General features: G+C 38.3%; 4 protein-coding genes and 1 long non-coding RNA gene across 6 annotated transcripts; 3 read left to right on the top strand and 2 right to left on the bottom strand.

The window, feature by feature from the left end:
* The first annotated feature begins 18,847 nt into the window (after positions 1–18,847).
* Positions 18,848–19,198, top strand: LOC138895430 (uncharacterized). Its single transcript, XM_070180117.1, has one exon. It carries the CDS (start codon positions 18,848–18,850, stop codon positions 19,196–19,198), a length of 351 nt encoding a protein of 116 aa, XP_070036218.1.
* Positions 19,199–35,584: 16,386 nt separating this feature from the next.
* On the top strand, positions 35,585–37,657 carry LOC108944578 (uncharacterized). Its single transcript, XR_001968634.3, has 2 exons — positions 35,585–36,162; positions 37,500–37,657. It is a non-coding gene; the product is annotated as an uncharacterized lncRNA (long non-coding RNA).
* A 19,169-nt stretch (positions 37,658–56,826) lies between these two features.
* Positions 56,827–59,114, top strand: LOC104097993 (taxadiene 5-alpha hydroxylase). The gene is made up of 4 exons (XM_009604633.4): positions 56,827–56,988; positions 57,069–58,390; positions 58,492–58,679; positions 58,798–59,114. Exons 2-4 carry the CDS (start codon positions 57,415–57,417, stop codon positions 59,089–59,091), a joined length of 1,458 nt encoding a protein of 485 aa, XP_009602928.1. The 5' UTR covers positions 56,827–56,988; positions 57,069–57,414; the 3' UTR covers positions 59,092–59,114.
* A 283-nt stretch (positions 59,115–59,397) lies between these two features.
* LOC104097994 (phosphatidylglycerophosphate phosphatase 1, chloroplastic/mitochondrial) lies at positions 59,398–62,890 on the bottom strand. Of its 2 annotated transcripts, none has more exons than XM_009604635.4 (5): positions 61,733–62,890; positions 61,534–61,611; positions 61,257–61,330; positions 61,070–61,177; positions 59,398–59,818 (listed from the first exon to the last, which is right to left on the bottom strand). In XM_009604635.4, exons 1-5 carry the CDS (start codon positions 62,385–62,387, stop codon positions 59,705–59,707), a joined length of 1,029 nt encoding a protein of 342 aa, XP_009602930.1. In that variant the 5' UTR covers positions 62,388–62,890; the 3' UTR covers positions 59,398–59,704. The 2 variants fall into 2 exon arrangements, with proteins under 2 accessions (XP_009602930.1, XP_009602931.1); XM_009604636.4 differs by having other exon boundaries at positions 59,720–60,714.
* Positions 62,891–64,365: 1,475 nt separating this feature from the next.
* LOC104097995 (xyloglucan endotransglucosylase protein 1-like) lies at positions 64,366–65,691 on the bottom strand. The gene is made up of 3 exons (XM_009604637.4): positions 65,305–65,691; positions 65,009–65,202; positions 64,366–64,906 (listed from the first exon to the last, which is right to left on the bottom strand). Exons 1-3 carry the CDS (start codon positions 65,578–65,580, stop codon positions 64,501–64,503), a joined length of 876 nt encoding a protein of 291 aa, XP_009602932.1. The 5' UTR covers positions 65,581–65,691; the 3' UTR covers positions 64,366–64,500.
* Between the last annotated feature and the right edge of the window lie 6,398 nt (positions 65,692–72,089).

Genomic DNA, 72,089 nt, shown 5'->3' with positions numbered 1-72,089 from the left:
TATCCTCCCGATACCCCACTTGTAGGATTACACTGGGTTTGTTGTTGTTGTTAGGAATATAGAATCTTGAGTCACTTTGCTAATTTGAAGCAATTTTTCTTGACTGCAAATGCCTCGAGAGTGGTGAGTGCCTTAGTTGTGACGCCTAGGCTCAGTTCTGGACTCATGGATAAGTACTTTAAATGGTGTGATTGTGACTTTGCTTAACTGCTTTGGCTAGAGAGTCGGAATAGATCCGATCCTAAGTGAGTTATGTACCAATATGTGAGTAAGATTTGTGTTGATATACTGTGCATGTCAGTTGATGTCTAGAACTTGCCCCCTGTGTTTACAAAGCGAAATAGCAGTCTTGTTCAATCTAGAAAGTGATATAAGAATTTCTTTGTTGAGCCAATTATATGTCTGTGACCCGCCTAAATGTTGTGCATTCTAGTTAGCCCTTTTGAGCCTCTAATTCTATTTTCTTTGGCAATCACACTACAAGCCTGACCCCTTTGTTTGAATTGATTATCTGTTTAAACCGTTTACCTCTCTTGAGCACTTAATATATTATAAGCTTGTTAAAAGCTAAGTGGAGGTATGATTGGATTTTTGAGTAGAACTATAGAAAAGGAGAAAGGTGCACTGTTTGAAAAAACAATTGGGAGAGCCACTGGTAAAGAAATTAAGAAAAAAAAGAAGAGAAAATCTGAATCTAGAAAAGAGAAAAAATTTGGTGTTTGTATTCATTATAAATAAAACTATTCCTTGCTAGTGGTAGATCTTGCTTTGTCTATGGTTAAAGAAATTGGGAGCTTGGGGTTAATATGATGTGAAGGTTGAGGTTTGGTTCAACATAAGTGTGGGGTTTGAATTTGTGAAATTGTATGTATTAAAGTGCTCAGGGAGGTATAGCCACTATTATCCAAAGTGTATCTTACCCGTCCCGCAGCTTGCATTGCAACCAAAATTAAGTCCTACTTGATTTTTGACTGAATGAGCTCAATTAGTAGAGTATTATACTACGGGCAAGCCTACGGTACGTCTTCTGTGGAACATGAATTTTGATTCTAAGAGTGAGCGAATTTTGTCTATCTTGAGTTCCTATTTGTTCGTGAATTTTATTGTGTGTGGAACTACTCTCTATTTTTGGTGTGAGGGAATATGACTTGCGAAGAAAACGCAATGACATTGACCTCTGTGTTAGAGTAAGTGAGCAGGTTGTGAAAAATACGTAGTGTTTTTGAGTCGAGTCTTGAGGCTAGAATGTTATGATAGGGTGTTTAGTCTGCTTTAAATATTCTTGGCACAATGTGTCAGGGAGCTTGTTTGATGAAAAGGTTGTCCCTATGTGAAGTGTAGTTTGATTGCTCGGGGATGAGCAATGGTCTAAGTGTGGGGTGTTGATGGTAGGCTAAAAATCCGTATTTTAGCCGTAGTATTACACTCTAATTACTGTATTTTGCATGTGTTTAAGCTTAATTGATAGTGAATTACACTTATTACGTATTTTATGCCTTGCAGGAAGTGATTCCGAGTTAAAATGTTAATGTGGAGCTAAATTGAACAAGTTAGAGCTTTGAAGTCTGAGTAGAAGCCCAAGAAATTAAGTCGGGATCACATTCGGGGGTTGAGGACCAAGTCCGGATGTCAAAAAGCGGAAGAAACAAATTACTCTGAGAAAACAACATCGCCACGCCGCATGGGGTGCCACATCGGACGTCGCATGGCGTGGCGCATCTATGTAAAAGTGGACTGCATGTCAGATATTAGCCCTCTGAATATCCTCACAAGCGTGCCGCACCCGCCGCGCATATACAAGTTTCTCAGAGTTGTTTCCTGTTTCGGCTAGGAAAGGGTAGTTTCGTCCGGCCCCTCCTACAAGGTATAAATACACCAAAAATATATTTTTGAAGGGACTTTTGACCTATGAAAGATTTGAGAAGCAATTGAGGCAAGAAGACACAAGAATTCATCAAGATTTTAACCAAAGATCGGTGCATTACGGGAGTTTGTATCGAATCATTAGCATTGATGTTTTCTATGTTTTTAAACCTTATTGAGATGACTTCTTCCATTGCTAGTTTCCATTAGGGCGTTGACAGATACGGTGTTTTGATAACTTGAATAGGGATTCGATTCCTGATAATTGTTTGAATTAATTGATGGATTTTTAATTCATATTGTGAAGTAATTTCTTATTTTGCTTAATCGAAAGACAAACTTTATATTGAATTTCTTTACATCTTGTGCTCTAGTTTAAATTCGTGATTCAAATATGTAATCAAAAAAGCCTATTGAATTATAATCGAACTAGAAAATAGGGAAATATTCATGAAAAGTTACCCTTTAGATCATAACCATCATTTTATTCGTTGCAATTGTTTACCATGCTTCAATTAGATTAATTACTAAAATTAACGTTTAATCGAAAGAGGAACATTAACTTCAAGTGTAATCTAATTATCTGTTGAATTCATGAGAATCAACAATATTATAGAATGAACTAACTCAAGAATTGGGTCCCGAGTTAATTATCTTGCACCGGTCTAGTCAATTACCCTTATTTCTCTCATTGATATCTCTTTGTTGCTCATCTGCTATCTTTGGTGATCAATTGTTAGTTGCTTAATTTTTAGTAGTTAATCGTAGTTGATAAGCATTAAATCAAGTATTAATTTTTCTGGATAGTAATTAACTGAAGATTATTTGAACACGTTTAAATTCAATCTCTGTAGAGATGATAATTAAACTATATTATCTTTGACTTGCGAGTAATATTTGTGTTGTGTTTTGCACTCCTTAGAACACCACAAAAAAATGATGTTGCAGAACATATGAACAGAATGCTTTGTGATAGGGCACGAAGCATGCTTTCACACTCATGTGTTAGCAAGGTTTTTTGGGCTGAAGCAATTAATATAGCTTATTATTTGGTCAACAGATCTTCATCCACAGCCATTGAGTTCAAAATTCCTTTTGAGGTATGGTCTGGTTCGCCTGCTGATTATTCAAATTTAAGGATATTTGGTTGTCATGATTATGCTCATGTAAGGGATGGAAAACTTGAGTCGAGGGCAAAGAAGTGCATATTTCTAGAGTATGCAACTGGAGTGAACGGTTATAGGTTGTGGTACACATATCAAAAAACTCCCGGGCTAATTATAAGTAGGGATGTAACATTCAATGAATATGTCTCACTGGACAGTTAGAGGGAGAAGGCAATAGCAGAAATATAACGTGATATCAGTGACCGCATAAAACTAGAAATTGAATCTCCACTAGCTCAGCCCAGTAGTTCTAAAGTAGAGAAAGTGGAGGAGGTGCAAGATATTGATCGAGATGATAATGTTGATACAACTGCGCAACAACAACCATATAACATTGCAACAGGCAGAGAGAAGAGAGTGATCAATCGACCGCAAAGGTTTGTAAACGTAGTTGATGGGAATCTTCTTGGATATACAAATCCTGTGGGATTTTCTTTGGTAGTTGTAGAGACTCTTAATGCGTTTGAGTGTTATAGCTATCCCAAAGCTATTTCAAGTACAGAACCAAATCGACGGATTAGTACTATGGCTAAAGAGATTGAGTCTCTTAACAAATTTAGGCGTTTCCTAGACTTGGTTGATATGTGCGGCAATGGGTAGAGCCCTTGCGAGGGCTGAGGGTAAGGTAGAGAGACGTTGTTCCTATTGATGAAGAGAATTCAATCCAAGGGGAAGATTTGCTATTTTGTGGCTTGATGTATTTTTAGAAAACCCATAATCCCTATGGGTTTAAGGTTTAGGAAAACTCATTGTCTTAATAGATTTGGGAAATAAAAACTTATTGTCCTTATCAAATTGAGAAACCTTTCTCTTATTGGTTTGAGACTATTTGGGATCTATATATAGGGGTTGTAGTTGGGGATTTTATAGATGGTATTGTGTTTTTTTTCTCATTCATAGTGGAAAACTCTCTCTGCTTCTTCCCCGAGGCTTAGGCTTAGTCAAACCTCGTTAAATTCTTGTGTTGATTTTTCTTCTCTATTTACTTTGTGTATGATTGTGTGGTAGTTAACCCACGATCTTCACAACAAAAACTTATACCGCTCCCTCGGCCCATGTATTCTAAGCATCTTTCAAAGATTAAGAGATGATCTTTTTTAATGTTAAGTTGTTTGGTGGGAAGGTCAAAGATGAACGAAAAGAAGCAGGGAGTTTTGTTTTGTGCGAGAAAGTTGTGCATGTGCATATATATGGTAGAAATTGAGACGTTAGTGAGTTCATAATTAGTTGACCTTGTAAATAGAAAGGAAGGATTCGAGACAGGGCCAGTGTCACGTCCTTACTCGTGAACTAAGAACAGGTGCCACATCTTGCTCACGATCTTGCTATGCCAAGTCAGCCTAAAATTCTATACTCAAGATCGCTAAGAGAATATTAGATAAGAAAGACGAGAGAAATTTTTCAAATGAAGATTTTTATTCTAGAAAACTTGATTGTTTTTCTTGACGAGTTACAAATCAATAGTCCCCTTTATATACTAGTCTCCTTCGGGTTAGTGAGTAAATAATAATTATTACACAAGACCTTTATTATTTACAAGTAAGCCCCTTCTCTAGAATTTTTTACATAGCTAGAATCTTCTAAGGACTTTCCTAGCAATTCCATAGGGTTCTAAGGTCTTCCATGAGAAATCTCCATATTTCTTTAGAACTTTCCCACATGTGCTAGTATATTTCATATATACGCTTTTCATATAGTAAAAATATATACCAAGTGATACCTACGTGGTATGATGATGTGGCGGGCCATGACACTCTCCCCCACCCAATTTTGGGCCACCCTCGGCACAAAGCAGAAACACGTACGCGCACGTCTCGCCTTAGTATCACCGGAGATCTTTGTCCATTAGCCATAATGCCCTATGGAGCGGTTCGCCTTCCCATGTCACAAGGTACTAATCAACTTTCTTCTTTCCTTATTTGAACTTTGGACGGCCGCCTCGATCCTCTGCCCATCGGATGGCTCTCCTTGCTCTTGGCCTGAAGCTCACCATCACTACTACAAAATAGGCATATGGTGGCAATTATTAAGTCACAATAAATTAATTGCCAGTAATTAATTCCATAAAGGCCAATATTAGCGGCAATTGAATAATTGCCAAGAATAAGCACTTTTTCCCGGCAATTAAAAAAATTGTCACTATGATCTTATGCCTTGTACCGAGCGGGACTTTTTTTGCCCTCCCTCAAAATTATTTTTTATTTCCCTCCTTAATTTTCATAATTCAGTATTTCATTCTTTTATTCCCTTTTTATCGAGAATGAGATTGAAAATCCAATGAAACCCTAATGCCCAAAATTCTAATTCTTGCTCAATCGATTACCCACTTACTCATCATCGACTTCATCTTCTTCCTAAAAATATTACTCGACAAAGATCTTTTATTCTTCCTATTAATTAATGAAGGAACATCAGAATATTTGAGGCTTTGTTCTTGCTACATCAATGTCAACAGTTGCAGTTCTTCTTTTTTATCTTCAGTATGGGATTAGAAGCGTTGTACACTGAACACGCCATTTTTCTAAAAATTAAGAAGCCAAGAGCTATGTCTCTGAGGTCATGGTCCTTATAAACTTTTTTGTTTTATGTATCTTGATAAATTTCAATTGTCAAACACTTTTCGACATCAGATGCTTTGTGGAATGTTATTGATTTTCTGAGAAAATTATTTTTATTTGATTTTATAGTCATGTTCTTTTGATTGTTGCATTCTTTGCTTTAGGAGAATGAAATTTAATCTCGAAATACTATATATCTAAAAAGAAATAGCAAATCTTGAGATACTGTAGCTAAAAGAAGTATTAAGATAGAAAGCTTCAGTATGTTAGTAGAAACAAAGAACTATAGCTATGTAGTTGCTATGAATCGTTCTAAATTTTCTTATTGTTGCTAAGTCAGATAAAATAAAGGAGGACAAACTAATAAATTATTTGATGATTACAAAACAAATTAAATATGAGACAGAAAAGCCAGTGTTGAGGTCTTATGCAATATTTACTCTCAGATTTAAATTTGCTCTTTTGATGAATTATATGTTTAAATTACTCTTCTCGAACAAGGGAATATACTGTAGTTTCATATGAATGCTTCATATTGGGGGATAAAGAGGATGAAAGTTAAAAAGGCATCATACTTTTACTTATAGTTGAGGTGATGTGATGTGGCAAAGATTTAAGTAAAATTTTCTAATCTCAATGTATTACATAAAGCAGTTTTTACGAGAAAACCTGGTGTCCATTAAATGTCTTAGGAAGTTGATTGCCTTTTTGAACACTTTGATGCATTAACTTAAAAAGTAATGGCAAAGTAAGTTAGACTTCCACTCCAAACAACTTTACACATCCATTTTATTATGTGTTAAATATGATTTTGGTACCTTTTGATATGAAAATCACCTATTGAGTAAGCCATTTCCGATTCTATTTTTAGGTTAACTTCACATTCTTCAAAGGGGTAATTTGTTCTAATTGTCATGTACTTTTTTCTTCAAGGGGTACTTCTAATTGGCATGTACTTTTTTCTAATTGTCTAATGTAGCTCTCAATAAAGTAAGGATTGAAGATCGTGAGAATTTTGTTCTTATCAGAGATATGTTGTTCTGTTTCCATTCTTGCATAGGTAGATGCAAAAATTATTACAAGATACTAGGGAAGCTATTTGTTGTTCAGTGCAAAAGTTGAACACTTATTTGTTGTACTAGGTTATCGTGTGAACTTGGAAACTTAATGTAACGACCTAATCGATTATTTTGCTTTCTAGATCTCTGTTTTTTTAAATAAGACTCTCTGTATGTGCTTTTATTGTTTTATGACCTACGGGGACGGTCGGTTCGGGTTTGGAAGGGTTTGTATTGAAATCGGAATACTTGGTTCCTTAGTTTGGCTTTTAAAAGGCTAAGTTTGGCTTTTAAAATGCTATATTTGACTTTGGTCAATATTTTGAATAAATGATATTAGAACCGGGATTTGACGGTTCCAATAGGTTTGTATGATAATTTTGAACTTGGGTGTATGTTCGGATCAGATTTTGGATGACTCGAGAGTGTTTCGACGCTTAATGTTGAAAGTTGGCTTATTGAAAGTTTAAAAGTTCTTTAAATTTGGTTTGGAGTAGGTTTTGGTGTTATCGAGGTCCGTTTGGGATTCTGGGCCTGAGAATAGTTCCGTATGAGAATTTAAGACTTACAAGCAAAATTTGATGTCATTCCGAGTAGCTTAGGCATGAGTCGGCGCGCTCGGAGCAAATTGATGGAACTTTAAGTTCATAAGTTGATTCGATTTAGTTTGGGGTGTGATTCTTAGTTTTGGTGTTATTTTTTGTGTTCTGAGGGTTCAAATCTGTCTTATGTTTATGGACTCGTTGGTATGATTGGACGGGGCATCGGGTGAAATTGGGGCGATTCACGGATTGAATTAGGGTAAAAGGGCTGTTGGTGCACCAGTTTTGGTGTTCCCGAACCTACGAGCTTTTGGTTGCAGATGCGTGATTTTGGCCGCAGAAGTGGAGAAGCACACGCAGAAGCAGCCTCGCTTCTGCGTTGGATCGACCGCATGTGCGAAGGGGCCGCAAATGCGCTTCACCATCCGCAGAGGTGAGACCGCTGAAGCGGGATCCCGTCCGCAGAAGCGGCCAGCGCTGGGCATGCAGAATTCCACAGAAGCGGATCAAGTTCTGCAGAAGCGGTACCGCAGATGCAAAAGTCCTGCTGGGCAGATCTTTTATTTAAGTCGGGACTCAAACATTTTGGGTTTATTTATTGCATTCCTTGGGCGATTTTTGGAGCTCTTAGAGTGTCACGACCCAAAATCTAACCATGGTCGTTATGGCGTCTATCGTGTTATAAGGCAAGCCTATTTCCCAAAATATTACTACTAAATCGATTATAAGAATTTAATAAAATATTTCCAACATTTGAATTTTTCATAAACTAAATCAACTCTAAATATAATTATAGAAAATACGAAAACGAGCCCCAAACATCGGGGTGTCACTAAGTCATGAGCGTCTAAAACTATAAACTAAGATATATAAACTGTCTAACTGTCCAAAAGAAGAAATGCCAAAAGGAGTAACAAGGTCCTGGGACGCTAGCAGCTACCTTGCAATCTCCACATATAGTCGGCCTGAACTCAACGATCGTCGCGCTCTAACTCACTTGGATCTGCACATAAAGTGCAGGGTGTAGTATGAGTACAACCACCTTAGCAAATAACAGAAATAACTAAGGAACTTAGCAGTAGTGACGAGCTAAGAAGAATAATTCAATTATTATTTCCACAATTAAGTACAAACAGGAGTAGACAGGTAATTTCATAAATCAGTAAGACCATAAGGAAAATTAAAAGGTAAATGCAGCAACAGCAAAAGTAAATGCAACCTCACAGCAATGTCATTCCATCACTCAGCACTCGCACTCAGCACTTAACGCTCAACACTCTACGCTCAATGGGGGTGTGTACACACTCCGGATGAGCTTCCAAAACCCAAGCGCTAAGCACGGACAACTTACGTGCTATCATATCAATACCTGGATCTGCACGGTCAACTCACGTGCTACGCGGACAACTCACGCGCTATGGTATCAATACCTCAACCCGCATGGTCAACTCACGTGCTACGCAGATAACTCGCATGCTATGGTATTAATATCCTCAAAACCAGGCCCTCGACCTCACTCAATCATGTACCTCACTAGCCTTACCATCATCAACAAATAAGGGAACACGACCCACATCAAGTATCACAACATATTAGAAAATAATAGAGACTGAGGTAAACATGTACAATAATTTCTTTGACTGAGTGCAAATAATGTGAGCATGAATAAAGCCTAAGCATGATCTCTAACATGAAGGCAGATAAGTTCAACAACAAGAAACTACGTAAACATAGATGATGGCCATGAGGCCTCACGGGACGGACCAAGTCTCAAACCCTCGAGTTATACACCCACACGCCTGTCACCTAGCGTGGGTATCACCTCCAAACAGTCACACGATATCAAATTCTTCGGGTTTATACCCTCAAAGCCAGAGTTAAAATTGTTACTTACCTTAACAGTGTAAAATCCTACTATGGGATGCCCTCGTCTCTAGACTCGATCTCCAAAAGCTCCAAGTCTAACCATAATCAGATTAATACCATAAACATAGGCTAACGAATCGAATTTCACAATAAAACTACAAAATATGCCAAAAATCTGAAACCGACCAAAAACACGGCCCCTGGCCCACGTCTCAAAATCAGTCAAAAATGGCAGAATAATAAACTTCGTCCTCTCCCAAGTTTAACCATATAAAATTCATAAAAATCGGACTCCATTTGATCCGTCAAATCCTCACTTAAACTCTCCAAAACTCAAACTCTAACTCCCTCAATTTCACTTTGAAATCATCAATCAAAACCCAAAAACGAATTTGGATTCATGAAATATAACCAAAACTGAGTAGAGAACACTCACTCCAATCCTTATGGTAAAAATTTCCCCCAAAATCGCACAAATCCGAGTTGCCCAACTCAAAATATGACCGAATGAACAAACCCTCGTTTTATATATTTTTCTGTCAGTTATTCTGCCTCGTTTCTCATGACAAATGATCCTGAAACTTGTTTTTTATGCCTCCACTGGATTCCTTGTGAAATTCTAGTCAATATAGGCTTTTGAATCACTCAATTTGACCTTATAATAAAGGAGATATGTTGGTTTCAATATCTGCAAATAGTGCAGATTTTTAAATACGCCGTCAGTGGTAATTTCGTAATTAATCTGACAAATCTGGCAGCCTAATTCTTAGTAAAATGGTCATAAACTCCTCATACGATGTCCAAATGCGATGATTCTTTTTGATACGGGTCCATAATTACGATACGGATCTAATGCTTCAATCGGAAAAAAAAATCGGAGCTCATTTGTTCAATATGATATCATTTATGCTTGAACAAACGACGTGGAAACATAAGAAAAATGAGCGCAACACAACCCAAACCTCTCCGAAACTCACCCAAGGCCTTCGGGACGTCAACCAATAATTCCAACAAGTCATATATCACTACCCGGACTTAGTCGAACCTTCAGAACACCCAAAACAACACCAAATTAACCTCATATTCAAGCCTAAGAACTTCTAAACTTCCAACTTTTGCCAATTCAAGACTAATTCTACCATGGACCTCCAAATTATATTTCAGACACACTCCTAAGTCTAAAATCACCCAACGAAACTAATCGAATTATAAAAATCCAAATCCAAATTCGTTTACTCATAAGTCAACTTCCGGTTGACTTTTCTAACTTAGCTTTCTAACTAAGAGACTAAGTGTTCATTTCACTCCAAAACTACTCCAAACCCAAACCTACCAACTCGATACAACTCAACACAGCTGAACAACACATAAATAAGCATAGATGGGGGGAAATGGGGCTATAACTCTCAGAACGAACGACTAGGTCGTTACATCCTCCCCCTCTTAAACAAACGTTCTTCCTCGAACGAGCCAAGAGTTGTTCTCAAAACCATCAAACCACCCAAAGAACTAATCATACCCAGCCATGCCGATCCAACCTACTACCAAGATGTCCTATCTATCCGAGTCCCTTCTGAATTACCTTTAAATTGATACTTCACCCCGCCATAACACCACAATCCTCAACCCAGACTCACCATACGAGACCCAAGCATAAAATCACTCCGCCCTAAGGCTCATAAGCCGCTGAATACTCTCTTAAATATCCCCAAAAGTACCACAAGCACGCTCACACAATCAACACCTCAGTGCTCAAGGTATAGTCAAACCCCGGCCTCGAGTCCTCCGGACTGGCCCAACATCAACACACAGAAATCACATCTCGCACCTCATCCAGGGAATCACAAGCCGTCGAGGCACAACTGATACCCAGCGCTCATGTGCGCATACGAATGCGTGGAAGGAATTCAAGGAATTATGCTCCAAGCTGAATCAATTCTGCATGATAGAATACAAGAAAGTGAAATTTTTCTAAGAGTTTTGCAGCCTCTCGAAGATAAGTACAAACGTCTCTGTACCGATCCACAAGACTCTACTAAACCCGCTCATGACTCGTGAGACCTATGCAACCTAGAGCTCTGATACCAACTTGTCACAATCCAAAATCTAACCATGGTCGTGATGGCGACTATCGTGTTACAAGGCAAGCCTATTTCCCAAAATATTACTACTAAATCGATTATAAGAATTTAATAAAAAATTTCCAACATTTGAATTTTTTGATAAACTAAATCAACTCTAAATATAATTATAGAAAATAAGGAAACGAGCCCCAAACATCGGGGTATCACTAAGTCATGAGCGTCTAAAACTATAAACTAAGATATATAAACTGTCTAACTGTCCAAAAGAAGAAATGACAAAAGGAGTAACAAGATCCTGCAGACGCTAGCAGCTACCTTGCAATCTCCACATATAGTCGGCCTGAACTCAACGATCGTCGCGCTCTAACTCACCTGGATCTGCACATAAAGTGCAGGGTGTAGTATGAGTACAACCACCTCAGCAAGTAACAGAAATAACTAACGAACTGAGAAGTAGTGACGAGATAAGCATAATAATCCAATTATTATTTCCACAATTAAGTACAAACAGGAGTAGACATGTAATTTCATAAATCAGTAAGACTACAAGGAAAATTAACAGGTAAATGCAGCAACAACAAAAGTAAATGCAACCTCACAGCAATGTCACTCCATCACTCAGCACTCGCACTCAGCACTTAACGTTTAACACTATACGCTCACTAGGGGTGTGTACAGACTCCGGAGGGGCTTCCAAAGCCCAAGCGCTAAGCACGGACAACTCACGTGCCATCATAGCAATACCTGGATCCGCACGGTCAACTCACGTGCTACGCGGACAACTCACACGCTATGGTATCAATACCTGGACCCACATGATCAACTCATGTGCTATGCGGACAACTCACGCGCTATGGTATTAATATTCTCACAACTAGGCCCTCGGCCTCACTCAATTATGTACCTCACTAGCCTCACCATCATCAACAAATAAGGGAACACATCCCACATCAAGTATCATAGCATAGTAGCAAATAATAGAGACTGAGGTAAACATGAACAATAATTTCTATGACTGAGTACAAATAATGTGAGCATGAATAAAGCCTAAGCATGATCTCTAACATGAAGGCAGACAAGTTCAACAACAAGTAACTACGTAAACACAGATGATGGCCATGAGGCTTCACGAGACGGACCAAGTCTCAATCCCTCTAGGTATACACCCACACGCCCATCACCTAGTGTGGGTATCACCTCTAAACAGTCACACAATATCAAATTCTCCGGGTTTATACCCTCAAAGCTAGAGTTAAAACGGTTACTTACCTTAACAGCGTAAAATCCTACTCAGGGATTCCCTCATCTCTGGACTCGATCTCCAAAAGCTCCAAATCTAACCATAATCATAATAATGCCATCACTATAGGCTAACGAATCGAATTCCACAATAAAACTATAAAATATGCCAAAAATCCAAAACCGGCCAAATACCCGGCCCCCAGGCCCACGTCTCTAAATCAGTCACAAATGGCAGAATAATAAACCTCGTCCTCTCCCGAGTCTAACCATATAAAATTCATCAAAATCGAACTCCGTTTGGTCCCTCAAATCCACACTTAAACTCTCCAAAACTCAAACCCTAACTACCTCAATTTCACTTTGAAATCATCAATCAAATCCCAAAAATGAAGATGGATTCATAAAATATAACCAAAACTAAGTAGAGAATACTTACCCCAATCCTTATGGTAAAAATCGCCCCCAAAATTGCCTAAATCCGAGTTCCCCAACTCAAAATATGGCCGAATGAACAAACCCTCGTTTTATATATTTTTCTGCCAGATATTCTGCCTCGTTTCTTGTACCAAACGATCCCTAATCTCACTTTTTATTCCTCCAATGGCTTCCTTGTGAAATGCTAATCACGTTAGGCTTTTTAATCACTCAATTTGACTTTATAATGAAGGAGATATGTTGGTTTTAATATTTGCAATTAGTGCAGATTTTTAAATACGTCGTCAGTGGCAATTGCGTAATTAATCTGAAAAATCTAGCAACCTAATTCTTAGTAAAATGACCATATAATCCTCAAACGATGTCCAAATTCGACGATTCTTTTTTGCTAAGGATCCGTAATTATGATACGGATCTATTGCTTCAATCGAAAAAGAAATCAGAGCTCATTTGTTCAATATGATATCATTTATGCTTGAACATACGGCGTCGAAACATAAGAAAAACGAGCGCAACACAACCCAAACCTATCTGAAACTCACCCGAGGCCATCGGGGCCTCAACCAATAATTCCAACAAGTCATATATCACTATACGGACTTAGTCGAACCTTCGGAACACCCAAAACAACACCAAAATACCAAATCAACCTCGGATTCAAGCCTAAGAACTTCTAAACTTTCAACTTTCGCCAATTCAAGCCTAATTCTACCACGGACCTCCAAATTATATTCCGGACACACTCCTAAGTCTAAAATTACCCAACGAAGCTAATCGAATCATAAAAATCCAAATCCGAATTCGTTTACTCAAAAGTCAACTTCCAGTTGACTTTTCTAACTTAGCTTTCTAACTAAGAGACTAAGTATTTATTTCACTCCAGAACTACTCCGAACCCAAACCTACCAACTCGATACAACTCAACACAGCTGAACAACACATAAATAAGCATAGATGGGGGGAAATGGGGTTATAACTCTCAGAACGAACGACCAGGTCGTTACATAGAGAGCGATTTTCACTAGCTATTTGAGGTAAGTAATTTCTATCTAATGTAAGTTAAATACATAGATTATGGGTAGATTTTAACATGTAAATTTGTGAAAATTATGGGTTTAGATGAAAAGGCTAGGTTTTGATAAAAATGAAATTTTACCACGAAAATGATTATGGAATGGGATGAAAATTACATATTTGAGTTCGTAAGGTTATGGGTAACGATTTTCTTTGAAAATTTTCGGAATCCGGGCACGTGGGCTCGGGGGTGAATTTTAGGAATCTTCCAATTTGATTTGGGTAATTACTCAATTAGCTAAATTATGAACTTTTGAACATGTATTGATTAGATTATACAACATTTGACTAGTTTCGGATCTTTCGGCACCGAGTTGAGGCATTAGAGTGAATTTGAGGCAGGAAAGCAAGCTTTGAGACAAGGTAAGTCTCTTGTCTAACCTTGTAAGAGGGAATTTACCTTATAGGTGATTTTTAAATTAATATTTGCCTCTAATTGTGGGGGGCTACGAACGCACGAGGTTACGATAGTCCGTGCGTAGCTACTATTTTTTCTTACATCCGGGTAGTTTAGGACCCAAATCATGAATTACTTGTAATGTTTGCACCCTAATTGTTAATTAAAGTGCCTAAATTATATTAGAACTTGTTAGAGGAATTGTAAAAGTTCGAGTTTCACTTGCTTTAATTTTGAGATGATTACTTGACCATTAATGAAAATTGTATTGCATTGTGTATTAGCCTTGTAATAATGTTTAAGTCAAATGTTAATAAAGTATCATTTCTTCTTGTGGAGCAGGCCGAACGCCTCGGCAGTCGATAGATGTATCTATGGTTTATTTCGTACGACCCTCGGTAGTGTACACATTATTCTGGATTGGGTCATACGTCCTCGACATAATCGTGCGTGATAATACTTGGTTTTTAATTATTTATTTGATATCATATCATGGCTTGAGAGGTTAAAATAATATCAGACAGAAATCTATTTGAGATTTAGCATACGTAAGGAAATTATTTGTTTCCTGGTTGCTATTGAATTGTCGTAGTTATATACATAACCCATGCTTATTTGGAGCTTCTTTATTTTTATTGTTGGCCAATAGTAAAAGTCGATGTCGACCCCTCGTCACTACTTTTTCGAGGTTAGACTTGATACTTAATGGGTACATGTTGTTTATGTACTCACGCTACACTTCTGCACTGACCGTGCAGGATGTGAGGCAAGTGCATCTAGCGATCACACCGGCGTGCACCCCCGTTACCCGAAGGCCTAGTGGTGAGCTGCTTCCTGAGCCATCCCGTAGCTCCTAGAGTCTCTCCTTTGCATTCATTTCTGTCTATTTTTATTTCAGACAATAGCTAGAGTTTTGTATAATCTATTAGTGCTCATACACTTGTGACACAAGGTCTTGGCACACATTAGTAGACTTTGTGGTTTTGGATTATTACTATGATTATGATTGCACTCAGCTGCTTTCGTATTATTTATTTAAATATTTTATTTGTTAATCTTTTAATTAAGGAAAATTTAATTACTTGGAATTTATTAAAAAGAGGAATCACGTGGTTAGTTCAATATTGGCTTGCCTAGCGGCGGCGCTGGGCGCCATCATGGCCTATAAGAGGATTGGGTCATGACAACATGGTATCAGAGCACTAGGTTCACGTAGGTCTCACAAGTTATGAGCAGGACTAATAGAGTCTTGCGGATCGGTGCAGAGACATCCGTACTTATCTTCGAGAGGCTATAGGGTGTTAGGAAACTACTCTTTCTTCATCTCCTATCATACAATTGATGTTGTGCTAAGTATCTTTCTCTTATTCCTTCACAGATGGTGGGAACGCACGTGGTGGATGTACCCTATAATGGAGGAGCTTCTCCCCCTATTGCTAGAGGATGAGGCCGAAGCCCAGGGAGAGCTCCAGCTCGTGGTGGAGGACGAGGGCATCCTAGAGTTGCTCCAGTTATGCCACCAGTAGATCCAGTAGAGGATCCTATTATTGAGGAGCAGGGCGAGGTGCCTGCAGCAGAGCTAGCCCCGGTAGTTTTCATGTCCGCACCAGGATTCCAAGAGGTCATGGGCCGTATGCTACAGTTCATGGATTCTATGACTCGGGCTGGTTTATTTCCAGCAGAGCCAGCCACATCTCAGGCGGGAGGGGGAGCACAGACCCCTATCGCTCAGGCTCTAGGGCATTCAGCTACAGTGTATCAGACCCCGGGCGCACTGCCCATGGGCGGAGCCCAGCCAGTAGCAACAGAAGCTATTGGACAAATGGACCAGGCTTCATCCTCCTGTATTTGGAGGTGAGTGACATGAGGACCCCTAGGACTTTATTGATCGGTGCAGGATAGACTACACAACATGAGGATATTGGAGTCCCATGGGGTGGATTTTGCTACTTTCTAGCTGGAGGGCAGGGCCCGTAGGTGGTGGCAATCATATCTTCTCGGCAGACCATCAGATTCTCATTTCATGACTTGGGACCAATTCACCCGTATTTTTCTGGATAGGCATATTCCGTCCTCATAGAGGGAATAGTTACGATTTTAGTTCGAGCAGCTCCAGCAGGGTCAGATGTCAGTGACCGACTATGAGGCGAGGTTCTCTGAGTTATCTCTCCATGCACTTATGATACTTCCCACCGATGCAGAGAGAGTTTGGAGGTTTGCACACTAGTTTTCAGGCCACCATGGCCCGAAAGGTTGAGATGGGGACTTCTTATGAGCTAGTTGTAGAGATATCTCGGGGGATCTAGGGTGTACATCAGAGTAGCCTGGAGCAGGCTACGAGGAACAAGCAGTTTTGGTATTCTGGAGAGTTCGGAGGTGCCTTGGCAGAGGGCAGAGTCCAATTTGTGAGGGGTCAGTCTAGCAAGCCCACATATTTAGTATCGCCGCCTCCTCGGGGTGCTCTAGTGTGACCTTATTTCAGCGCCATGTCAAAGAGTTCCTACAGCCCACCAGCTATTCAGGGTTCCTCCAGTGGGTATTCAGGCCATTAGGGTCAGACTTCAGGTCAGTAGTCCACCGTACCGAGAGGTTATTTCCAGTGCGGGGATCTCAGTCATGTGTGGAGATTCTGCCTCAGGATTTGGGGCAAGGAAGTGTAGTAGGGTTAGCAGCCTATGATTCCAGCACCAGCTATCCCACCAGTTATCTGACCACCCAGAGGCGGAGGGTAGGTGGGTAGGGGTCGTCCTAGAGGTGGAGGCCAGTCAGGTGGCGCTCTAGCTAGGTTCTTTGATTTTCCGGATAGACCAGATGCAGCGGCCTCAAATGCTATGATCATATGTATTATTTCTGTCTGTGGTAGGGATGTTTCGGTACTATTTGATCTGGGGTCTACATATTCATATGATTCATCTCTGTTTGCCCATTTCTTGGGTGTTCCTCGTGAGACCTTGGGTATTCCTGTTTATGTGTCCACACCGGTGGGCAATTCTGTTATTGTAGATCGGATGTATCGGTCCTGCATTGTTACATTTTGTGGTTATAAGACCAGAGCAGATATTCTATTGCTCGATATGATCGACTTTGAGATCATCCTGGGCATAGACTGGTTATCTCCATATCATGCCATTCTTGATTGCTATGCCAAGACCGTTACCTTAGCAATGCTAGAGTTGTCTAAACCAAGTGGAAGGGTTCGTTTGTCAGTGCATCTAGTCAGGTTATTTCTTTTCTGAAGGCTCGACACTTGGTCGAGAAGGGTTGTTTGGCTTATCTAGCTTATGTTTGGGATACTACCACAGAAACTTCGGTGATTGATTCAGTGCCCGTGGTCCGAGAGTTCTCCGATGTATTCCCCTCTGATATTCCAGGCATGCCACCAGATCATGATATTAATTTCTGTATTGATTTGGCTCCACGTACCCAGCCTATCTCTATTCTACCGTACCGCATGGCTCCGAGAGAGTTAAAGGAATTGAATGAACAGTTCGAGGAGTTGCTAGAAAAGGGATTCGTCAGTCCAAGTGTATCACCTTGGGGTGCATGAGTGTTATTTGCGAAGAAGAAAGATGGGACTATGCGGATGTGTATTGATTACCGCCGGTTGAACAAAGTTACTATTAAGAACAAGTACCCGTTGCCGCATATTGATGATTTGTTTTACTAGTTGCAGGGTGCCAGGGTGTTCTCTAAAATCAACCTAAGATCGGGATACCATCAGTTGAAGATTCGGGATTCAGATGTTCCGAAGACGGCTTTCCGGACTAGATATGGCCATTATGAGTTTCTAGTGATGTCCTTTAGCTTGACTAATGCCCCGGTGGTGTTTATGGATTTGATGAACCGGGTGTTCAAGCCATATATTGATTTATTTTTCATTGTCTTCATTGATGACATTTTGATCTACTCGAGCAGCATGGAGGAGCACGAGCAGCATTTTAGAGTAGTGCTTTATACCTTACAGAAACAGAAGCTATAAGCTAAGTTCTCCAAGTGTGCGTTCTGGCTGGATTCTGTGGCGTTCTTGCAGAATTTTGTATCAGGCGAGGATATTAATGTAGACCCCAAGAAGATCAAGGCAGTTCAGAGTTGGCCTCGTCCTACCACAACGACTGAGATCAGGAGCTTCCTGGGGTTAGTAGGTTATTATCGTCGGTTTATGGAGGGCTTCTCATCTATTGTTGCACCTTCGACTAGGTTTCCCTAGAAGGGTGCTCCATTCCGATGGTCCGATGATTTTGAGGCGAGCTTTCAAAAGCTCAAGACCGCATTAACTTCAGCACTAGTGTTAGTGTTGCCTTCCGGTTCAGGGATGTATATTGTGTGTGATGCTTCATGCGTTAGTTTGGGTTGTGTATTAATGTAGGAGGGGAGAGTTATTACATATGCTTCATGTCAGCTGAAGCCCCTCGAGAAGAATTACCCCGTACACGATTTGGAGTTGGGCGTGATTGTTCATGCTCTATAGGCATTATCTTTATGGGGTGTACTGTGAGGTTTACACCGATCATCGCAGCTTGCAGTATTTGTTCAAGTAGAGGGATCTCAATTTGAGGTAGCGCATGTGGATTGAGTTACTAAAGTATTATGATATTACCATCATATATCATCCGGGCAAGGCAAATGTAGTTGCGGATGCCTTGAGCAAAAAGGCGGAGAGTATGGGCATTTTGGCATTCATATCAGTGAAGGAGAGGCCACTAGCTTTGGACATTCAGTCCTTAGCTAACAGACTTGTGAGGCTGGATATTTCAGAACCCAGCCGAGTTCTTATATGCGTTGTCGCCCAGTCTTCACTATTGGAGCAGATCAAGGCTCGCCAATTTGAAGATCCGCACTTGTTAGTCCTCAGAAAGATGATACTACAGGGTGGTGCCAAGGAGGTTATTATCAGTGAGGATGGTGTGCTGTGACTCCAGGGTCGCATATGTGTTCCTAACGTTGATGGATTAAGGGAGAAGATTCTAGAGGAGGCACACAGTTCTCGGTATTCTATTCATCCAGGTGCTACAAAGATGTATCGCGACTTGAGGCAGCATTATTTGTGGCGGTGGATGAAGAAGGACATAGTTGAGTATGTAGCGAGGTGCCTAAATTGCCAGCAGGTCAAGTATGAGTATCATAGGCCAGGTGGCCTACTCCAGCAGATGACTATACCTGAGTGGAAATGGGAGCGCATTACTATGGACTTCATAGTTGGGTTGCCACGGACCTTGTGGAAGTTTGATGTAGTTTGGGTCATTGTCGACAGGTTGACCAAGTCGGCACACTTCATTCCGGTGGTGACCACGTATTCTTTAGAGAGGTTGGACCAGATTTACATTCAGGAGATTGTTCAGTAAAGGCCCTCAGTTTACTTTGCATTTCTGAAGGGCAGTACAGAGTGAGTTGGGGACCCGGGTGGAGCTCATCACAGCCTTTCATCCGCAGACCGACGGACGATTGGAGCGGACAGTTCAGATCTTGGAGGATATGCTCAGAGCATGTGTGATTCACTACGGAGGCCAGTGGGATTGATTCATGCCTTTGACCAAGATTGCTTACAACAACAGTTATCAGTCCAGCATCGAGATGGCTCCATTTGATGGTTTATATGGTCGGCGGTGTCGTTCGCCCATCGGATGGTTTGAGCCTGATGAGGCTAATTTATATGGTACTAATTAGGTAAAGGATGCCTTGGAAAAGGTAAAGTTCATTTAGGAGCAACTTAGGACAGCACAATCCAGACAGAAGAGTTATGCGGATCAGAAGGTGCGTGATTTGTCATTTATGATGGGCAAGAAGGTTCTCTTGAAGGTCTCACCGATGAAAGGAATCATGAGGTTGGGGATGAAGGGCAAGTTGAGCACAAGGTTATTGCCCATTTGAGGTGTTGAGACGAGTTGGGGAGGTTGTTTATGAGCTTGCTTTGCCTCTTATTTTATCAGGAGTTCATCCGATTTTCCACGTGTCTATGCTCCGGAGGTTTCATGCTAACAGGTCGCATGTGTTAGAATTCAGCACGGTTCAGTTAGATGAGAGCTTGGGTTATAAGGAGGAGCCAGTTTCCATTGTTGATAGGCATGTTCGCCAGTTGAGGTCCAAGAAGATTTCTGCGGTAAAGGTTCAATTGAGGGGCCAACCAGTCAAGGAGGTGACTTGGGAGGCCGAGGAGGACATACGGAGCATATACCCACACCGATTCAGCACTCCAGGTATGATTCTAGAACCGTTCGAGAATGAACGTTTGTTTAAGAGGTGGAGAATGTAATGACCCAACCGGTTGTTTTGCTCTCTAGATCCCTATTTCCCTAAATAAGACTCCTCGTATGTGCTTTTAATATTTTATGACCTACGGGGATGATTGGTTCGGGTTTAGAAGGGTTCGGGTTGAAATCGGAACACTTTGTTCCTTAGTTTGGCTTTTAAAAGGCTAAGTTTGACTTTGGTCAACATTTTGAAAAACATGACCTTGGAACCGGGAATTGACGGTTCCAATAGGTTCGTATTATGATTTTGGACTTAGGCATATATTCGGATCGGGTTTTGGATGATTCGAGAGCATTTCGATGCTTAATATTGAAAGTTAGCTTATTAAAGGTTTAAAAGTTCTTTAAATTTGGTTTGGAATAGGTTTTGGTGTTATCGAGGTCCGTTTGGGATTCCAGGACTGGAAATAGTTCCGTATGGTGATTTAAAACAGGCATACAAAACTTGGTGTCATTCCGAGTAGTTTAGGCATGATTCGGCGCGTACGGAGCAAGTTGATGGAACTTTAAGTTCATAAGTTGATTTGATTTGGTTTGGGGTGTGATTCTTAGTTTTTGTGTTGTTTTCCGCGTTCCGAGGGTTCAATCAAGTCCGTCTTATGTTTACGTACTTATTGGTATATTTGGACGGGGCCTCAGGTGCAATCAGGGCGACGCACAAAATGAATTAGGGAAAAAAGGCTGTTGGTACACCTACGAGCTTTTGGCCGCAGGTGCGTGCCCGCAGATGCATGATTTTGGCCGCAGAAGCGGCTTTGGGGCAACTGGCCAGTGGTCCGGAGAAGCGGAGAAGCACGCACAAAAGCGGCCTCTCTTCTGCGATGGATCACCCGCAGGTGCAAAGGGGCCGCAAATGCGCTTCACCGTCCGCAAAGGAAGGACCGTAGAAGCCGAATCTCGTCCGCAGAAGCGGCCAGCGCTGGGCCTAAAGAATTCCACAGAAGTGATACTACAGATACGACCCAGGGACGGCATATGCGAAAGTCTTGCTGGGCAGAACCTTCATTTAAGTCGGGAATCAAACATTTTGGGTGCACTTATTGCGTTCCTTGGGCGACTTTTGGAGCTCTTAGGGAGGGGTTTTCACTAGCTATTTGTGGTAAGTAATATCTATCTAATGTAAGTTAAATACATAGATTATGGGTAGATTTTACATGTAAATTTGTGAAAAATATAGGTTTAGATGGAAAACCTAGGTTTTGATAAAAATGGAATTTTACAACGATAATGATTATGCAAAGGGATGAAAATTACATATTTGAGTTCGTAAGGTTATGGATTACGGTTTTCTTCAAATATTTTTGGAATCCGGGCACGTGGGCCCAGGGTGAAATTTAGAAATCTTCCAATTTGGGTTGGGTAATTACTCAATTAGCTAAATTATGAACTTTTGAACATGTATTGATTAGATTATACAATATTTGACTAGTTTCGGATCTTTCGGCACCGAGTTGAGGCGTTAGAGTGAATTTGAGGCTGGAAAGTGAGCTTTTAGACAAGGTAAGTGATGGTAGGCTATAATCTCGTATTTTAGTCGCTTATTACACTTCAATTTACTGCTCTTTAATTGAGTTTGAACTTTAAACGCTAGTGGTTTGCACTAATTGTGTATTTTATGCCTTGTCAGAGAATTCCGAGCTATGTAAATGTTATGGAGATAATTTGAGCTATTTGGAGCTTTGAAGTCTGAGTAAAAGCCCAAGGGATTAAGCTGGGATCGCGTTCGGGGGTTGAAAACCACGTCTGGATATCAAAAAGTCAAGAAAAATTGGGACTCTGAGAAAACAACACACCTGCGGCATGTGGCGTGCCGCGCCTGTACATTTTCAGGCTGCCTGACAAATTTTAACTCTCTGAACTTTCCCACAACCGCCCCATGCGGCGTGCCTGTGTAATATTTACAGAGTTATTATCCCAGTTCGCGCAGAAATAGGTGTTTTCATCTGGGGCGACCCTACTTAGTATAAATACATGTAAAAACGTTATTTTATAGACTTTTGACACATCTTAGACCTAAGTAAGCCAAGGAAGAGGTGGAGAAGCAAAAGCTCAAGGATTTCATCATTCAATCCTCACTCAAGACAAGGGTTTGGATTGTTTTATGTTTTTCTTTAACTTAAACATTATTATGATGAATTACTCCATATCCATGGAGTAGTTCTCTTTAGGGTTTGATGGATTTGGTGTATTGATATTGTTTGTGGATAATTAACTCTAGTTTTATGTATTGAATCGTTTTTGATGTTTTAATTGTTGCATCTATATTCACTTGTTCGTGTAATCGAGAGAGGCATAACTTGTGATATTGTTGCATTATATTTCGTTGGTTGAAGTCATTAATTCTTGATAGTAATAGGAAGAGGCTAGTTGAATTGTTGATTAAACTTAGTTAGGAGGATAATCGAGAGAGGTTCCCCTAAAGACCAATCCATTACGAATTCTTGCATATCTTCACGTGCTTAAAATTGGTTCATCTTGTGAGGTTGAGACTTAATGTCACGACCCAAATTCCTAACCAGTCATGATGGCGCCTATCGTAGAACTAGGAAAGTCGACATTCTCAATATGCTTTCAATTTATAACAGAAGAAAGCTAAAGCAATTAAACTAACTGAAGGTTTACATAATAACGGGGTAAAAACCCAAAATACCAGTGTGGAATAATAGCCCGACATCGGGGTGTCACTAAGTCATGAGCATCTAACAACCAATCTAGAAATAGAATCTACTACAGTCTGTGCCAAATGCCAATACAAGAGATAAAAGATAATAAGAAAGGAGAAACAAGGACTGCGGACGCCGGCAGCTACCTCGTAAGCCTCTGATAATCAGCTCTCGCACGAACTCAGCCCTCCATTAGAACCGTACAACCTGGATCTACACATGAAGTGCAGGGTGTAGCATGATTACAACCAACTCAGCAAGTAACAGAATTAAATAAGGAACAGAGAAGGAGTGACGAGCTATATAAAAAAATACAAATCATTTCAAAAGTTTTCAATGAAGGGTGAACATGCTTTCAAATCCGGTGGTATAAGTCAAATCAGTTCGAGCTCGAGTAAAACAGTTATGAATCCTCCAGAAATTTCACAACAACAATAGATAACAACTAAGTGCAACAATAAATAAAAGCAAGTACAGCCTTTCAAGGAAGCAGTCACTCAACTCATCTCAACAGCTCATACTCTCGGCTCTCAGCCCTCAATACACACTCTCAATAGGTACCTGCGCTCACTGGGGGTGTGCAGACTCCGAGGGACTCCTTTCAGCCCAAATGCTATATCGCTGCAGCGTGCAGCCCGACCCAATAATATAAGTAGCCATAAGGCTCGTTGCAGCGTGCAACCCGATCCACAATCCATAAATAGCTAAAAGGCTCGTTGCGGCGTGCAACCCGATCCATATAACCTCACATAACTCACAGCTTTGCACTCAGGCCCTATCTCAGTCACTAACCTCTCCAGCCCCTCAGGCTCACAGAACATCATAATAATCAGCCCAAACAGAGAATACAACAAGTATCAACAAGAACTGAGAGGGAACAGAGATATAACAGACAAGTAAGACTGTGACTGAGTACAAGACATCAATTAGTAGTCAATTCAACAAGTATACGACCGATGTGGGTCCCAACAGTGATATCATATGGCCTAAGCATGGTTTCTAACATGAAAGGCAGTCAATTGCTCAAGACGAGGAAAAATAAGTAAAAACAATGGTTATTCGACTTTACAGTCTCACGGGACAGACCAAGTCACAATCCCTCATGGTGCACGCTCACACGCCCGTCACCTTGCATGTGCGTCACCTCCAAACACTCATATCATACCAATTCTCGGGGTTTCATACCCTCAAAGCCATATTTAAGACTGTTACTTACCTCAACCGCATAGAAATCCTACTCCGCAATGCCCTTTCCCCTCGAATCAATCTCCAAACGCCTCGAATCTAGCCACAAGCAGTACGATATAATTAATGTAGGCTAAAAGAATCAATTCCAAAAGAGAAACATGAAATTATAAGTCAAAATCTGAAATAGGCTCAAACCGGCCCCCTGGCCCACATCTCAAAATCTGACAAAAGTCACAAAATATGAACACCCATCCATTCACGAGTCCAACCATACAAGAATTACTCGAATCCAACCTCAAATCACCTTCCAAAACTCAAAACTTTAGCCTATGAAGTTTCTATCATGTTTCCTCAAATTTACAACTCAAATCCCTAATTAGGTGATGGAAATAGCAATAGATTCATGAAATTAGTCCTATCCGAGTTAGAATCACTTACCCCAATAATCTTCTTGAAGAAACCTCGAAATATCGCCTCACACCGAGCTCTCAAAGTCCCAAAATCGAAATGGGAATAAAACCCTCGAAGTTCCATTTTCTGCCCAGTTCTTCCGCACCTGTGGAAATTCCATCGCAGGTACGGATCCCAATTAAGTTCCCAGACTTTGCATCTGCAGTCACTCATTCGCACCTGCGAGTGTGCACCTGCGGGCCCTTCCCGCTTCTGCGATCCTTCCCACTCAGGCCTTCTTCCGCATCTGCGATCCCCCTTCCGCATCTATGATTTCACATATGCGCTCCTAACCTTTCACATGTGCTTCCAGTCCAACCCATCCTTTCCCGCATCTGCGTCCTCCTTTTTGCTTCTGTAGGGCCGCATCTGCGGGCTCCCACCGTAGGTGCGAAACACCAGAAAATAACCACCAATGCCTAAGTCCAAATTTCCTGCCGATGGGCATCCGAAACACCACCGAGGCCCCCGGGACCTCAAAAAAATATACCAACAAGTCATATAACCCCATGCTAACTTAGCCGAACCTTCGAATAACTCAAAACAACATCAAAACACCAATTACACCCGGATTCAAGCCTAAAGAACTTCTAAACTTTCAAATTCCACTAACGATACCGAAACCTACCAAACCACGTCTGATTGGCCTCAAATTTTGCATACAAGTCATATTCAACATTACGGAGCTATTCCAACTTCCGGAATCGGAATCTAATCCCGATATCAAAAGTCAACCCCCCGCTCAAACTTCTCAAAATTTGACTTTTGTCATTTCAAGCCTAAATTAGCTACATACCTCAAATTCACAGCCCGAACACGCTCTTAAATACAAAATCACCCAACGGAGCTAACGGAACCGATAGAACTCCATTCCGGAGTCGTCTTCATGTAATTCTGATTAAGGTCAAAAATTACTGAGACTAAGCTTCCATTTTAGGGACTAAGTGTCCCAAAATACTTCGAAACCATAAACAAGACCTCCCGGTAAGTCACATAACCAGAACAAATATGGGAAAATAATAAATAGGGAATCGGGGCTAATACACTTAAAACTACGGGCCGGGTCATTACATCCTCCCCCTCTTAAAATAATCGTTCGTCCTCGAATGAGCATAGAGACATACCTGAAGTAGTGAAAAGATGAGGATAATGGTTGCGTATATCGTGCTCGGTCTCCCAAGTCGCTTACTCGACCGGCTGACCCCTCCACTGAACCTTCACAGAAGCAATACACTTCGATCTCAGCTTTCAAACCTATCTATCTAAGATCGCCACCGGCTCCTCAACATAAGATAAATCTTTGTCCAACTGGACTGAGCTGAAATCCAACATGTGAGACGGATCGCCGTGATACTTCCGAAGCATAGAAACATGGGATACTAATGAACTCCTGCTAGAGTGGGAGTCAAGGCAAGCCCGTAAGCAACCTCCCCAACACGTCGCAATACCTCAAATGGACCAATAAACCTCAGGCTCAGCTTGCCCTTCTTTCTGAACCTCATAACACCCTTCATGGGTGACACCCAAAGCAAGACCCGCTCTCCAACCATAAATGCAATATCACGAACCTTCTGATCTGCATAACTCTTCTGTTTGGACTGGGCTACACGTAGTCTATCCTGAATTACCCTAACTTTCTCCAGAGCATCCTGAACCAAGTCTGTACCCAATAATATAGCCTCGTCTAGCTCGAACCAACCCACTGGAGACCTATACCGCCTACCATATAGAGCCTCATACGGTGCCATCTGGATGCTCGACTGGTAACTGTTGTTGTAAGCAAACTCCGCTATAGGCAAGAACTGATCCCACGAACCCCCAAACTCCATCACACACGCACGGAACATATCCTCTAATATCTGAATAGTGTGATCGGACTGTCCGTCCGTCTGAGGGTGAAATACTGTGCTCAACTCCACTCAAGTACCCAACTCATGCTGTACGACCCTCTAGAACCGTGATGTAAACTGCATACCCCGGTCAGAGATGATAGATACCGGTATGCCATGAAGCCTGATGATCTCACGGATATACACTCGAGCCAGCTGCTTGGAAGAATAGGTAGTCATTACAGGAATGAAATGAGCTGACTTAGTCAGTCGGTCCACAATCACCCAAACTGCATCAAACTTTCGCTGTGTCCGTGGAAGCCCAGCAACGAAATCCATAGAGATTCACTCCCATTTCCACTCTGGAATCTCTAACTTCTTAAGTGACCCACCTAGTCATTGATGCTCATACTTCACTTGTTGGCAATTTAGGCATCGAGCTACATACTCCACTATGTCCTTCTTCATTCTCCTCTACCAGTAATGCTGCCTCAAGTTCTGATACATCTTCGTGGCACCCGGATGAATAGAATACCACGACTGTGAGCCTCCTGGAGAATCAGCTCACGCAAACCATCTACATTGGGCACACATAGCCTGCCCTGCATACTCAATGCACCATCATCCCCAATAGTGACATTCTTAGCATCATCGTGTCGGACCGTGTCCTTAAGGACAAGCAGATGGGGGTCATCATACTGACATTCCCAGATACGATCATAAAGAGAAAACCGAGAGACCACACAGGCCAATACTCAACCCGGCTCAAAAATATCCAATCTAACAAAGTGGCTGGCTAAGGCCTGAACATCCAATGCCAATGGCCTCTCTGCTGCTAGAAGATATGCTAAGCTCCCCAAACTCTCCGCCCGGCGACTCAAGGCATCGGCTGCCACATTGGCCTTTCCGGGATTGTAAAAAATGGTGATATCATAGTCCTTAAGAAGATCCAACCACCTCCGCTAACGCAAGTTAAGATCCTTCTATTTGAATAGATGCTGCAAACTCCGATGATCAGTGTAAATCTCACAATGGACACCGTACAAATAGTGCCGCCAAATCTTCAAGGCGTGAACAATAGTTGCTAACTTAAGGTCGTGGACATGATAGTTCTTCTTATGAGGCTTCAACTAGCACGAAGCATAAGCAATCACTCTACTCTCCTGCATCAGAACACACCCAATGTCCATCCGTAAGGCATCATAATACACTGTGTAAGAACCAGTAGCTGATGGCAGAACTAGAACTGGAGCCGTAGTCAAAGCAGTCTTGAGCTTCTGAAAGCTCTCCTCGCACTCATCCGACCACCTGAATGGGGCACCCTTCTGGGTTAATTTGGTCAAGGGCGATGAAATAGATGAGAAACCCTCCACAAAACGATGGTAATAGCCTGTCAAACCAAGAAAGCTCCTAATCTCCGTGGCTGAGGACGGTCTGGGCCAACTATGCACCGCCTCTATCTTCTTCGAATCCACCTGAATACCCTCACTAGACACCATGTGCCCCAAGAACGCCAATGAACTGATCCAAAACTCACACTTGGAGAACTATGCATAAAGCTTCTCCTCCCTTAATCTCTGTAACACAATCCTCAGATGCTAGGCATGCTCCTCCTGGCTACGAGAGTACACCAGGATATCATCAATGAATACAATGACGAACGAGTCCAAATATGGCTGAAACACATTGTTCATCAGATGCATGAACGTTGTTGGGGCGTTGGTCAGCCCAAAAGACATCACAAGGAACTCATAATGACTATATCGGGTCCTGAAAGCTGTCTTAAGAATATCTGAGTCTCGAATCTTCAGTTGGTGATACCCTGACCTCAAATCAAGCTTGGAGAACACCATCACTCCCTGAAGCTGGTCAAACAAATCATCAATACGCGGCAAAGGATACTTGTTCTTGATTTTGACCTTGTTTAACTATTTGTAATCAATGCACATTCTTATAGTACCATCCTTCTTCTTCACAAATAGAACCGGTGCACCCCAAGGTGACACGCTAGGCCGAATAAACCCCTTATCAAGGAGTTCCTGAAGCTTCTCCTTCAACTCCTTCAACTCAGTCGGTGCCATACGGTAGGGTGGAATAGAAATGGGTTGAGTGCCCGGCACCAAATCAATATTCCTGTTGGGCGGCATGCCCGGCAAGTCTGCAGGAAACACATCCGGGAAATCTCGCACCACCAGATTAGAATCAATAGCAGGGGCCTCTGCACTAATATCCCTCACAAAGTCCAGATAAGATAGACAACCTTTCCCAACCATTCGCTGAGCTTTCAAGTATGAAATCAATCTACTAGAAACATAGCCTATGGAACTGCTCCACTCAACCCTCGGCAATCCCGGCATCGCCATCGTCACAGTCTTAGCATGATAATCTAGAACAGCATGACATGTAGACAACCAATACATACCCAATATCACATCAAAATTGACCATATTGAGCAGCAAAAAATCAACTCTGGTCTCTAAACCACCAATGGTTACTACACATAACCGATATATGCGGTCCACAATAATAGTATCACCCACAAGAGTAGATACGTGAACAGATGAAACTAAAGACTCACGAGCATATCCAGAAAATGAGCGAAATACGAGGAAACATATGATTAAGTGGAACCAGGGTCAAATAAAACAGAGGCATCTCTGTGGCAAACTGAGACAATACCTGTAATCACAGCATCCAAAGCAATGGCATTTGGTCTGGTAAGAAGAACATAGAAACGAGCCTGGCCACCCCCTGATCGGCCTCCCCCTCTCGGGCGACCTCTAGCTTACTGGGCTCCACCCCGAGCTGGCTGGGCGGGTGGTGAAGAAACTGGTGCCAATATCATAGACCGGCTCCTCTGCTGAGCCGGACCTCCCGTAAGGCGGGGACAATGCCTCCTGGTGTGGCCAAACTCTCCACACTTATAACAACTCCCCAGTGCTGGTGCTGGGGACTGAAGGGAACCCCGAGTACTAGGATAACTGGCAGAAGGACCCGGCATAGATGAACCTTGGCCCGATGGAGCACGGGATGAACTTTAAGCTGGGAGGGCACTGAGAGATGAATGGCCTTGCTGATAACCGTGTGAACCATGGCCAGATGATGCACCACGATGAACTGGGCGAGCCGTCTGAGCATGTCTGAAATGATGACCCCTACCGTGGTGGAACTGCCCCCAGAAGGAACACCGCTAAATCCACCCTGTCTACGAGGCCTCTTGGCCTCTCTCTCAACCTGCTCCTGGCTGTGAACTATCTCAATCTGACGAGCAATGTTGACAACCTCATCAAAAGTAGCACCAGACACTCTCTCTGGTCATAAGCAATCGCAGCTGAAATGTGAGGCCATCTATAAACCTCCTGATCCTCTCCCTGTCTGTGGGAACCAACCGGATAGCATGATGGGCCAACTTTGAAAATCTCATTTCATACTGCGTCACGGACATATCACCCTGACGAAGTTTCTCGAACTGCCTGTGCAGATCCTCTCTGCGGGACTGTGGCACAAACTTCTCCAGGAATAGACCGGAGTACTGCTGCCATGTAAGGGGTGCTGCGCCGACCGGCCTACACCTCTCGTAAGCCTCCCACCAACTGAAGTCATCCCTAGAGAACTGAAAAGTAGTGAACGAGACCCCACTGGCCTATAGAATACCTATTGTATGGAGTATCCTCTGACACCTGTCCAAGAAGCCTTGTGCATCCTCTTCCTCGGTACCACTGAAAGATGGAGGCTGGAGTCTCCCAAACCTCTCCAATCGACGCTGATCATCATCAGTCATAACAGGAACCACATTGTCCTAAGAAGCTGCAACCGGCTGGGCTGGTGGTGCCCCCGGTGTCTGGAATCCTTGTACCACCTGCTCTGGTGTGTGGGCGGCAGGAGTCTGAGAACCTTCCCGGGCCTGAGAAGTGGATGTTGTGGCCGGAACAGAGACCTCCTGAGCAAGACTGGTACACATGGTCAGAATATGAGCTAAGGCATCCTGAAGGCCTGGAATCACAATAGGCACAGGTGGTGCCTGTGCTGGTCCCACCGGCTCATCCACAACTAGAGCATGTTCCTGAACTGGGGCAACTGGTGGATCTGCAGGTGCTGCCCTAGCTACGGTGCGAGCTGCACCTCTGCCCCTACCACGACCTCTACCGCGACCTCGGCCTCTCGCGGCCCTGACTGGTGGTACTGGTGGTTGTCCATCATGCCCCGTAGTACGCATCATTACAATCTGTGAGAGAATTAGAACAATAGAAATTTAGTTGCCAGAATCAAAAGATTGCATGACAAGAATTCAAGAATGTGAAGTTTCCTAAGGGTTTGGCAACCTCTCAAAGATAAGTACAGACGTCTCCGTACCGATCCGCAAGATTCTACTAAACCTTTTTATGAATCGTGAGACCTATGTAACCTAGGCTCTGATACCAACTTGTTACGAACTAAATACCTAACCAATCATGATGGCGCCTATCGTGGAACTAGGCAAGCCGAAATTCTCAATATGCTTTCAATATATAACAGAAGAGAGCTAAAGCAATTAAACTAACTAAAGGTTTACATAATAACGGGGTAAAAACCTAAAATACCAGTGTGGAATGATAACCCGACATCGGGGTGTCACTAAGTCATGAGCGTCTAACAACCAATCTAGAAACAGAGTCTACTACAGTCTATGCCAAATACCAATACAAGAGAGAAAAGATAATAAGAAAGGAGAAACAAGGACTACGGACGCCGGCAGCTACCTCGTAAGTCTCCGATAATCATCTCTCGCACGAACTCAGCGACCATCAGAACCGTACACACCTGGATCTGCACATGAAGTGCAGGGTGTAGCATGATTACAACCAACTCAGCAAGTAACAGAAATAAATAAGAAACTGAGAAGCAGTGACGAGCTATATAAAAAAAATACAGATCATTTCAAAAGTTTTCAGTGAAGGGTGAACATGCTTTCAAATCCGGTGGTACAAGTCAAATCCGTTCGAGCTCGAGTAAAACAGCTATGAATCTTCCAGAAATTTCACAACAACAACAGATAACAACTAACTGCAATAATAAATAAAAGCAAGTACAACCTCTCAAGGCAGCAGTCACTCAACTCATCTCAACAGCTCATATTCTCGGCTTTCATCCCTCAATACACACTCTCAATAGGTACATGCGCTCACTGGGGGTGTGCAGACTCCAGAGGGGCTCCTTTTAGCCCAAGCGCTATATTTCTGCGGCGTGCAACCTGACCCAATCATATAAGTAGCCATAAGGCTCGTTGCGGCGTGCAACCCCGTCCACAATCCAAATATAGCCATAAGGCTCGTTGCGGCGTGCAACCCGATCCATATAACATCACATAGCTCACAGCTCGGCACTCAGGCCCTATCTCAGTCACTAATCTCTCCAGCCCCTCAGGATCACAGAACATAATAATAATCAGCCCAAACAGAGAATACAACAAGTATCAACAAGAACTGAGAGGGAACAGAGATATAACACACAAGTAAGACTGTGACTAAGTACAAGACAGCAATTAGCAATCAATTCAACAAGTATACGATTGTTGCGGGTCCCAATAGTGATATCATATGGCCTGAGCATGGTTTCTAACATGAAAGGAAGTCAATTGCTCAAGACAAGGAAAAACAAGTAATAACAATGCCTATTCGACTTTACAGTTTCACGGGATGGACCAGGTCACAATCCCTCGCGGTGCACGCTCACACGCTCGTCACCTAGCATGTGCGTCACCTCCAAATACTCACATCATACCAATTCCCAGGGTTTCATACCCTCAAAGCCAGATTTAAGACTGTTACTTACCTCAACCGCGCATAAATCCTACTCTACAATGCCCTTGCCCCTCGAATCAATATCCAAATGCCCCGAATGTAGCCACAAGCAGTACGATATAATTAATATAGGCTAAAAAGAATCAATTCCACAAGAGAACCACGAAATTATAAGTCAAAATTCGAAATAAGCTCAAACCGGCCCACGAGCCCACATCTCAAAATCCGATAAAAGTTATAAAATATAAACACCCATCCACTCATGAGTCCAACCATATAAGAATTACTCGAATCCAACCTCAAATCACCTTCCAAAACTCAAAATTTTAGCCTATGAAGTTTCGATCATTTTCCTTCAAATTTACAACTAAAATCCCTAATTAGTTGATGAAAATAGCAATAGATTCATGAAATATAGTCCAATCTGAGTTAGAATCACTTACCCCAACAATCTTCTTGAAGAAACCTCGAAACAATGCCTCACACCGAGCTCTCAAAGTCCCAAAATCGAAATGGGAATAAAACCCTCGAAGTTCCATTTTCTGCCCAGTTCTTCCGCACCTGCGGACATTCTATCGCATCTGCGATGCCGCACCTGCGGAAATTCCATCGTAGGTGTGGATCCCACTTAAGTTCCCAGACTCTGCATCTGTGGTCACTCATTCTCACCTGCGAGTGTGCACCTGCGGGCCCTGCCCGCTTCTGCGATCCTTCCCACTCAGGCCTTCTTCCGCATCTGCCCCCCCTCCCCTTCTGTATCTGCGATTTCACATATGCGCTCCTAACCTTTCACCTGTGCTTCCAGTCCAACCCAGCCTTGCCCACATCTGCATCCTCCTCTTCGCTTCTACGGGGCCGCACCTGCGGGCTCCCACCGCAGGTGCGAAACACCAGAACACCAGAAAAAAACCAGCATTGCCTAAGTCCAAATTTCCTTCTGATGGGCATCTGAAACACCCCCGAGGCCCCCGAAACCTCAACCAAACATATCAACAAGTCATATAACCCCATGCGAACTTAGCCGAACCTTCAAATCACTCAAAACAATATCAAAACACCAATTATACCCGGATTCAAGCCTATAGAACTTCTAAACTTTCAAATTCCACAAACGACGCTGAAACCTACCAAACCACATCCGATTGGACTCAAATTTTGTACACAAATTATATTCAACATTACGGACCTATTCCAACTTTTGAAATCAAAATCTAACCCCGATATCAAAAAGTCAACCCCTTGGTCAAACTTCCCAAAATTCGACTTTCGCCATTTCAAGCCTAAATTAGCTGCAGACCTCAAATTCACAGTCCGGAGACGCTCCTAAGTCCAAAATCACCCAACGGAGCTAACAAAACCAACGGAACTCCATTCCAAAGTCATATTCATACAATTCCGACTACGGTCAAAATTCCTAAGACTAAGCTTCTGTTTTAGGGACTAATAACCAAGTGAATTCAAGAGACTCACTTGAACATTAGAAGTGAATTATCTAGCGTTAAATCCCAAATATTTGTCTTGCACCTATCCTATCAACCATATCTTCTCCCAATTGATAACTTCCTTTGCTCAATACTTGCGTTGATTGTCATTAGTTGATAGTTTAGACTCTTAGTTAATTTTAGTTTAAATCACATAAATCTCCATTGTTGATTCTAACGAGCATATTTTAGCGTGTCTTTTGCGCTCGTCAGTAAGTCTCTTGTCTAGCCTTGTAAGAAGAAATTTACCCTATATGTGATTTAAATTAATATTTGCCTCTAATTGTGGGGGGGCTACGTGCGTATGAGGTGACGAGAGTCCATACGTAGCTACTATATATGCTTACGTCCGGGTAGTTTAGGACCCAAATCATGAATTACTTGTAATGTTTGCACCCTACTTGTTAATTAAAGTGCCTAAATTATATTAGAACTTGTTAGAGTAATTGTAAAAGACCGATTTTCACTTGCTTGAATTTTGAGCGGATTACTTGACCGTTAATGAAAATTATATTACATTGTGTATTAGCCTTGTAATAACTTTTAAGTCAAATGTTCATAAAGTATCCTCTCTTCTTGTGGAACGGGCCGAACGCCTCGATAGTAGATAGATGCATCTATGGCTCGTGTCGCACGACCCTCGGCAGTGTACACGTTATTCTGAATTAGGTCGTACGTCCTCGGCATAATTGTGCGTGATAAAATTTGGATTTTAATTATTTATTTGATATCATATCATGGCTTGAGAGATTAAAATAATATCAGACAGAAAGCTATTTGAGATTTAGCATGCGTAAGGGAATTATTTATTTACATAACCAATGCCGATTTAGCCTTGTAATTTGTTGTAGTTATATACATAACCAATGCCTATTTGGAGCTTCTTTATTTTTATTGTTGGCCCATAGTAAGTATCGTTGTCGACCCCTCGTCACTACTTTTTCGAGGTTGGACTTGATACTTAATGGGTATATGTTGTTTATGTACTCACGCTACACTTCTGCACTGACCGTGCAGGATCTGAGGCATGCGCATCTGACGATCACACCGGCGCGTACCTCGTTACCCAGAGGCCTAGTGGTGAGCTGCTTCCTGAGCCGTCCCGCAGCACCTAGAGTCACTCCTTTGCATTCATTTCTGTCTATTTTTATTTGAGACAGTAGGTAGAGTTTTGTATAATCTATTAGTGCCCATACACTTGTGACACGAGGTCTTGGCACACACTAGCAGACTTTGTGATTTTTGATTATTACTATGGTTATAATTGCACTCAGCTGCTTTCGTTTTATTTATTTAAATCTGTTGTTTCTTAATCTTTTAATTAAGAAAAATTTAATTACTTGGAATTTATTAAAAATAGGAATCACATGGTTAGTTCAATGTTGGCTTGCCTAGCGGCGGCACTGGGCGCCATCACGGCCTATAAGAGAATTAGGTCGTGACACTTAAAAAGTTTATTTTCCATCCATGGTGCTTCCACTGCAGTTATTAGATAAATTTCTGCTACTGAGCATGAATTAGTTAATCTTTCAATGGGATACTTCTAGTGTCAATTGATCTTCTTCTTCGTTTTCTCTTTATTAGTGTTATGCCTATGTCATTAAGATGTTTGATAGAGGAAAACTAGCTCGTAATATTTAGCTTGATTATTGACATAGACAAATCTTTTTTAATTTTTCCTTCTTTATTTTTCTGAAGTTTAGATGCAAGTTTTAGTCGTAAAGAAACCTGAATGAAAATTAGCTCATAATATGAGAATTTCTACTCTCAAACTACCATTTTCCTCGATGTTCCACTTCTAAAGAAAAGAATATATATTCTTTTTATTTCATAATAGCACTACTTTGAAATGACATCTACGAGTTCTTGCAGCTAAAGTGCTTTCTCATGGAGAACAAAATATGTGAACCTGATTTGGCAATATGGCCAGTGAACAATATGATGAAGAAGTGCAGTCTTATAATAACCTTCAGTTTTATATTTATTTTCAGCTAGTAGCAACTGCAATTTTTATTTGTGTTCAGTTTGGTGGAGATTTTTCTTTAGTCTCTTATTGAAGGTAGGTTTATTATTTATATACTATAATATAATTAAGATACTTACTTGGTCCAATTGTATCCTAATGTGTTGATATTTATAATAGGTCCCTGATGATCCATCTCAAGAAAATATAATAGATCCCTTATGCAAATAGTGACCTCGAACGAGCAACACAAGGACTACTACTGGCATTTCAAAGTACAAATTTCTTTTCTTTTTGGTATTTGAATATATGTTGCTAATCTCCGCTCTGCAGCTTCCTATCTGTCCATGGTATAATAAAAGAAATATTTGATTATTAACTCCTTATCTTCAGTCCTCTCGTTTGAGTAATTATTTAATTGTCCTACAAAAAATAGTAGAACTTGTTTGCATTGGTGATCGTCAAATATAGTAATCTCTTATCTGTCTTTTCTTAATTTTCTATTATCTGGCTTATTTCCATTTTTTAGGAAATATAGTACTTTATTAGGACTTACATTGTGCCATATTGAATATGCACCTCTTTCTTTTTGTTTACCCTAACATGATGTACCATTTTTCTACACAAACAAAGTGAGATGAAACCTATCTTGGCACTCTAAACTATTCTTTCTTTCCTGCACATGCTCCACAAAGTAATGTTAAACAGTTTTAGGTCTTTCTAATACATATTAGTTCAAACATGGACATTTAGTTTTAAAAGAAAAAGTATTTTTAAGAGAAATATTAGTCACACATTGAAGGTTCTGTATGTGATATAATATCAGCTGGTTGTATCCCTAATGTCAAGAGCTTTCATGCGTAACCATACGTCCTACCTGGTGTTCTAATCATTCTGAATGTAAGATATCCAAGAGATTATGTCTTCCTCAGAAAATTTCCTTTACCCATTCTAGAGGAGATGGAAAAGAGCATGAAGCAAGCATCAAACAATTATACACAAAAACATGAGTAAATTTATAAAGTAAAACAGAAAAGTGTAGTAATGGCATCTATCTTATTGATAGTTCAGATAGGAAAAAATATTCATGAGATTGTCAGCTTGGTCCGGATTCAATTAGGATTTATGCCATATCACATAGTTGTAGTAGAGTGGCAGCCCGAGCATGAGATCTTATTAGTTTAGAGCCTACGTATTTTGTCTAGTAAAAATTAACTTAAACGTATTGCTGCTCTATTTCTAATTTTTGTTCTTAGATAGTGCAGTTGTAAGTTTGTTTCTACGTAAATAAATTTTTTGAAATATTTAAAGATTGTTGAGATCCTCAAAAATCTACCTTCTTGCTCTTAATTAGAACTTGTTTTGAGACTCTATTTTCGCCTATTGTGATGGCTTAAAATCCTGCAGGTGAAACAGAGAAGTCAATGACGAACCTAATGCTTTGACACCCACCAAAATCTTTAGTGCATGCTTTGTTGCTTAATTTCAGAAGTGCTCGAGGCTATTTTATGATGATTGGTTTTAAAGTACTTGTGCAATATCACACCATTCATGGCTTACTACCACAACAAAGGAAATGCTAATTTCATGCTTTGATTTTTTTCCGGTAAAGGTACCGAGATATGCAAGGCATATATCTTTGGAGTTGTGCGGTAGTATATGGTCTTAAGAAGGCAAACAACTATTACTGGAACGTTTAGCCAGAGATTAAGTGGATCTTCAGACATTTTCTATGTGGAAGACTTCATCATGATCAAGAGTTGGAGAAAATTTAATGCGCATTTGTTATATAGTTGTAACGATCCGATCGATCGTTTTGAGCATTTGCACTTCACTCAGTAGTTTGAGAGCATGAGTAGCTCTGTATGATGTGAATCGTCGGTTTTATTTTTCAGATTATTCGGAATCGATTTGGAAGAATGAATTTCATTGTTGAAACTTTAAGTTGGATGAGTTGACCAAGTTTGACTTTTGTGAATTTAACCCCGAAACGAAGTTTTGATGGTTCTGTTAGGTCTGGATGGTGATTTTGGACTCGGGCGCATACCTGGATTTGCATTTGGATATTTCTAAAAGGATTCAGCATTAATTGGCAAAACTGGGAAATTTGAAGGTTTGGAAAGTTCATAAGTTTGACCGAGAGTTGACTTTGATGATATTAGGCTCGGATTGTTATTCCGAAAATTTGAATAGCTTCGTTATGTCATTTGGGACTTGTGTGCAAAATTTGGATTCATTCCGGGTTGATTTGATATGTTTCGACGCGAGTTTTGGAAGTTCAAAGTTCAAAGTTCATTCTAGTTCGAATTGAGGTGCGATTCTTCGTTTAGATGCTGTTATGTGTGATTTGAGGCCTTGAGTAGGTTCGTATTATGTTATGGGACTTGTTGGTATATTCGGACGGGGTCCCGAGGGGCTCGGGTGAGTTTCGGACGAGGTTCACATCATTTTGGAAATTTTGGCTAAGGCTGGATTGGCAGAGATTCTAGTATGACCGCATCTACAGAGCTATGGGCGTGTAACGACCCGCCCGGTCGTTTTGAGAGTAATAGCCCTAATTCCCTATTTATTGTTTCTCCCGTATCTTTTTCTGCTTATGTGACTTGTCAAGAGGTTTTATTTTTGGTTTCGGAGTGTTTTGGGACACTTAGTCCCTAAAACGGAAGCTTACGTCTTAGGATTTTGACCGTAGTCGGAACTATGTGAAGACGACTCCGGAATGGAGTTCCGGAGGTTTCGTTAGCTCCTTTGGGTGATTTTGGACTTAGGAGCGTGTCCGGGCTGTGAATTTTAGGTCTGTAGCTGATTTAGGTTTGAATTGGCGAAAGTCGAATTTTGAAGATTTTGACCGGTAGTGGTCTTTTTGATATCGGGGTCAAATTTTGATTCCGGAAGTTGGAGTAGGTCTGTAATGTTGAATATGACTTGTGTGCAAAATTTGAGGTCAATCGGACGTGGTTTGATAGGTTTCGGCATCGGTTGTGAAAATTTAAAGTTTCAAGTTCTTTAAGCTGGAATTGGAGGGCGATTCGTGATTTTAGTATTGTTTGATGTGATTTGAGGGCTCGACTAAGTTCGTATGGTATTTTAGGATTGGTTGGTATGTTTGGTCGAGGTCCCGGGGGCCTTGGGTGAGTTTCGGATGCCCTACGGATCGATTTTTGGACTTAGGAGGCTGCTGAAGTTTTCTGGTGTCTCAGTTCTGGTTTCCTTATACGCGATCGCGTGGGGTGATCCGCGATCGCGTAAGCTAGCTGGACGAGAGGATGGAATTGTTCTTCGCATTCGCGGACAGTCACATGTGAATGCGTAGTGAAGTGAGGTGGTGCTTTGCGAACGCAGAGACAAGGTCGCATTCGCGTAGAGTTAAGTGGACCAAAGTTGGGCCACGCGCTTTGATCATCGCGAATGCGTGAGGACATTCGTGATCGCGTGAGTCTGAGAGCCAGAGCATCGCTTTCGCGTAGAGTTAATTTTTGGGGTAGCAAAGTTGTTCTTCGCGATCACGAGGCTATTTCCGCGATCGCGATTAAGGAATCACTAGGCAGTATTAAACATTTCAAAAATGAGAGTTTGGCCATTTTTATCAAAACGTGAGTTTGGGAGCTCGGATTTGGACGGGATTTTGGAAAGATTTTCAGAGACATCGATTGGGTAATGATTCTACACTCTATTTTGGTTATATTCCACTAATCTATCATTAATTTCCTCTTTAATTTCGGATTTTTGGGGTTGAAATTGGGAAATAGAGGAAGAACTTCTTCAACAAAGATTTCGAGTTTTGAAAGGGGATTTGTGGTCGGATTTGAGTAATTTTTATATGGTTGGACTCGTGAGTGAATGAGTGTTTCTATTTAGTGACTTTTACCTGATTCCGAGACGTGGGCCCGGGTTGACTTTTTAGGGCGAATTTCGGAAGTTTTGTTAAAGTATTGATTTCATTAATTAGATGAGTCTATTATGGTTATATTTATGATATGTAATTGCTTTTGGCTAGATTTGGGCCATTCGGAGCCGGATATTCGTGGAAAAGGCATTGTGACCGATTGATTGAGCTTGGTTCGAGGTAAGTGATTTGCCTAACCTTGTGTGGGGGAAACACCCCTTAGGATTTGGTATTGTTTTGATATGTGAGCGCCGTGTACATGAGGTGACGAGTACGTACACGGGCTATTTGTTGAAAAACCTTGTTCTTCACTAAGTAATAACATATTTTCTCCTTATTTGAACTATACTAGCATATGCAACTATCCTGTTTAGTTTAGAATAGCATGCCTACGTGTCTTAACTACCTATCTAAACTCTGTGCAACTTGTTTAGTGAAATTCCTGTTTCTTTTCCTTGACTTGAACTTAATCTCAATTGTAGGTTTTCTTGCTGTAACTGTTATTTCTGTTGGTTGAGCTGCATATTTACTTTTGGATTACGGAACGGTATTTCGGGAGATCCCCATGTACTGCATATTTAATTTGGGACTACGAAACAGTATTCCGGGAGATCTCCTTGTACTGCATATTTACCTTGGGACTACGGAACGGTATTCCAGGAGATCCCCATGTTCTGCATATTTACTTTGGAACTATAGAACAGTATTCCGGGAGATCCCCATGCACATTTATGTTTGGGACTACGAGACGGTATCTCAGGAGATCTCCTGTTGTTATCTCTGTGTACTGAGCTGTTATCTTCTATAAATTCTTTCTTTTAAATTTTAGTCTTTATTTTACTGCGATATTTCTTTCTTGCCTTGCTTTATTATTATTTATACCCTTAGATGCCTGACCTGACCTCGTCACTACTCGACCGAGGTTAGGCTTGGCATTTACTGGGTACCGATTGTGGTGTACTCATGCTAGTCTTCTGTACATATTTTTCATGTGCAGATCCAGATGCTCCTTATCAGTCGCACTATCAATGAGCCAGGACAGTTTTGGAGACTTCAAGGTATATCTGTCGTGTCTGCAGACCTCAGAGTCCCCTTCTACTCTTTCCTATGTCCATTATCTTCTGTATTTTTCTTTTGTTAGACTCTGATGTATAGAGACACTAGACTTTCCTTCTGTAATTTGTGATTCACGATGTTCCGAGTTTTAAAATTTTTGTGTATTTTTGAATAGTTGGTTATTGTACACGCCAAGCGACATGGTACCCAGTTATGTTGTTATTGCTACAGTTAGTTGTTAAATTTATGTTTTTATTTCATTATCCCGCAAATGTTTGGCTTACTTAGTCGTAGAGACTAGGTGCCGTCACGACATCATACGGAGGGGAAATTGAGTTTTCAAATTCCACAAACGACGTCGAAACCTACCAAACCACGTCCGATTGATATCAAATTGTGCACACAAGTCATATTCAACATTACGGACCTATTCTAACTTCCGGAATTGAAATCTGACCACGATATTAAAAAGTCAACCCCCCGGTCAAATTTCCAAAAATTAGACTTTTGCAATTTCAAGCCTAAATTAGCTGCAAACCTCAAATTCACATTCCGTACATGCTCCTAGGTCCAAAATAACCCAACGGAGCTAACGGAACCGACGGAACTCCATTCCGGAGTTGTCTTCACATACTTCCGACTACGGTCAAAATTCTAAGACTTAAGCTTCTGTTTTTTGGGACTAAGTGTCCCAAACACTCCGAAATCAAAAACAAGACCTCCTGGCAAGTCACATAAGCAGAAACAGATACAGGGAAAATAGTAAATAGGGGATCCGGATTAATACACTTAAAACGACCGGTCGGGTCGTTACAAAACCCTTTGAAATCCCAGAGAATATCAACCCAATATGCTGGAGTTTTGGAATAGCTTTGTAATATCTTTTCCTTATGATGTTTTCTTCTACTTTAAAGTTTTTCCGATTCCAGATCTTAGGAGCTTTTGAAGTTCAAACTTTTGTTTCTCGGCTCTTTTAGTGCTGCTCTATTTCGGATGTTTTTGTATTTTTCATGTGTGTGTCCATGAATCCAGAGAGAGGTGAGAGATGAGTGAGATGGGATGGGATTTTTGAAGTTCAAACTTTTGTTTCTCGGTCCTTTTAGTGCTGCTCTATTTCGGATGTTTTTATATTTTTCATGTGTGTGTCCATGAATCCAGAGAGATGTGAGAGATAAGTGAGATGGGATGGGATTTTTTGAGGCGGCTAGGGTTTTTGTATAAATGGGGGATCCGTTTCTGCTGAAGAAGAAAGAAGTTGTTTTAATGGGTAGGGAGAGGTATTGGGCTAAAAATAATATTGGAGTAATTTTATATATTGTGTAAAAATTACGTGCTCACACAAGTAAGTATCTTTATTTCTCAAACTTTAAAGTGAAACATACGGAAAGATAAAACGTTTAGTAGTCTGGCTGGACTTAATTATTTTAATATGTTTCAAAAATATCTAATGTATGAAACTTACTTGCATATAATGTACCAGTACTTCTAATGGGAAAAAAATTACTACACCATCTCTTTTGTAAAAAGCAATACACATAAGCCAACTAATTGGCACCGCTGGCATCTGTTCCCAATTAGATTCTATCACCTTCAACTTCTAAAGAACCAAATACCTATAAACAAAGAAAATTAAATGGAAATGTTAAGCTAAGACAAGAACTCAAATGATAAAATCATTCTCAAATAGACACATTCAAGCACCTAATGAAATAAGTCATGAACTAATTAATTTCTCCTCTTTAATTCTGAAAAATATTAGTAAGTACTCTTTTTTTTTTTCTTTTTTTTAATTCAATTAAAAGCTATATTTTTAGATTACATTGAACAAACCCAAACCCACCCTCATTCATGTACTTTTAAAAGAATTTGAAAAATATTCCAAAAAGATATTCTAATATAAACTTAGACATTACTTTAGGAACTATATCATAAAACATGTGACATAATTCAAGGAAACTCTAGTTTTAGAAGGTATTTTTCTGCGTCCCTAGCAGGATTATGCTTGCATTGTTAAAACTGTAGCTACTTTTAAATAAAGACTATATTATTTTACAGTTCTCAAGAAAGAAAATATTCCTCATTTTGACATGGGCAACTTAGAAATCTTTCTAATTCCTCATTCTAAATTCATTTTTTTAAATATGGGCACCAATCCATATTAAAAAAAAATATATCTGAAAAATAGACCAAACTAACAAGAATAAACAGACTCAATATTGTCTTTTAACAAATTCATTGTTTCTAAGACGAAACAAATAAAGACTTAGGTTTAATTAGACTATACATGTACAAGAGAACAACAATAATTTTTTCAAACCTAGGGCACTATTAAAAATCTGCTAAAAACCGACCAACTATTTCCGACCAACGTTAGTCGGTCAAAAAAAGCGACCAAAAACCATCCAGGTTGGACGGAAACTGGGGAAAAAATTTTTATATTTTTTTTAACTAAATACCGACCAACGTTGGTCGGTAAATTGGTCAACGAATTGACCCAGCTGGTCAGACAAGAAAATTTTGGATTACCGACTAACGTTGTTCGGTAATCTGGATCCAATTTTTTAAATTTTAATAATTATTTTATTATTTAAAATGTTTTATAATATTTAAGAATTTATATTTAAAATTACCGACCAACGTTGGTCGGTTAATGTAGGGGAAGCATTTACTGACCAACTTTGGTCAGTAATTGTTATTTTCTGCAAAATAACCGACCAAAGTTGGTCGGTTATTACGTCAACATTGATCAAACTTTCGAATTACTTTTATATTTACTATCTAAATAATATAAATGTAATTCGTTAACACTTTTGTAATACAAATAATGAATACACTAACATATACTATATATAACATACTATTTGTAAATTGATTCATCGACTTATAACTTACTTAGATGCATCGATGAATATTAAAAACAAAACGTTTGACCTATATCGACTAATAGTAAAAACAAAACGTCTCGACTTATATCGATTAATCTAGCTATGCCATGCATTATTAGTGATGAATGAATGAAAAATAAAAGAATTAATACTAAACATCTTTGACATATATATATATATATATATATATATATATATATATATATATATATATATATATATATATGGATCACAAATTAAATAAACGAAAGAAGCTATTAGTATTAAGTAAACGAGTTAAATTAATAGGTCAAACATGGTCAAACTTTAACAAGCTATATATATACACACTAACATATACTATAACAAGCTATATATATAGTTAAAGTATTACCGTGAAGTGTGTTTGTGTGTGTGTATATATATATATAAGAACACGAAGCGCTAGGACCACAGGGTCGGGTTCTTTTAGGGATAGACTTGGGAAGATACTAATTAGTATATATACTTTATCATCAAATATATCTATTTGTAAATTGATTCATCGACTTATAACTTACTTAGATGTATCGATGAATATTAATCGATGATTCATCAAAACGTCTCGACCTATATATCGATTAATCTATGTCATGCATTATTAGTGATGAACGAATGAAAAAAGAAGTTATTAGCATCAATTACAATATAGTGTATGTGTGTGTGTGAGAAATTACTCACATACTTAATTATAACTTAGAAAATTTACTTAGATAGATGCTATTATAATTTATTAAAATTAAATAGTTAATATAATTATTTATAAAGATTATGCTTATAGTTTATAATTATTTATAATAATTGCATAGTTAAATAAAATAAATGCTTGTAGTTTATAATATATTTTTTTATAGTTTATAATATTTTAAGAAAAATAAAATACAAAAAAAAAGAATTTAAATTTTTTTTAAAAAAAACCGACCAAAGTTGGTCGGTTTTTGGTCAAACGGTCAACACTTAATGTACCGACCAAAATTACCGACCAACTTTGGTCGGTAATTCTGAAATCAGAGAATTGAAAAACGGGGGAAACCCCCATTTCTCTGAAATTTTCCCCTCTACTCTTCACTCAAAACCTTCCCCTCTCCTTCTCTATTTCCCTCACATAAATCTAATTCCCCACCCCACGTTGCCACCGCCCAGCCGTGGCCGTCGCCGCGCCGCTGCCACTGCCACTGCCGCCCCTCTCCTTCTCCATCTCCTAAAAATTCTAGGTTTGAATTACAACCCATTTATTTATTATTTCTAGGTTTTGTTAATTAGTTATGAATTAGTTTCAATTGATTAGTTTTTCAATTATTTGAACATTGCATTTTATTGAGGATTAGGGTTTAGGTCTTGTTTTAATTAGTTTTATTAACTAATTAGTTTTATTAATTAGTCAATTAGTTATGAATTAGTTTAGTTTAGGGTATGGGTTGAATTTCTTTAGTTTAGTTAGTTTATGTTTAAACTCGTAGGATATGAATTGAAATTTTAGTTTTTAGGATTTGTTCTTGTGAATTGAACTTTTAGGATATGAATTGAATTTTTAAGATATGAATTGGACCTTTTGGATATGAATTGAACTTTTAGGATATAAATTTGGTGTAATTAGGAAAAAATAATTATCTTGAATTAACTAAAAAAGATATAATTAATTTATAATTATAGAATAAATTAATTTGTTCTTGTGAATCGAACTTTTAGGGTATGGGTTGAATTTCTTTAGTTTAGTTAGTTTATGTTTAAACTCGTAGGATATGAATTGAAATTTTAGTTTTTAGGATTTGTTCTTGTGAATTGAACTTTTAGGATATGAATTGAACTTTTAAGATATGAATTGGACCTTTTGGATATGAATTGAACTTTTAGGATATAAATTGGTGTAATTAGGAAAAAATAATTATCTTGAATTAACTAAAAAAGATATAATTAATTTATAATTGTAGAATAAATTAATTTATTCTTGTGAATCGAACTTTTAGGGTATGGGTTGAATTTCTTTAGTTTAGTTAGTTTATGTTTAAACTCGTAGGATATGAATTGAAATTTTAGTTTTTAGGATTTGTTCTTGTGAATTGAACTTTTAGGATATGAATTGAACTTTTAAGATATGAATTGGACCTTTTGGATATGAATTGAAATTTTAGGATATAAATTGGTATAATTAGGAAAAAATAATTATCTTGAATTAACTAAAAAAGATATAATTAATTTATAATTGTAGAATAAATTAATTTGTTCTTGTGAATCAAACTTTTAGGGTATGGGTTGAATTTTTTTAGTTTAGTTAGTTTATGTTTAAACTCGTAAGATATGAATTGAAATTTTAGTTTTTAGGATTTGTTCTTGTGAATTGAACTTTTAGGATATGAATTGGACCTTTTGGATATGAATTGAAATTTTAGGATATAAATTGGTGTAATTAGAAAAAAATAATTATCTTGAATTAACTAAAAAAGATATAATTAATTTATAATTATAGAATAAATTAATTTGTTCTTGTGAATCGAACTTTTAGGGTATGGGTTGAATTTCTTTAGTTTAGTTAGTTTATGTTTAAACTCGTAGGATATGAATTGAAATTTTAGTTTTTAGGATTTGTTCTTGTGAATTGAACTTTTAGGATATGAATTGAACTTTTAAGATATGAATTGGACCTTTTGGATATGAATTAAAATTTTAGGATATAAATTGGTGTAATTAGGAAAAACTAATTATCTTGAATTAACTAAAAAAGATATAATTAATTTATAATTGTAGAATAAATTAATTTGTTCTTGTTTTATTTGTATAGATGGAACATCGTACTTGGATGTACAATAGAAATTATCCTAATCGGCGGGGATTGCGGGAGGATTTTGTAGAAGGGGTTGATGACTTTATTAGACATGCAATGTCACTTCCACCATACCAAAGTGAAGGAGTAATTAGGTGCCCTTGTGTCAGGTGCGATTGTATGAAGTTTAAAAAATCGGAGGAAGTTAAGCTTCATCTTTATAGGAAGGGGTTTATAGAGAATTACTTTGTGTGGACTAATCATGGAGAGATCGATGGTAGCCGTGGGATATTTCATAACATGGTTGTTGGTGAAAGTAGTAGGTCGGTGGAGAATACAAATCTTGATTCTAGAATTCAGGATATGGTTGCGGATGCTTTTGGGGGTGAGCCCAATGAAAATGTTGAACAAACTCCTAATGATGACGCAAAACGTTTTTATGAACAGTTAGAGGAAGCTAGTCGTCCACTACGTGAAGGAAGTCCGCACTCTGAGCTGTCTGTTGCAGTTAGATTACTAAGTATCAAATCTAATTGGAATATTTCTCAAGCAGCCATGGACTGTTTCATTGACCTTATGAGTGAACTAGTTGACCCTAATATCAACTTACCTGGTGATTTCTATAAGGCGAAGAGATTGGTTTCTAAGTTAGGACTTTCGTCAATGAGAATTGATTGTTGTGAAGATGGTTGCATGTTATATTATAAAGATGATGCAACTTTAGACAGTTGTAAATTTTGCGAAAAGCCTCGTTTCAAGAGGCTTTCCAGCGGGAATATGGTCGTTGTCAAGGCGATGCATTATTTACCTCTTATACCTAGGTTAAAGAGGTTATATGCGTCGATGAGTTCTGCTCCTCATATGAGATGACACTTTGAAAATAGAAGACCACCTGGTGTTATGTGTCATCCTTCAGATGGAGAAGCTTGGAAGCACTTTGATAGGACATATCCAGATTTTGCTAGTGAACCAAGGAACATTCGGTTAGGTCTGTGTGCGGATGGCTTCACGCCTTTTTCTATATCTGCGACACCATATTCATGTTGGCCTGTCTTTCTTACACCTTATAATCTATCACCTGAGTTGTGTATGACTAGTCTATATATATTCTTAAATTATATTATCCCCGGTCCACGTAATCCGAAAAGTTTGATTGATGTATATTTGCAACCTTTGATTGATGAGCTAAAACAATTGTGGTATGATGGTGTTGAAACATATGACATATCAACCAAGCAGAATTTTAATTTGCGTGCTAATTTAATGTGGACTATTAATGATTTTCCTGCGTATGGAATGTTGTCTGGGTGGATGACTGCTGGGAAGCTAGCTTGTCCTTACTGCATGGAAAATAGTAAAGCGTTCACTTTGAAACATGGCCGAAAGCAATCATGGTTTGATTGTCACCGTCAATTCTTGCCTGATGATCATGAGTTTAGAAGGATGAAAAATGCATTCAAAAAGAATAAAGTGGAATATGATTCTCCACCTCCGATACTTTCAGGTGAGGAAATTTGGGAGAGGGTCCAGAACTTCAGTAAAGTTACTGAGGCTCCACCTTATAGATTCCCCGGATATGGTGTTAATCATAATTGGACGAAACAGAGTATATTTTGGGAGTTGCCTTATTGGAAGGATAATCTTCTCCGACACAACCTTGATGTCATGCATATTGAGAAGAATTATTTTGATAATTTGTTCAACACAGTGATGGATGTTAAAGGTAAGACAAAAGATAACCCGAAGGCTAGAATGGACTTACAAGAATATTGCAGGCGGCCTGAATTATACTTGCAGACAGCAAACAATGGTAAGGTGTTCAAGCCCAAAGCAAGTTACACATTCACTTTGGAGGAAAGACGACAAATTTGTGATTGGGTTACGAAATTAAAGATGCCTGAGGGTTATGCGTCGAATCTTGGAAAAAAAGTAGATATGGAGGTAGGGAAGTTGAGCCATTTGAAAAGTCATGACTGCCATGTTTTCATGGAGACCTTAGTGCCTATTGCATTTTGTGGTTTGCCTGAAAGAATCTGGAAACCCATCACAGAGATTAGTTTGTTTTTCAAAGACTTGTGTTCTACCACATTAAGGGAAGAAAACCTACTTCGGATGGACCAGAACATCCGTGTAATTTCTAGTAAGATGGAAAAAATATTCCCATGTGGTTTCTTTGATGTGATGGAACACCTTCCAATACACCTTGTACACGAGGCACGACTTGGAGGGCCTGTTCAATGCAGATGGATGTATCCCTTTGAGAGGTAATATTATAAGTTTGATGTACTATTCTATTTTATTTGAATGTTATTGGCTAACATGAGATTATGTAGGACAATTGGCAAATGCAAACAATTTGTTAAGCAGAGGAATAAGATTGAAGGATCTATATGCGAAGCTTATCTTGCTAAGGAAACTGCACATTTTTGTTCTTATTATTTTGAGAGTAACGTGCCATGTTCTAGGAATAGGCCCAATAGGTACACGGTCGAATATGTGAATGATCCATTATATCCACCAATGTCCATATTCAATCAACTAGGCCGATGTCCTAAGGATGTTAGAAAGAGAAGTTTGAGTGATATGGAGTACAAGTCAGCTACACTTCATGTGTTGCTAAATTGTCCCGAAGTTGTACCATTTCTCAAGTAAGTATTGATTTATTAGTTATCAAAATGTAAAATTTACTGTGACTACATATTGATGCAACTACTAAAAATATTTGATATGTCACAGTCACTTCGTAGGTCAATTTGGCCATGATGCTGTATATATGAGATTTGATACGTAGTTTAAACAGTTTGTAAGTGTGTGTGTGTGTGTGTGTATATATATATATATATATATATATATATATAGTGAATGTATAAAAATTGATTCATAAGTTGTGCTAACTTATGAATTTTTTTAACTCTATGTAGGTAAATAATCCAAATAATGGTGTAAATCAATTTTTGAAAGATATATCTTGGGGACCTGGGCTTCAGATCACAACAATGTCTAAGTACGTAGCGAATGGTTATAAGTTTCATACAGAGGATTGCTCTAAAAATAAAAATAGCAACAACAGCGGGGTGTGGGTTCAAGTGGTGATGGCAACCAAGTTGGAGATATTGATTATTATGGTGTGGTCAAAGAAATATTACAACTAGAATATACAGGTTGGCCATATAAGAAATTGATACTATTTAGATGCAAGTGATTTGACCCAAATCTAACAAGAGGTACAAGAATACACAACTAATACAACATAATTGAGGTTAATCATACGAGGGAGTATGATCGCTATGATCCTTTCATAATTGCACATAACGTTAGGCAAGTATATTATGCTCCTTATCCATTGCGGCGGAATAAGTCCGATTGGTGGGTTGTAATAAAAACTAAGCCTGTAGGTAGGGTGAAAGTCGAGAATGTGTTAGATGTTGCATATCAAAACGATATCTCCAATGTTCACCAAATAGTGGACGATCAGTTAGAAAATGATTTGGAACATCCTGAACGCATATTGGAAGAAGTTGATATAAATGAAGTAACAATTATAGAAAATGAGGACGAAGAATCAACTGATGAAGCTCAAACAAGTGAGGACGAAGAATTCTCGGACGAGGAACAATACGTCGATGAGGATTAAAAAGTTGGTTTTTTAAAGAACTCTCGTTTTATAGCTAGTTTCTTATATGTTTCAATCTAAATGTGTATTATATTATGCAGATGGCAGGCAAGGGTCAAGGTAACAATGACCCTACTAGTTCTCGGGGTCGAGAAAAGGGTAGGAAGGGAAAGAGAGGGTAGAAAATAATACTCCCTCTTGTCCACCCTTTTCAGAGATGCCTATGTCTTATCCTCTACCACACGGCTATACTGAGCTGCCACAGCATCACGAGCCGTACATCTTCATTCAGACACCCAGTCTTCCATCACAGGGCCATAGGACTATACGTCCGACATACAGTCCAGCTGCCTCACAGCCATCTGCATCACATCCACATGGATCACATCCCTACATATCACAGCCACATGGATCGTATCCATCCATGTCACAGCCACTCGGGTCACAGCCACTTGGGTCACAGCCATCGGTATCACATCCACTTGGGTCGCATCCAGCTATGTCGCAGTCACAGGGATTGCAACCATCTTCATCATCGACTCCATCTATTGCAGGCCTTCGCCTGCGAGGCATTAGCTCTGACCCGCCTACATCGTCTTCACATGCCTCTGATACACATGCTTCGGATGGTGATGACGAGGTAGTGCATTATGATCGATATGGCAGGATCATCATAGTCCCTGAGGGTGATGGGTAAGTGTTATTCATTATTTTTGCGTCTATTGATTTGTAACATTTTTACTAAGATATTAATGTGTTTTTATTGTTAAATTGCAGGTTCAGGCCGGGTAATAAGACTACGAGGATAATCACCAATGCCATCAGAAAGCTTTATGATGGCCCTTATGCGACTTGGACTGATTGCCCATTCTCACTGAAGGAGCAAATTTTCAATCAATTTAAGGTATAAATGTTCTTTTAAACAGTTTAATAATTTATATTTATGATGTTTCCATCTAATATTTAACTTTTGAAATACAGAGCAAGTGTGTATGGGAAGACCGCTATAGCGCGGAAGTGGCTACAAATTTTCATCATAAAGCTCGCAAGAGATTGGCGGATGCTTTCTCGGATGCTAGAAAGAAGAACAAGAGGCCTGGCTGGTTACTTGAGAATTTGTGGAATGATTTGCAAAGGCAATGGCTTACCGCAGAGTTCTTAGAGAGGAGCGAAAAAGGAAAGAAAGCTCGCGCATCCGAGAAGGGAGGCTCCTTGCACACTGGAGGTGCGATCAGCCTAGGGACAATAAAAAGAAGATTGGTACGTAATTGCTTAAATTATTTTACTTTTCTAAGTATATCTATTCTGTTTATTAACTAAATTAATTTGTTTTCAGAAAAAGAAGTATGGGCGTCCAATGAGACATGATGAGTTATTCAAGGAGACACATATTGTGAAGAAGAAGAAAGAGGGGGATCAAGATAGGTGGGTCGAGGACCGGGCCTCGACTGCATATGTAAGCTTTCAATTTTCTTTAAGTATTATAATTTACTTTTATAAAAATTTTGAAATACTGATTTAATTTAAAATAATATAGGGTCGCTACCAAAGTAACGTGGAGGAATTCATCCGTAGTCATCCAACTGGTGAATCGGGTGAGCCAACCTAACCTTCGGACGAGGATGCTGAAAGAATATGGTTGGAGTCTGTTGGCGGTCCAAAATGGGGGAAGGTATACGGGCTTCCTACTAAAAACTTCCATCGCTATAAGTGTGGAATGCGAGGAATAGGGACTTCTTCGCAAGGCGAGCAACTTAATAGGGAGAGCCTCTCCGCTATGCGGGAGACAGTGTCAAAGCTCACATCAGAGCTAGAAGCGGCCAAGGAAAGAGAAAGGCTTAGAGATGCTCAATTCCTTGGCATGCAAGCTCAGATCAGAACTCTCCTATCTAGTGGAGCTTTTCCGTTGCCCCGATCTCGTGAGTCATCTCCAAAGGGTCGACCTCCATGTGATCGTTTCTCCCGTCCTCCCCGTGATCGTGCTTTCCGTCCTCCACAAGACCGTTCTCTATATCGTCTTGTAAATGAAAGTTTATCAGACGGTGATGATGATGTTGTAGAAAACACCCCTTGACTTTTATATACTTTGAACTAGACAAATAGAATCAGTTTTGAACTAGTTGTAATTAGTTTTAACTTGGTTTTGGATTTTATATTCAATTGAACTTTAATTTGTTAGTTTTAAAGTATTTATTGAATGTTTTGGTTGTTGTTGTTGTGTTGTTATTGTTGTTGTTGTGTTGTTGTTGTTGTTGTTATTGTTGTTGTTGTTGTTGTTGTTGTTATTGTTGTTGTTGTTGTTGTTGTGTTGTTGTTGTTGTTGTTGTTGTTGTGTTATTGTATTGGTATGCTGGCAGGTGGTGTAGCTGCCAAAACAGACATTTTATGCTAAAATTAAACCTAGAAAAATCGACCAAAGTTGGTCGGTTTTTAATTAAAAAAAATAAATTATTCCAAAATATCGACCAAAGTTGGTCGGTTAATGAACATTGAATTCCCAGAATTCAACATTACCGACCAACTTTGGTCGGTATTTTGCCTGCACTGTTGAGATTACCGACCATAGTTGGTCGGTAATGTTTAATTTTAATTATTTTTAAAAAATATATATTTTCAATTACCGACCAAAGTTGGTCGGTTTTTTTTAATTTTAATAATTAATAAAAAAAATATAATTTAGTTAAACCGACCAACTTTGGTCGGTAAAATTAAATTAATAAAATATGTTTCCGATCAAAGTTGGTCGGTAAGTAATTAAACTTGTCAGATGGTCGTTTTAATCTACCGACCAAAGTTGGTCGGTAATTTCCGACCAACTTTGGTCGGTAAGCCATTCCGACCATCAAAATACCGTCCACACCGTAATGGTCGCGTTTTGGTCGGTAATTTACCATAACCGACCAACGTTGGTCGATTTTTTGTGAATTTCTAGTAGTGGGGTTTGAAGTAGCAGAAAATTCCTAAGTTTCAAAAAATCAAAATCGAAAAAGGAGTGTGTGTGTGTGTGTGTGTGTGTAGAGAGAGAGAGAGAGAGAGAGAGAGAGAGAGAGAGAGAGAGAGAGAGAGAGAGAGACTTACCTGAAAATTAAGTGAGGTGAAGAATTCGTCGTTGGAGTGGAGAGACAGAGGGAGAAAATACGAAATAGACTAAAAAGAAAACTAAAAGGTTATGTGAATAATAATAAAACTTTCCCACTACTTCCGTGGGAAAACTTTTTCATAAAGCACAAAAATTCAAAATTCAAAAATTTTCGTTCACACAGAATGTGTGAGAATATTTGAAAACGTTTTTTAAATATTTTCCCACTGTTTTCCCTGAGATTTTTTTTTTAGTTTTATATAATTATTTTTTTAATGACTTTTCCCGCTGAATCAGAGGGAACTAAATTACGCGCATTTTTGAGCAAAAACGTTCCTACGGATAGTCAATGGGAAACGTTATTATTTATTCATGAAATTTGTTTTTTACCTTTTCCATTGAATTTCGGTAGGAATTGCCAATAATAATTTTTTCATGGGAAATTTCCGTAGGAAAATGCTGTGTTTCTAGTAGTGTCACTACTTCGACGAGGTTAGACAAAATACTTACTGAGTACATGGGGTCAGTTGTACTCATACTACACTTCTTCACCTTGTGTGCATATTTTGGATGCTGATGTTGCGGTGTATGGCGGGAGTTGGCATTGAAGATGTTTCCGCAATCCGGTCATAGCTGTCTCTTGTTCTTGGTAGCTTTGGAATCATTAATCTGTTCATGTATATGTCAAACAGCTGATGTATTTTATTTCATATCAGCTTTGCAAATTTTAAATCTTAGAAACTCGTGATTTTTACTACCAGTCTTTTGGAAAAGTAGAAAGGTTCAATTATTTTGTCATTTATTTTCTTCGATAAACCTAATTAAATTGGATTGTAGTTAATTGGCTTACCTTACGAGTTGGGTTAGGTGCCATCATGACTAGGGGTGTTCGTCGGTCGGTAATCTATGGTATTTAGATATTTCGGTTCAATATTTTTGGTATTCGGTTTCTTAAAATGCTATACCAATACCGTACCTAATTAAATTCGATATGGTTCGGTTTTTCTCCTTTCGGTTTCGGTTTCGGTTTCAGTTTATTCGGTTCGGTAACTTCGGTTTACTCGGTTTGAATACTATCTAGTATGTAGAGTCAGAGACTATAATATTCTTAATTAAAGTACTCGAAAGTACAAAACTAAAAATGTTTGTTAACAAAAGTTTTGTCCAAAACCAACAAATATCAACCCAGAGAGAGAAAACTATACATAAATGAATAACTTTGATCATTAGAAATGTCTTGTTACTTGCTTAGAGTTAATTGATAAACTTAGAGAATAAAAGAAAGCAAAATTTTAGATTTTTTATATTTATGTTATAATTAATAATATGTGTATTGTGAAATATAATATATATTTCGGTACAATATCGGTATTTCGGTATTTTATTTTAAAATATCAAATACCATACATAATACCAATTATTTTTAAAAATTAAACCAAATACCATACTGAATACCAAAATATCGAATACCAAATACCAAAATTTTCGATTTCGATACGGTAATTCGGTATTTACCAAATTATGCACAGTCCTAATCACGACTGGTCGAATTTTGGGTCGTAACAAGTAGGGGCGGAGCTAGCCTTTCGGATACGGGTTCGGTTGAACCCAGTAACTTTTGTCCAAACCCTGTATTTGTCTTAAAAATTTATTGAATTATGTACAAATTGTTGATTAAGAACCCAGTAAATTAAAAGAATTAGAATACTAAACCCACAAATTTTAAATTCTGGCTCCGACTCCGATGACAAGTTTTGGTGTTCAAAACTTAAATCACTACTAATGTTAATATCAGATGAAGAATAATTAGACGAGGCACTTCTCGTTCTATTAAAAGATTCTAGTTTCTTATTAGAACCATTTACTTTTGAAAATCTGACGTGGGAAGAACACCTTTTAATCTTAACTAATGTACTGTAGGAAGTTCAATTACCTAGGTGAGATGGATTGCTTAAAATAAACGCAATTATGAATTGCTTAAAATAAACGCAATTCATATTCCATTAGGTTTAACATATTCCATTAGGTTTTTACAGCATATTCTGTATTAAACAGAATTTATTAGAATAAAGAACCACGGAATGCACCTGCATGCAGTATGGTTCAAGATAAATATGACCGGCCAAAACAAATTTATTGGCAAAGTGATTCATCTTATTAATTGTAAGGTGATATAGAGTTGCCAAAATGGACTTGGCTCGTAGGGCTTGGCCAATCCAGCTCACTACTTGGTAAAGTTGGATTAAGATTTTCGAGCGCATTTGAAATCGAGACTTATAAGTCCGACCTAAGTTAGCTCATTGTCCCTTGAGACTTGACTTAGGCTGAGCCTGCGCAAGCCCGTGGGGGAAAAATATAATTGAATTCAAATTTAAATATTTAATTTAAAAGAAAAAGATTTAAAAAATAAAGTTAATATATATATATATATATATATATATATATATATATATATATATATATATATATATATATATATATATATATATGTATATATATATTAACTATGTATGACCACATTTCTGAGATCAAGGGAAAATTATTATTGATGAGTGACGACGGTGGAGTGAGCAATATATAATTTGAACACCAATACATGGTTATTTTTTCATCATGGTTGACATTAGAATTCAGATTTTTGACATGCACAAGATTACTTTTTCTTTTGCTTCATTAATAACAAATTAGAATTTTTTTTTAAGTGACCAATAATAATTTTTTTCAAGAGATAATATTATTATTGATCATTTTGATTACTATAATATATCATTAACTTAAACTGCTCTTTAGTATAGGAGAAGACCAATTTTTAACACCTAGAAAAGAATTTGACAACACTAGCAAATTTCATGAACATTTAAAATTTGTATGGACTGTGATGATGATAATTAGCAAATGATCTTGGAACCAAAATAAAGACTTCATTATATAAACTTATTGAAGCAATCCTTGAACCTGAGAAAATTAAAAAGAAACATATTAAAAACTATTTATCTAATGTAAAAAAGAAGAAGAGAGAATTTGCATTCAATTATGAGATTTTTTATCAAATATCAAGATTCTTGTATGACTATATGCAAACAGAAGTTATACACATGATTAAGGAACTATGTCACAAAGAAATCCTTAAAGATTTAAAAAATTAATTTGAAAAAAATGAAGTGTCAGCCCGTCCTAACCACGGCCCGATTAAGACTGGGTTGGGCTGGCCATTTTAAGGCCCATTCAAATGGTGGGTTAACCCGTTCGAGCCCACCAAATTCAAAAGTCCGTGAGGCTTGGGCTGGGTCGGGCTGGTTTGGCCTATTTTTGAGAGCTACTTATGGTAGACCTAATCATCACATATTTTAAGTGGTGGGAGTTCAAACGAACTTTAATATTTTTGATATGAACCTAGACACATGTGAATAGTTACAAAAATTTCAATAAATGTTAAATTATGAACCCATAGTTTGAAAAATACAACGAATTACTTATTAAGAACCTTAAGATTGAACCCATCAAGTTTAAATCTTAGATTCACTTCGGATTATTTTAATTAACAAGTTTAGAGGATCATGTACCTGTCCATAGATATAAGGTGTTCTGACATAATTCCTATTTACAGCTACCAGAATCATTCCTACTTGATTATTTTTTTTAGTATTTTTCAACATAACGAAGGTGGAGAAGATGCAAATTTCACGTCCATTAGAAGCTATTTAACCCTATTTATATATTAGTCATAGCAGATATCTAGGGATACTATGGCTATTAAATATTTCAATACTAATTGACCAATATTGCAAGAATCGTGGTGGCCGGTAAGTTTTTTCTTTTTTCTTTTTTCATATGAATCTTTCAGATATATTATGATGATGATTCATAAGTTTTCATTTTGTAGGGTGAAGAACTTGGTTTTTGGACGGCTAAGCTCACATGCATTGCTTATGATCAGTTCTTTAGTAGAACCGACTTTCTGATTTTCTTCTGAAATAAATTAGGAAAAAGTGAATGGTTATATATTTCACATAAGGATTCAGGAAGCAATGTAGTGAATGGAGTAATTAGCTAGGTCTATAATTGGTTGACTTTCTGTGAGTGACCAAATACCTTTGACTTTGTTAATGATTTTCTGTTGTTCTTAATTAAGTCATCTTCCCCATGCAAAGGAGTATAAATTTGGCATAGTTTCTTAGCTAATTAACACTCCAAATATTCCTTTGTTAAGTTCTCTCATCTCTTTTCCAATGGCTCTTTCTTTGTTAAGCCTAATCAACTTTCCTCTTTCTTTCTCCTTATCAATCTTTTTCATAATTGTCTTTTCCATTCTATTGAAACATTACAAAGGCTACAAACACATTACCAAAAAGAAACTTCCACCTGGAGAAATGGGACTTCCATGGATTGGTGAAACCATAGAATTTTACAAAGCCCAAAAAAAGAACAAATTATTTGAAGAATTTGTTCAGCCCCGGATCGAAAAATATGGAAAGACATTCAAAACAAGACTAATGGGATCACCAACAGTAGTTGTATGTGGAGCAGAAGCTAATATGTTCTTTTTGTCTAATGAATTCAAATTGGTAATAAGTTCATGGCCTACTTCTTCAGTTGAGCTAATGGGCAAGAATTGCATTATGGAGAAACAAGGAGACGCGCATCGATGCCTTCGTGGGATTATATCTTCAAGTCTTGCCTCTTTTAGCCTAGATGCTATGGTTCCTAAAATTTGTAACACAATTCAATCTCACTTAGACAAAAATTGCAATGGCCAAGACCAGATCATAAAACTGTATCATCTGACCAAATATTTGACGTTCAAAATTGTGTTCGAGTGTTTTTTGGGGATAGTAGTCAAACCAGGATTACTTGAAACGTTTGAGAGAGTCTTGGAAGGTGCTTTTTCACCCCCATTTAAGTTTCCAGGATCTAAGTTTTCAAGGGCAAAAAATGCAAGATTGAAAATAGAGAAAATTCTTGTTGAGGTTATAAGGGAGAAGAGAAGAGAGATAGAATTAGGAGAGGAGAAAGAAGGGAAGTTAGACGAGGCATTACTTTCTCGGTTAGTGAAAGCGTTGATTCGCGGTGAGGTAAGTGAAGAAGAGGTCGTTGATAATGTTGTTTTGCTAGTGTTTGCTGCACATGATACAACTTCTTTTGCCATTGCTATGACATTTAGGATGTTGGCTCATCATCCCACCTGCTATTCTCTTCTCCTTCAAGGTACGTTTGTATATAGAAGCTAACCACTGCATTGTCTGCATATCAACTTTTTTCAGTTTAGCTCTGTCTATTACACTGATTAATGTGAAAATTGGACACAGAACATGCTAATATAATGAGTAACAAAGGACCGGATGAGATATTATCGTTGGAAGATACAAAAAGGATGAAATATACCTGGCAAGTTGCGCGGGAAAGCATGAGGCTGTTTCCTCCTATCTTTGGTTCTTTCAGAAAAGCAATTGCTGACATTGAATTTGAAGGATTCACTATTCCAAAAGGTTGGAAGGTAAGAACTATCCTACTCTTTGTGTCTTTAGATAGCTGAAAAGTGCAAGATTATTACAGTCAAATCCTTTTACATGCCCATTATAATATCATATGCTAAATTTTGTTGCTATGTGCAGGTATTGTGGACAACATATGGTACACATTATAGTCCAGACTATTTTAAAGAGCCCCAAAATTTTGACCCAAGTAGATTTGAGGAGCCTGTTCAACCATATGCATTTGTACCATTTGGAGGAGGGCCAAGGCTGTGTGCAGGGTACCAATTGGCAAAACTAAACATTCTTATATTTGTTCATTACGTTGTGACACGATATGATTGGTCCTTAATAAATCCTGACGAACCAATTGTCATGGATCCCCTTCCCTTCCCTTCCAAAGGAATGCCCATTAAAATTTCTCCCAAGTTTTAATGAAACATAACCTTGTTGCAGGGCACTTGTTTCGTTATGCACATTACCAAAGTGAAAAAATGATTCCATATCATGGCTCAAATTAACCATCAGTCAAAGAAAACTATTTAAACGATTGTTTTATCTGTTTATAATTGTCATCAGTCTGAACAATGTTGAGACACCTGAGGACATTCAAATATTAACTAAGGGCATGCCATAAGCGTTAGTCCAGTCATAGTATACAATTCCATGTGGCTTGAAATATTTGGAGCTAAGTGACGTTGAAATCAACCAAAATAATATACTCTTAGGAGAATGAACTCGTTGACAAATGCTTCTACCATTATCGCCAAATAAACTTTTAGATTCAACCACAAGCAGCATCGATTCAAGAGAGAGAATTGTTCATAAGATTCAGTTGGTACATGATTCAATCAAAGAAATGTTGAAATGATTGATATAGCCTTCTTATCAGATTCCAGACGCGAGGCAAACCCATGGAAATAACCCAGTATACTTATTAGTGGTAACAAAAATAAAAGTCTGTTCATGGTCGGGTTGGGTGTTTTTTTTTTTCTCTTTATGGGAAGAGGGAAAATAGATTTTTTCTCGCTTTATCTAAAGAAATTCCCTAAAGTGGTTCATCTTTTACACACTGCTGGCAATCAGGAAGAAGCGTATGATTGACTGGCTTCATCCCCTGGCTACTCCATCGGTTCACAAGAGCCACCTCAAGTACCCTGACCTGCAGACATTTTGCTCTTAGAATCAAAAGTGTCCAAGCAAACTAGGTCAAATTGCAAGATAAAACAAAAGGAGGGGAAGCACTTCATCCAAATCAAGCTAAGTTATTGTGATATCCAAACATTTCTTATCCCAAACTTCATGGATATTTACTTCTTAGATACAGTATTTCAGTCAGCAACCTAGGAACAAAGCATCACCTAATAAAACACATCGTAGCAAAAGAAGGTTCCAAGATGCCATTTCATTCATTCCTTTCAGCATTCATACTTGATCAAGTTGATGAGAGAAAACTTGAAAGTGAACAAGTGATCACATAATTGTGCATTATAATTTTGAGTATAGTAACCCATAAAAAAAGATCTTTTGAGTAGAGTATGTTCTTAGGAAACCACATAACGAATTGGTGCATAGGGATTAAGGCAGCAGCCACGCCAGTAACTTTTGGAAGTGACAATGACAGAAATAATGCAGGTGATGGCCATAATTCTCATGAGCAGCTGTCACAATGCAGTGGATGAGGCATCCAATGTACCTACTTCAATTGGCGGATGTATATCCAATAAGCTATTTGACAAGATGCTAAAACTGCTTTAAGCATCAGAGAGGTTGTCTTTACTTGAGAATGTGACAAGTTCATTGTGACAAAAGTAACAAAAATATAGGTGACTTTTTCAAGTAGGGGAGAATAGGATGTCGACCCTACAGTCACCACCAAAGATCAACTCCATGGACTATGTCTAACAAAACAACCGCTGCTGATAAGCAATTCAGCTGAGAGAAGCCAGAAAGTCTGATCTATGTCTAACAAAACAACCGCTGGTGATAAGCAATTCAGCTCTGAGAAGCCAGAAAGTCTGATGACCGACTGGGTAAGAGGAGCCCATGCCAGGAAGCCTGATCACCAGATTAGTGCTTAGCTTATACATAAACCTCTCTACAATCAGTTTCACAACAATAACAAGGGAATTTGACTACAAATATTGGACATATGCATTTAAAAGGTAAAAAGATCTCGCAAACATTCAGGCTGGAGAAAAAAGATAAATTGATAGCTCAAGAGATTCACACTATTGGAAATTTAGTTCAACATAGGTGGATTAGTCAAGGTGCATACAAGCTGACCTGGGCTCCACCGTTATTAAAAAAAATGATAACCATAGCCTAGGTAAGTCTTATTCAATTAGTATGAAGTTATGAACCAAAATTATAATCAAGGTCATCAAACAAATCATTCTTCAGGAAATCTAACCTGCTGTACAATTAATGGTTCCTCTGCACGACTTAATGGCTCTGTCAAAATAGTAAGAAAACCATTTCTATTACCATAAACTATGTCTGTAAACGGCCTATCACCCACCTGCAAAGGACACAACATAAACTGTCAACTGAGAAAGGACAGAGAAAAGCTTACAAAAAACTGAAAGAACCAAGTTTACCATAATAAGCCTCGACGATTCACAACCAAATTGTTTTTCAATTTCTTCAGCTGTTCCAGCCGGCTTCTTCACCCCTAAAGTATACACATAATGAAAGTAGCAAATACAAATATCATTAACTCAAAGATAGGCAAGTGATATTCACAGAAATTTCTCAATTTTTTGACTTATCATTCGTTAATTCATGTTACTTCAGAGTTGCATTACTATAGAAATGGAATATACAATACATGATAGATTAGGGCAAATGGAATCCCAAATAGGAAATACAACTTACTGTGCATAATGACTTTAATTCCAATTGCACGTTCAAGAATTCTGGCTTTTCTACCATCAGGGTCATATTCATCTAGTCCTACAAATTCACAAATCATAATTACTGAGCACTACTGAGACGAATTGTTAGGAGTCAGACTAGCCCAATTGACACGGGCCCAACTTAGACATTTGCACTGATCTAAAAGAAATCTAATTACCTGCAGAGTTGCTATAAACTGCAATATTGTTACCAAAGAGAGATTTGCACTGATCTATAGAAGAGGCAAGAGGAGACCACAAGCTCAAGGAGTAAGGAACTGTAATTGTATTATCCTTGTCAAAGACCACACCTTGAAACCCTCGTTTCTTTAGCTCAGTCCAATCGATATACCTAATATCCGGCACAATAACATGTGGGATCGCCAAATGCTTGTCCTTAGAGAAAACCCCTAAAGAAGACACAATGCCCTCCACGTTAATCCTCTGGCCTACTGCAGCTTTCAAGTCTGTCCACCACATGTTTGTGTAAATGCCTGAAGGGTTGGGAAGCTCAAATTTCGGGTCCTCCTTGTTCTCTCTGTACTGGGTTCTCTCTTCTTGAATAGAAGTATAAAATTCTTCCCAATTTATACCGTTCTGTCGATCTAGGTCTGTACTGTTGTTGTTGTTGTCCCTTTTGTGTTTATCTTGTTCCTGACTGCAACTATGTGTAGAACTGAGAGTGAAACAACACTTGTTTGTGAAATGGGTGGAGCAAAGTGAGGAACGAGGAAGAGTTTTCTTGTGGAGATTAAGGGAACGACTGGGGGAGTAAAAATGCTTAGGAATTGGGTAGAAGCAAGTATGCAAAGGAGTAATTGAGGTAGACAGCATAATCAGACCTTAAATCTGGTATCTCTATGGGTTTATATAGAATAATTGTATACATCGATGAAAACAAGTGTAGTAGTTTCAAGTTTCAACCAACGCGAACCTTTCGTGTTACTGCTGGAAAACATCTCTTTACGGATAGCAGAAACGGGACAAAATTACTGATGTTCACGGAGGACCTACCATGTGTTGGCCATTTGAAGAAATGACACAGTTAGCCACTTTAAAAAGCTGTTATTTAAGAATTAGCTAGTATGTCTTGACTTTGAATTTTTTAGTTTAATTTTTCAGGAAAAAAATATCCGTAATTGTCCTGAAGTTACAATTTTTAGTTTAAATACAAAATAAGTATTGGATAATCTGTAAATAGTATCTTTAAGAATGGCTATATGTGCACTTGCCTCACCATTTGCAGAAGGCCAGCCAACAAATGTAAAGAGATTTTTACATGCTTGCTCCCTTTTTAAAAACTATTCTCATAAATGATAGTAGGCTTTGTTTATTTCAAAAATGGCACATTTTTTTTACTTTTCTAGCACTTTCACGTTGATAACTCCATTAACTAAGAGATCCCTCTATATTAATACACTTTTTACTACATTTTCTTTTTTCCTCGCTCTTCCATAATTTCTTTTTTCTCTTCCATAAATAACACTTACCCAAATATATCAAAGATTCTGAAAGAAGAATATCTCAAAAATAATTCCCTCTGCACAATGAGGATTTTTTTTTTTTGAGTTTTAAACTTTTTTTCTGTATAATTTTATTTTAACTCAAAATATTCCTTTAATATATTTCAAGTATATTATATTGTGATAATTTACAATGTAAATATTCCATCAATATGTCATATATATTTTTTATATGTATTTATACCACATATATAACTTATATATATACATCATAATACATTATTATATTGCTATTATTCAAAGTATATTGCTAGCAAATACCTTACATAAAATTTAATCTAAAATATTAACATGCCACTAATATGTATATAGAAGGAAAACATATGTCATATATACTGTTTATAAACGGATAATTTATAGAAATATGCATGTTATATTAGTGCAAAATATAAATGGTATATTAATAATATTTATTTAAATATAATTAAGTGTATAAATAACATATGCATATATACATGATTTTTCCTAAAAAATACATGATTTATAATATATCAAAAACATACATTATATTTTTTTCACCAAATATATGTATTTTATTTCATTAGAATATACAGATATATAATTTTGCTAGGATTAGTTGAATAAAAAGGTCCATGTATAAAAAGGAAAAAAATTGTTATGGAATGGATCGATGATATATATTTAAATATAAAGACGTATATAAACAACATATGCATATACACATGAACTTTCCTAAAAAAATACATGATTTATAATGTATATATACCACAAACATACGTTATATTTTTTTCATGAAATATATGTATTTTATTTTATAAGAATCAAGAATCTATTTCATTAAGCAGCTTGATTCTTGCTGATTTGAATTGAATGAAATCTGCTATATGTATAAAATATTTTACTGCCATATTTGTTAATCATTAATTAATGCTAATCTTTTGTATTATGTTTTTAATAGTCTGCTATTAATGAAAGTAGCCCAAATATAAAGGTGGTGTATGGCCCAAAGGGTGATCGAGCTAGCCCATCTGAGGTGGGTATGTTGGGCCTAGGCTCAGTGTTCTTATGAAAACTTTGTTTTATCAATACACTTATCTCTCCATTTTTTTGTTTAATCTGACACAATTACTAACAACGAACTTAAATATTAATATCCTCGCAAGACATCTTTCTTGTTAATTTGTTAGTTAACCCAAGATAATGAGAGAACAAGCGATCTCACTTTGTTAATTTGGAGTCAGAAGGCCTTTTCGGTAAAAGAGAGAAAAAGAAACAAAAAAGATTTTATTCCGGTCCATGTGTATGCTCCAAAACAATACAGCAGTAGATAGATAAAAAATAAAGAATTTTAATCATATAAATAAAGAATTCAGTACATATATTCATTATTCACAAATATGAGAAGAATCAATCTTAATAAATAGCAGAGGCAGTGCCACAACTTCCTTGCTCCAGCAACTTAATTAGAGGAACCTCGAACGTTTGCACTCATGAGAAAAGCCTTGAGGAAACCTCTTAGAATCAGCACAATAGTTGTAAACCATGTGTCTGTTCTGCACCCATCGTAGCCTATTCCTGCCCTTAGCATCAAGTTCTTGATTTTGCCATGGCCTAGCATTGTTGGCTGAATCAGTGGACTTACACGAAGAGGCGCCGGATGTAATTGCGCAGCCATCAATATTGAAGTTTCTGTAATATGCAGTGAAAGGAGCATGTGTCCAATCTGTCTTGACTCTACCTCCTTGTGTAGCCCACTCATCTGCATTCCATAAGCTGCAGTACACTTTCATTGGTTGGCTTTTTGGGAATGGAATGCCAGCGCTTTCGTGGTTGTTGTATACTCTGATTGGACTATTATCTACCAAGAAACTGAAGATGGGAATTCATATGGAAATCATCAGTACCAAAATAAGAAGAAATTGCAAGCAAACATCATTAATTCTTACAGTGCGATTAATATAAGGAACTTACATGATCTTCTGAGCATTCCAGATAATGGAGTAAGTGTGAAATGCAGCAGTTGGGTCGAACCACAAATGGAATTGTTGTTCTTTGTTGCCTTTGCCTTGCGAGTAAACATTGGTATGAACTGTGTAAGGTTGGCCAGAAACATTGCCTAAGAACTCGAAATCAATCTCATCATGTCCAGCTCCTTGTGAAGATAACTGATGAAAGAAACAAAGAACAAGAAAAAATATTAAATCATCAGAACTTGGACATGAAATAGAACTAATACAATTTTGTAAGGGAAAAGTTGAATGACTTACGAAGAAGGTGGTGACAGTGCCAGCAGAATTTCCAGGGACAAGTTTGAGTTGCATGTCAAATCTTCCAAAGAGATACTCATTCTTCGATTGAAAACCCGAACCAGAAAATTTGTCAAGGGACAGAGAAAGGCCTCTGCCTCCTTCTGTTATTTTACCACGTCCTTCGCCCCAAGTGATATCTGCAAGATTATAAAAATTACCAGCTGAGGCGACTGCCCATAGACTTGCCATGACTATAGGAAGGATTAACATTTTGAAAGAGAAACGAGGCGACATTTCTCAGAGCTCAAAAATGTTCTCAAAGTTTTTTTGCAAGTTTAGAAGAAGAAGGTGGGGGGGGGGGGGGGGGGGTGATGTTTGAAATCAATGTGTGGTGATTGATGATATGAAATTGTTCAAGAATGTCTATGTATTTATATTAGGCCAATTATATGATTGACCATGCTCATGAATTGAGGAGGAAGGATCCAAAATTGACAAAACAGCTGGAATTTAAATCTTTTGTTTATTTGGAAACATTAGTGGAGTTGTAATATAGCAGGGGCCCACTTGACGTTTACGCGTTTGATATGTAAGTAAGATGATTTGAATGTGAGAAAACCTGGATTCCTTTGGAAACTTTTTCCATGGTTTAATAATCATGAACCTTGGGTTACAGCTATTAAACAGAATGGATGTCCACAACTATACTAAGTATTGAGCCGTGTGATTGCCCTTATTTTGTCATCAAGCTACTTGTGACTTCATTGTGTATTCCTCTCGTTAAGGGTGTATTGAGACGATTCAATAACATTGAGGAGTAAAGTCAAACGTTGATAAGAAAGAGGCTTGGAGATTTTAAAGAAAAGAGAATTTGTATTTTTTTTTTTTTGAAGTGTATTTTCCTAACTTTTAAGATGTAAAATTACCATATATTTTTTTAATAATTGATTTCTTCTATTAAGTCTTTTTTAACTGATTAATAGGTTAATCCATTTAATTTGTCTTGAGACATTGTTGTTCTTAGGTGAATTTTTTAATTTTAGTTTTGAAAAACTTTTTCTCACACATGCAATTGTTAAAGGAACTTTATTTTGTAAATATAGATATTTGAAAAACAATCAAGTCTTATGGATGTTTAGATATAAAATCTTGGGGGATTTGCATCTATACCCAGTTTTTGGGTCACATTTTAACCTATACCCGCTTTGCGAAAAAAATTACAAGTGTACCCACTTTTCAGGTAACTTCAGGCATACGAGCCTGATGTAGCAAAAATTTATGTCTGAAGTTTGAACTTCAGAATTTTTTGCCTGAAGTGTAGCCTTATCAAAGCAAAACTTCAGATATTTTTGCCTGAAGTTTGGCCTGACTTGCAAAGGCAATCACGCAAACTTCAGTTCATAGTGCAAGGGAAAACTTCATTTTTCCCTCACTTCATAGTGCATATTTCAGATAAATTAGTCTGAAGTTCTTCAATTTATAGTGCAAACTTCAGGAACTTTAGTTCATAGTGCAAGGGCAAACTTCAGTTTTCCCTCACTTCATAGTGCAAATTTCAGACAAATTAGTCTGAAATTCTTCAATTTATAGTGCAAACTTCAGGAACTTCAGTTCATAGTGCAAGGGCAAACTTCAGCTTCCCCTCACTTCATAGTGCAAACTTCAGACAAATTAGTCTGAAGTTTTTTATTTTGTAGTGCAAACTTCAGGACAAATTAACTTTTCAGTGTAACTAAGAACTGGTTTGGCATCACATCGGGGTTTACCTCATGGGGAATTCTTCATGTTCTTCATATTGGATTTGGAACTTCTGTATATTCAGTATGAGATAAACACATAACAAGATGAACTAGAGAATATCTGTTGCGCTCTCGATGCATTTGGATTTGTATCTCGAGCTTGCAAAATAAAAGATTGTAAAATTTGCAAAAGCCCACGTTTTACTTTCTGTTGACAGGGTTTCTGAATTCAAATAGAGAACAATAACAATACTATATTTTGTTATTTTATGACAGTATTTGATCAAATATAAGTTAAGTTGTTAATTTGACTTCAAATTTTATTAGTGAATATATTAAAGTAGTGGTTGAAAAATTAATTTGATAGACAAGAAGAGCAGGAAGAAAGGAGCGCATAGGTCAGGAGGAAGAAAATAAGGCGTCTGAAGTTGTTAAAATTAGGATATATGTTAAATAATTTTAAAAATATGGGTATAGGTTAAATGGGGGCGACCAAATAGGGCGCCCCGTGCAATTTTTACTAAAATCTTTATCACTAAAAATCCAATTTATCAACATTAGGAATCAACGTGATTTGGTATTTTGCCCTCATAGATTCGAAGTGCCATTCAATAATCATATGCTCTAATAAGGGTTAAAATTCGGGGCAAGCACAGATAGTCATTCTCAGTGATGCTATTTAGAGATTAGTCACTTATTTTGTTATGAAATTTTAAACTAAAAATCTTAATTTCAGGATAATTCAGAATATTTTTATCCTGAAAATTTGAAATGAAAAACTGAAATTTAGAACACACTGACTAATTCCTAAATATCAATCCCATAAAATGGCCACCTGGTATCATCTGTATTTAAAATTCCTAGTTGTCGTGTCGCTCGGCTGTATCCAGTTTCAAAGAGACCACGCTTTAGTAAACGTCGTTACATAGCCCAAACAGAAAGTTTATTTTCTTTCCCTTTTTTTCTTTTCTTTTGCTGCAATGTTCCTAATCCCTCCAAATAGACTATAATAGTTCAGTGACTTTTGTCATGGCCGCTATATCATCATGTCACGTATGTGCTACTTGGTATATATTTTTGTCATATGGAAAGCTTACATATGAAATAGACTAGCACATGTGGGAAGGTTCTAGAGAAATATGGAGATTTCTCATGAAAGATCTTAGAACCCTATGGAATTGCTAGAAAAGTCCTTAGAAGATTCTAGATATGTAAAAAATTCTAAAGAAGAGACTTACTTATAAATAATAAGGGCCATGTGTAATAATTATAGGAGACTAGTATATAAAAGGGGCTATTGATTTGTAACTCGTCAAGAAAAACAATCAACTCCTCTACAATAAAAGGCTTCATTTGGCAAATTTCTCTTGTCTTTCTTATCTAACATTCCCTTAGCGATCTTGAGTGTAATATTTTAGGCTGACTTGGCATAGTAGTGTAACGACCCGACCGGTCGTGTTGGGCATTTACTCTCCTTTCTACTATTTGAAGTCTTGAACAGTTTCATATGATGTATTATAGCTTGTGTGAATCGTCGATTGTGGATTTCAGGTATTTTAGAATGTGTTCGGAAGAATGAATCTCAAGGTTGGAAGTTTAAGTTGAAAAGGTTGACCGGATGTTGACTTATGTATAAAGGACCCCAGAATAGAATTTTGATGGTTCCAATAGTCCCGTATGGTGATTTCGTATTTAGAAGTATGTTCGAATATTTATTTTGAAGCCCGTAGTTAAATTTGGCTTGAAATGGCAAAAATAGGAAATGGAAGGCTTGAAAGCTTGACCGGGAGTTGACTTTATTGATGTCGGGTTCGAATCTCAATTTCAAAAGTTGGAATAGGTATGTACTGTCATTTATAACTTGTGTGCAAAATTTGAAGTCAATCGGAGTTGGTTTGGTATGAATCGACGTTAGTTTTGAAATTCGGAAGTTCATAAGTTTCTTAGGCTTGAAACGATGCGCGATTCGCGATTCTATTGTTGTTAAAGGAAATTTGAGGCTTCGAGTAAGTTCGTATCATGGTTTGAGACTTGTTAGTATACTTGGTTGGGGTCCCATGGGGCTCGGATGAGTTTTGGATGAGTTTTTGTAACGTGCTTGATGTTTTGACATTTGTTTTAGCATAAGCATGTAATGATCCAAAGGTCCATTTTTAGTTCTAGAGATCAAAATTCGATTTCGAGGCTTTCAGGAGTTTGATAATGAATTATAGGAATAATCTGGAATGTTTGGTCTAATTTTATCAAATCGCGATTGAGTTTTTACAGCAAAGCATGAGTTAATTATTTAACGAGCAAAATTGGTATCGTATTGAGAAAATGAGCTTTGAATTGAGTTTTGCTTGAACGACTAGGTTCGTATTATTATTTGTGACTCATAGAAACAAGAATCATCGAATTCCGATTTCGTATGATGAAGTTAGAGCCTTTTTAGTGAAAAATAAATTACTGGTGCAACAGGTTCTGGTGCGCACCTTTAGCGACCAGATTTGGCACTTTTTGAGATGGAAATTGGGCTTTTGGCGACCAGATTAGTGTTTTTATTGAGCATTTATTTTATAACCTCATTTCAACATTTTTGGACGAAAGAACTCGGTTTGGGCGATTTCTGAGCGAGAATTCACGGGACTTCTTGAGGTAAGTCACTTGTGATCATTTTTACTTCATATTATTGAATTATCATTGAATATTCCGACTAGATTACGTGATTTTGAGGTGTAATTCGAGAATTTGGGCATAGGGATTTGAAAATAAGATTTGGGGATTTGGAGGTCGAGTTGATGTCGGAATTTGGTAAATTTGGTATGGTTGGACTCGTGGTTGAATGGGCGTTCGGATTTTGTAACTTTCGTCAGGTACCGATATGTTGACCCCACTATTGACTTTTGAGTTGACTTTTTCGGATTTTATTTGGAAACTTAGCATTTTGTATGGAATTTATTCCTATAATTTGTATTGAATATATTGAATTATTTGTGACTAGATTCGAGACGTTTGGAGGCAGAATCGCGAGAAAAAGGCTTATTGGAATAAAAAAATATACGGTTTGAGGTAAGTAACATTTCTAAACTTGGAGCTGAGGATATAAACCCCGAAAATACATGTTATATGATTTGTTTGGGGGTGACGCATATGCTAGGTGACAGGAGTGTGGGCGTGCACCGTAGAAACTGTAACGTAATTAATTCTGTAGAATTGTGTAGTCAAATAATCTTGGCATTGTCCATGTATTTTCGTATGTTAAAGAAATTGAGTTGAGAATCATGTTAAAAATCATGTTGAGGCTATATGCAGTATTATTAAGACCCACAAAGGTCATGTTGCTGATGAATTATTTGTTTAAATTTTAATTTCATACTCAGTCATGTTCATTCATTTTATATCACATCTCAGTCTCTGTTGCTATTTATTGATACATCATATCATCATTTTTGGGCTGATTTTCACGATATTTTTAGCCCGAGAGACTGATAATTGAGTGAGGCCGAGGGCCTGATTGTGAGGATATTTATGGGATCGGGCGGCATGCCGCAGCATGCCATATTGGCTTTATATATTTTATTATCATGGGATCGGGCTGCACGTCGCAACATACTTTTTATTTATTTATTTTGCATGGATCTGGCTTATTATAGCGCTTGGGCTGAAGGAGCCCCTCCGGAGTCTGCACACCACACAGTGAGCGCAGTGGATATTATATTAGGGATGGAGTTCCCTGGGCATGGAGTTGCCATATATATTCACTTTTGGGATAGAGTTCCCTGGGTATGGAGTTGCCCTATACATTATATTTGGGATGGAGTTCCCTGGGCATGGAGTTGCCATCACTGTGAGTACATGAGTTCATCACTGTGCTGTATTGCATTAGACATGCATACTTGATATGTAGGCATAGAGAAGTATTTTTTTCTCATGCCATCTGATAATGAGATTTCTTATCTGTTGTTGAAGTTTTTGAGAAAAATCACAGATCTCAGACTTACTCATATTTTCGGTGATTTTCGGCAAAAGATTCGAGTTTCACTGTTATATTGAAAAGAAAATGTTTATTTTCCGGAATTTTATACGAGCTAAGCATTTTATTATTGAGTTATTATTACTTATGTCGCTTTATATTTTATTGTTATGAGATGTTATTAGTTCTTGGAGTTAGAATCTGACCCTTGTCCCAATTCATTTCTACTTTCAACCAAATATTAGGTTTGTTACTTATTGAGTACATGGGGTCGGTTGTACTCATACTACACTTATGCACCTTGCGTGCAGATTTCTGATGCTGATGTTGCTGTGTATGACGGGAATAGCTGCCTCTTGTTCCGGTCATAGATGCCTCTTGTTCTTGGTAGCTCCAGAATTATTAACATGTTCATATATATATTTCAAACAGATGATGTATTTTTATTTCACACCAGCTTTGTAAATTCTAATCTTAGAAGCTCATGATTTGTACTACCAGTCCTTAGGGAGTGTATTAGAGTCAGTTAAATATTAATTGAATCAGATTGTTGTTATTTGGCTTACCTAGTGGGTGAGGTTAAGTGTCATTACAGATAGTTAGATTTTGGGTCGTATCAAGTAGGATCGTGAGGAAGTTGTCAAGTGCCGCACGTGTGCTTAGTTTAAGACTAAGGACATAACAACGTGGTATCAGAGCAAAAGTTGTGACTAAAGGAATGTTAGAAATAATACAAGAGATTGTTAGAAGGAAGCTTTTAGGGAATCATGGTCGGGATTACCAAGGGTGTGGTAGTTGCAAAAGGGACAAATGTGAAGGTCCCTAAGCAAAAGGAGTATGGTGGTATACGGGACACACACGAGGTGGACGACTTACTTTGGAGGATGGACAAGTACTTTGAGGTAGTCGAGGATGACAAAGTTGTTAAGGTATGCAACGCCTCAATGTTCTTGACCGAGGTTGCCGTGCTGGGGTGGCATCAGAACTTTGCCAACATGAGAAAAAGGCTATGCAATATTGAGACGTGCGAGTAGTTCAAGAAGGAGTTGAAGAGCAAATTTACTCGATGAATGTGGTGTACGAGGCTAGGTGGAAGCTAAGGGAACTCC

Source organism: Nicotiana tomentosiformis, chromosome 7 (genome assembly GCF_000390325.3).
Source record: "Nicotiana tomentosiformis chromosome 7, ASM39032v3, whole genome shotgun sequence".
Taxonomy (NCBI): domain Eukaryota; kingdom Viridiplantae; phylum Streptophyta; class Magnoliopsida; order Solanales; family Solanaceae; genus Nicotiana; species Nicotiana tomentosiformis.
The sequence above is the reverse complement of the archived record's forward strand: the minus strand, read 5'-3'. Positions and strand labels throughout refer to the sequence as shown.

Coding starts and splice junctions, on each gene's coding strand:
- LOC104097994 (XM_009604635.4), bottom strand. CDS start 62,387: ATGCTGTCTACCTCAATTACTCCTTTGCATACTTGCTTCTACCCAATT. Junction 61,612..61,732: donor AGTTTATAGCAACTCTGCAG/GTAATTAGATTT, acceptor GTGAATTTGTAG/GACTAGATGAATATGACCCT. Junction 61,331..61,533: donor AATTAAAGTCATTATGCACA/GTAAGTTGTATT, acceptor TGTATACTTTAG/GGGTGAAGAAGCCGGCTGGA.
- LOC104097993 (XM_009604633.4), top strand. CDS start 57,415: ATGGCTCTTTCTTTGTTAAGCCTAATCAACTTTCCTCTTTCTTTCTCC. Junction 58,391..58,491: donor CTATTCTCTTCTCCTTCAAG/GTACGTTTGTAT, acceptor AATTGGACACAG/AACATGCTAATATAATGAGT. Junction 58,680..58,797: donor CTATTCCAAAAGGTTGGAAG/GTAAGAACTATC, acceptor TGCTATGTGCAG/GTATTGTGGACAACATATGG.
- LOC104097995 (XM_009604637.4), bottom strand. CDS start 65,580: ATGTCGCCTCGTTTCTCTTTCAAAATGTTAATCCTTCCTATAGTCATG. Junction 65,203..65,304: donor GCACTGTCACCACCTTCTTC/GTAAGTCATTCA, acceptor TTCTTTCATCAG/TTATCTTCACAAGGAGCTGG. Junction 64,907..65,008: donor TGGAATGCTCAGAAGATCAT/GTAAGTTCCTTA, acceptor TCCCATCTTCAG/TTTCTTGGTAGATAATAGTC.
- LOC138895430 (XM_070180117.1), top strand. CDS start 18,848: ATGTGGATTGAGTTACTAAAGTATTATGATATTACCATCATATATCAT.